Here is a 71,911-nt window from a genome sequence, read left to right on the forward strand (position 1 = left end):
GGTGTGCTGCAGGAGCAATGCAGGAGGACCTAGAGCCAGTTGAGAACGCAAAGGATTTTCCCAGCATGAGTAAACAGGCTGACTCAATGCTAGCAGCCCCACTCCTAACTTTGCCATGTTTCCTCCCGCTGTAGCCTGCACTGTTGCCCCTGCAGTGCAGGAACACTGCCCCAGGTGCCCATCTCAAGGTGTTTGCTCAAAACACCTTGGATGGTGGAAACCCTGATGTTATCCTGACTTATACCAGGTCTGGGTTTCCTTGGGTGTACCAAGCTTGAGTTCTCCTTTGGGTCTCTCTTCTGGTTTAACCGAGCATGAACATGAGCTTGGCACAACTTGTGATTTTAAAAGAAGCCAAAGTGCAAAATGCCTCCCATTGATGCTGATGCTGAAAGCCCCTCTCCTGGGGTGCTGAATGGAGGTGGGCAGGAGCCAAGGCTCTGTGCTGACCCCCACCTTGGCGGTCTCACCCTCTCTGCCCTCCAAACGTGCGCTCAGAGGCGAGTCCATGCCGAGTCATTATCTGAGGTGAAAACATAGCAAACACATTTGCTGCTGCCTGCCTACTCCAGAGGATTTCCTGGTGCTTTCAGGAGACTGAAAGCAAGCTGAAATGTTCTAGTGCTTTAAATGAGGACTAGGCATTGGTGGGAGGCTTGTTTAGTATCTGAGTGGGATCATGACTACGATGTTCATCTGCATGTTACCAGCATGGAATATACGCAGTTGGGAGCAGTTTGAAGACGAGTAGGCTCAGAAAGAAAGAAAAACTCTTCCAGGGAGGGAGGAGGCAGAGTGAAAGTCTGCTAAGGCTTGCAGCAGGGAAAGATGGAGATATGGGAGTAGGTTTATCTCTCCAGGAGGAGGAGATCAGCCACAGAAAATCAACACTTGATGGGAGGCTGCTCCAAACATGTACTGGGAGGATGGTATTTACCCTCCAGGGAGTAGCAGGGTAGGTGCCAAACCTGCCTGTTGAAGAAGCAGGATTGTTACCAGCCAAACCAGCACACAGTGACCCCTGGGGGACCTTTCTTTCAAACAGGCCATTTGATGTCTGGCAGCCCTGTTTCACACAGCAATGATGTAATAATACAGAAAGTTGACAGCTGCTGTTAGCATTTGATTCTGCTTGTGTTGCTAACACTGGTGTTCCAGGCGGGTTTTCAGGGATCTCTGAAGTAGCAGCCTGTGCACAATGGGTGTAAGGTGTCTTTTAGCGTGTACTTAGCAGTTGTCCACATATTTGGTAGCCTTTCAAGTATGTGAAAAAGCCAACCAAGAATAGCTCATAGTTTTCAAAAACGTTTTAAGACAGGGAATGAATGTTTCCAGCTCCCTGATGATTTTTGGATGGTTGGCAGGATGGTTCAAGGTGCTGTGGGTTTCTAGCAATGCTCCTGCAGTATTCTTCACATTCTTTTGTCTGAGAGAGGGGAAAATGTATGACTGATTCCCACTTAATTAGGCCTCATCTGATAAACAGTTATGTCACTATTTACATATGAGTAGTCCCACTGAAGTCAAGTCCTACAGCTGTATACTTCATCTGGTAACAATGTAAACCCAAGATAAACAGACTTGGAACAAGAGATGTACATTGCCTTATATGTATGAACTACCTGAATATAGCAAATGCTGGGCCCTGTCATTCTGGCAAAAGCTAACAGCTATCCTGTTTCAACACCCTGTAAATGGATCACCTGACTACTAGTTTTAAACGGTGGACCAAACTCTACTCACTGGTCCTGTCTTGTCCAATGAGTAATTTTGAATCTATTGTGTCCCTCTATGGTAATAAGGAATAATAATCCCCCACACCTACTCACATCAAATGATTTTTCATCGCTGAATCTCCCATAGCCTAGGGATCAGCCCTTCTAGAGATAAAAACCATGGTCAGAAACAAGATGTAGGGAAAGGAAATGGCTGGAAACTCAACAGGCATCTGGGCTTAATTCTACTCAATTCCCTCTCCAGTACCTTTCTTGCAGGAATCTCTCTCAGCTGTCTGTGACTCTCCTCCAGCACTTTTGTGCATTGACTGGTGTCCCATCTTCAGCTCTGGTCCATCAGAGCAACTTTGGCTATTCTCTCACCAGTGAATGGCATGACAAGGAAAGGACTGTGGTTGTTTTATAGTACCTCATCCTCTTCTGCCAGATGATTCTCATACTCCATAGCATCCCATATTACCCTACCAATGACCTTTCTTCCTTCCCTATACTTTGGTACCATTCTCTTTATTACTGTGCTGGTTTTGCATTAATTACTTCAGACTGAGGTGATTGAAGTGACATAAAGCAAACACATGCTTAATTTAGCCTAAGGAGCAAGGTAGGTTATCACCTGCCACCTATCCCCAAGTGGGTGGAGTCCTATTGTGTTGTCTTAAGCAGAAGTCTTGACCAGGAGCTCTTATAGTTAGCTCTCTCTTTGCTTATGATACTGTCAGCATGACCCTGCCTTAGTATTCTCAGCAAACCCCACTGATTTGCTCTGGAAAATGTAGCTGGGCAGAACTGAAATGAACAAGGTCCTGCTGTGGATCTACTGGGAAACTTTCCTGGAAGTTTTTTGTAAGTTTAACATTACTACATCAGTATAATACTGTGACCCACCAAAGGATTCTTCTGGGCACCTCTAACAACTGAGACCTTCCTCAGAAAATTGAAATATCTAAGAACTTAATGAGATGAGAAGCTGAGGGGGAACAGTGTTGTAGGTAAAATACTTCCTTACAAGTGATACAGCTGGAACTGCCTTCTCGATGAAAGACTCTGGGTTTTGAGCTATGAAATAAGTATGTAGAAATATTTCTTTTTACTGATAGTTCATATTTATAAAGTTCTCTCTACCCAGAACCACTGAGGACTCCATGGAGTCAGAAACTTGAATACATATTTGTGTGGTCAAAATATGAACTGTGTGACTAGCTTCCCAAAGTAAATATTACCATAGTTATTTTATTCCCCTGAAGGAGGGGCAGGAGCTGTTTGCTTAGAAGGCTGGGGGAAGGCAGAATTCACTGCAAGCCCACTTGCTGAAACACTGGTTTGGAATTGTTTTTTGGGTTTTTTGTTTGTTTTTCCTTTAATGTAATTTAGAAAGTGGTATTCCAAACTAGTGGTAACAGAAACGATGAGTACTTCCAACTGCTGAAAGAAAACTTCAGCTTCCTAACTGAAGATCAATACTTAAGGATGCAGCTCGGGTGACAACTGGCAGGATGATCTATTGGGTGCAGCCTTACACCGCCAACAGCCTTTCTGAACTGCTCTGCCTGCTGCATGGCATACAGCAAGTGCGGGACGCCGGTGAAGGGATCCAGCAATTCTTTCTCTTCAGGGCAACGTTGCTGGAGACCACTTGACTTTTCTTCTAACACCTTGCCCCCGAGGCAGGGAAGTACCAGCTGTACCAGTCCTAGGGCAGCATCTGCTGGTTATTGCATGGATCAACATAGATGGTTGTCATGGAAGAGGTTGTTTGCTTGGGCTCCCGGGCAGAGGTACCTGGGAAGCGGAGGGTGGGCATGGGAGAAGGGGCGCTCGGAAGAGAAAAGACCCGTAAACGCGATTGCAACAGTCGCTCGGGAGAGAATGTGAGCGGGCGATGAGCTGAGGCTTGGGCTTGCTTTTTCCTGTTAGGAGGGGCAGCTCCCACAAACTTTGGAGAGTCCGGGTTCAGTTGCCTGCAGTTCGACACCAAAGGCGAAGCAACCCTTCCAGCATTCCAACCCCCACCCCGCATCCCATCCCGCCCCGCACACGCTCCGCGCTGGGCTGTTCAGCGAGCAATCAACTCGAGTTTCAGAGACAAAAATGCTGGGGCGAGGACTTGTGCGACTTGTGGCAGGAATAACAGCGGGGATCGACCTCCTCCCGTGGGGAAAGGGACAGCGGTTGCGCCCGGGCGGGTGGTTTTACGCCGCGGAAGGACGGACGGACGGACGGACGGAGCCGTAGCAGGAACGGCCGGGGAAGGGCGGTGATGAAGGGGAAGGCCGGGTACCGGGATGCGCCTCACTTCCCTCCTCCCGCCTGGTGTGGGGCAGTCCCTGGGGGCACAGCGGGGGAAGGAGGAGGTGCTGGGAATTTGCGCCTGGGAAAGGCAGGGGTTTCCGAAAGGAACTCGTCTTGGCAACTGTGCCACGCTCCTCTTGTGGCAGGAGGTAGGATGCAACAAGTCCCTGGAGCGCTTCCCGGTGTGAGCCGGAGCGAACGTGACATTTAAAAATAAATAAATAAATGAACAAAAAAAAACCCAAAAGGCAAACATTTACTCACCTGTCCCCAGCGGAGAGCTCTGGGGCCAGCCACCGGTGCGGGCCAGGAGGCGGACGGAGGGCGGCGGGAGCCGGGGCTCGCTCCGCTGCCGGGAAGGACTTTCCTCGGGAACTTTCCGTCCCGCTCTGGTTTCCTGGGAGGCGGCTGCGATCACGTTTTATACCGTTGTTAGCTGGTAACCCCTCTCATTCATTAAGCTCACGTAATAACTGAAAAGGAAACGTGACTCTGAGCTAAGGCGTTTGCGTAAATCTATAGGTTTTTAAAACTCCCTGCCAGTTGCTTTCTGTCTTCTGTAGGCACCAAGGTGGTGGAGAGTTTAAGCTTGCGGATATTGCAAAGGGTTATTAGATTCATAAGTCACACCAAGTGGTGGGCGATCCACTGAGCAAAGCAGAAGTTCTCACATGATGACTTCAAACAAGACACATTACCTTCCAGCATCTGTTGGAGAGACTGGATTTTAAGACACTTCTGTCTCCAGGACAGCAAAGAAACAATGGTGAGTACCAATAAAAAAAAGCCTATTTTTATAACTGGAGAGAAAACAACAACAACAACAAAATTAAGAAAAAGCTTGAGTTGTTGCTTAACGACAGTATCTGATATCACGGGCTCGGCTTTCTGGCACGTACTATACCAGAGCAGCATGTCAGGCGCGGAGGCCGGGGGAATTGTGCTTTAGACTGTGTAACTTTAATATCAAAGCTCTTTGATTTAAGGCTTCGATGAAGAAGCCGCGCTTGAGAAACTTGGAGCTGCAGCCGGGAGCTTTCCCCCCCACACCCCTTCCTTCCCCCCTGGCTCTTTCCGCGGCTGACAGCCGGGGTGGGGGGGACCGACACACACACACGCGGACGGACGCGCTCCGCGCCCCGCCGCGGGAGGAAGCGGTTGGGGAGGTGGGGGGGGCGCGGGGTGCGGAGCGGCGCGGCCGCGGCACGTGACGGCGCGGGGGGACGCGGAGCGGCGGAGGCAGCACCCTGGACAGAGGCGGCGGGGACCGGGCGGGGGCGGCCCTGCTCCGCATCGCTCCGCGCCCCGCTCCGCGCCCCTGCGGGCTCCGGGAGCTGCTGACACTTGGTACCGGCTGCTCCCCGCCGTCTACCCCTTCCCCTCCGCCACCCCCTCTCCCTGCTCCCGGTCCTTCCCCTCCCCTCCCCTCCCGCCGCCCTCTCGCCCCGCTGGAGCTGGGCGAAGTTGGATTTCTGGTGGTGCGGGCTGGAATAGGAAACGGAGAGGAGGGGAAATAAAACACACAAAACCAGACCCCACAGAGTCTTGCAAGCTCCAGGGCTTGGTTTGACGGTGTCAACTTTGGGAAATGCCAGTGTTTACCTCCGCGATCTAGCCACTGCCCGTGGTGTTAGCTGTGACCAAGGTAAGCGGAGGGGTGACCCCCCCCGGCCCCTGCCTCTCCCCCTCAGCGGCGCGGGGATGGGTGCCTGCTCTTTGCCATCAGTCTTTAGTTTTGTTACCTTGCTGGCTGCTCTGTGTGCAGAGGCGAGAAAAGGCAGAAGCTTGGTGAGATTGCACTACGAGTTGAGTTAAGTTGTGCCTGATTTTAATCTGGGAATCTCTTCTCTCTATGTGCGTGTGCATGCTTTGGGCAGAGATGCAACTGAGCTTTACCTAGATAAGCAGATGCAATGGATTTTTTTATTTATTTATTTTTAACCCTCTAGCTAAGGATGCAAGTTGATTTTGCATAGCTGAAGAGATGCAGCTGAGCTCTAGCTGGCACTGTGCACAACTGATCCTGCATAGATAAAGAGACGCATCTGATCTTTACCTACATGGAAATGAGCTGGTCCTCAGCTTGAGGGAGCCCTGATGGCCCCTCTGTGTACGCAGCCTACGGCTGGGAGGGAGAGCCGTGAATGTACTGCTGATGATCCAATATCCGCAGTTACTTTGCTATAATTAAAGGGAGGGTGGTGGTGGTGTTTGACAAGCCTGAAACCCAAACGCAGCCCCCCCCCCCCCCCCACCACCTGGAGATCATTCGGATAAGCTTTCTGATCATCTCCCTCTCTCTAGTGCCTCCCTCTACCCCCTCCCCCCTTCCGATTCTTCCTACGTAGAAAGGTAGCTAATAATATTTAGTCTCCGGGCTAAAAATAAGCTCTGGAAAGTCAGCAGTTTGGCGGAGCAGCGGCGGTAGCAGCAGTGCTCGCAGGTAGAGAAGCTCTGGGGCTCTCCGGCTCCGCACGGAGATGTGTCTCGCTTCCCCCCCTGCCCATGCTGCCGCGGAGGGGTGCGCTCCCGCGGAGGAGGGGTCCACGCTGCCTCCGCTGCTCTGCTCCGGCCAGCCTGCGCCTCCGCACTATGGGGATTCCCGGACACCGGCAGCACCCGGCCGGGGGAGGGGGACACGGAGCGGGGAGTCCGGTTCCCCTCAGTCCAGCCCGGCGCGGCGCGGCGATGACGGGCTCTCCCTGCGGCAGAACCGGCGGCGCCCCGCGGCCGGCCCCGCTGCGGCGCTGGGGCCCGCCGAGGAAGGAAGGAGGGAGGGAGCGGGTGAGGAGGAAGGAAGGAAGGAAAGAAGGAAGGAGGGAGGATCCGTGCCCCCCCTCCCGCCTCCCGCCGCGGCTCGCACGTAGCTCCGCCGAGGAGGGAACCCCGAAGCAGGCGGGGGGCTGGCACCGCGGGGGACGGCGCGGCATCCCCGCCGCGCACCGCACCGGCAGTACCGGGCCGGGCTCCCCCCGCCGCTGTGGGTGTCAGTGTCCCCGCCGCGGTTGCTACGGCGACCGCCTCCCAGCCGGGAGGCACCATCCTGCGGGAAGGGGGCCGGGGATGCCGCACGTCCCCCTCCCAGTCCCCATCCCCCAGGACAGGTTAGTCAGTAGCAGCCCCTGGATAAACAGCTAAAATGGAGGTGCTGCAGGACGGCACCAGGGGTAGCTCCCACTAACTCGGTCACCTGGCTTCTCTTCTGCGTTAGTATCTATCGGGGCGGGGTGTGTGTGTATTCTTTTATCATTAAAGAAAAGCGGGCACCCTCCTCTCCCGGAGATGCGCGTGTGGGAGCCCAGGGACGGCGCCGGGCAGAATCCCCGCTGTGTATTTTTCCATTTCCCCTCGTAGACCTTGCGTTTTCTGGGAATGCCTATCAGGATGTGATGAGAGGCGCTTCTCGGGAGCTCCAGGGTGAGGAGAAACTAGCCCAAGAAGAGCTGGGTCTTGGAAGCATCCGTCATTGGTAGGCTGGATAAAACTCACACACACCTAGTTTACAGTCTCGGTTTCATTCAGTTCGTGATGAAACGTCCCCTGATCTTTTTTTTTTTTTTTTTCTTACTCTATGGAAAAGTCAGGTGGTAGAATTAACACTTGAATACACCTGCCGTGTTCTGCTGGTGATGAGCCCTACTAAAACCTATCCACTTCCCCCCAAAATGGTTCTGTTATATAGGAGGTTGCTAGGGAGTTTCTATTTATATCAATTTTCCACTCCATGGGTAATCTTGTATATCTTCCTATATTTTAATTTTACACCCATTACTTCTTTTCCAGCTCTTAAAACGCCTCTTGACTCCAGTATTTATCTTTCTGCTTCTGTTGCTATGTTTGTGTTGAATTCTAATAGTTCTCTGCAGTCGCATGGGATGGACTGCTGCTAACAAATGACACTGGGCCCTATTCGGTCACATTTGCTCACGGTGACTCATACCTTCATCTGCAAGTAGCTTTATTGATTTTAGTATCTACTATTTCTCCACGAGCTGTCACCAACGTGATGGTGGTTCATCACCATCTTTCATCACTTATAGTTATGATACTGTAAAATGTCCCATCCCCTTCAACTATCCTTTTGTCTTGCAAAGTTTTTCTGTCTGTCTTGCTCCTTTTTTATAGTTTTCCTTTTATTTTACCTGATACCATGAGCGTCGTCTTTAGTGGTCTAATGGCTGCTGTGTGTCTATGTCCAGCATGAGATGTTGTTTTCATATAGTATTTGATGTAGGCATGGTCTCCTTCCAACTTCAGCATTCTTGGCATCTCTCCATTTGGATAATCACTTGATTTTTAGCATCATTCAATAACTTCCCATTTCAAATGGTCTGATAGTCCTCACTATTTATTTTTGGTGGTCACCATTCACAGACACGTGTGCTGGAGGATTATGTCTAGTATTTCATTATTCTGAGGTGGCTGGATGCACATATTTCCCTTTGTGAAGCAGGTCCTTTATTTTGTTTCTTTATCACATTGATACTGTTGAGCTCTCAGAAACGCCCCAAGAAAATGAAAGACTGATTGCTGTTCAGTAGCCATACACTGCTTCCGAAATACAGTGGTGTACGATTGCTCTGCCATGAGAAATTCTGGAAAGGTGGATGAATCCTGGGGGACAGGTTTTCCTCCGAGCTGTAAGTCTCACCATGAATCACTGCAGTAAATCACCACAGAGTGCTCAAAGATGTAGCTGCTCGATTTTTTTTAATCAGATACGCAAACAAAGAGAGCATCCATAAGGTTTTGGGAGATCTAGTTCATTCCTCCAGCAAAAAAATAGCCACGTCAAGTGCTGTAAATAGCATCTGCAGGAAACAGTACCTCTCAAAGTCATTGAAAATCAGTAGGTTCCTCAGGCCTGGGAAAGAGACAGGTAGCACAAGGTAAAATCCCTATGAACAGGCACTTTCACAGCTCACTCCCCTTTGAGCTAACATTAGACTGGGGCTAAGAAACTGGGGCTAGCGACAACAGGCTTGTCAAGGCAGTCCTTGAAATGGGGATTATGGCTTTCTGGGCATGAAGAACTAGAAAGAACTGAGAAACGTGGGTTAGAAACACTGGGCTGGCTTTATAATCCTCATTTCAGTTCGTGGTCAGTGAGTCCACCTGGTAACAGGCACCACAGAACATAGGCAGATGATATGTAGAAAAAAAGTTAATCCTTGTATGCCTGGAAGTAAGGGTTTGAAACCAGTGCGAGTATCACGTGTTTCCCTTGTGTTTGGGTTTCCAAATGGTTTTACACCTCCTATCTGCGTCTCTCCCACCACATGGTTAGGAATACTAAAATGCCCCGGCAAGGAAGTGTCAGAGGACATCCTGCAGCACCCAGGATGCCTGATGTGCAGTTCTGCAAGCAAATGGCTCGCCTGCCTCAGTGAATCCCTACACCCACATGCCAGCAAGGTGCAGGGCAGGGCAGGGCAAGGCACTGTCTTCTCCCATTAACCAAAAATATCTCTGAGACACACTCTTGCAAAAATTATAGCCAGGAAAACATACCAACTGACATGGGGTTCATATAACAACTGCCCACCCTTTTCATTATTTCACAAATGTGTGATTCGTGCTTGTGAGCTGTCACCGTTAACATTTCCATCTGTCTCAATATTGCTTCTATTCTTAGTTGCTATGTGATAGATGTAGGTGTATGAAAAGGATTTTTCCCCCGTCCCTGTGCCATAAAACAAAGTAAATGAAAGCCACATACATGTATCCACACATTTCATGCAAGCAGCAAGAAATACAGGCACCTTTGCAGCACTCCCATTACTAGAAGTAGAGGTGGAGTAAGAAGCACGTGCCTGTGGCCTCTCAGTGCTGCTAGAACATGTACTCAATGGGGAAAACCATAAATAAGTCAAAATCTAACCGCAAAAGAACAACATTGCTTTGATCTCGCTGTGAATGTGCTATTTGAGAGTCCTATTTTCCCAGTCACGTAAGTATGGGAGTAATTTTGCTTATCATGTAATCCTAATTGGTCTTTTCCTGAGGCAATCTCAAAGGGAAAATAGCCATGACCTGCTTTGGTGTTCAAGGAATCGGGCCTTCAGCTGTGTAGATGTTTCCCAACTTGGAGCTTTCAAGGTACTCCTTGCTCGGACAAACAGAAAACTCAGCATAAAATAGGCAAAACCTGGCTTTCTCAGTACCTCTATGCCAAAACTGGATTCAATGGGATTCACTGTAGAAGTGAACACGAATTTCACAACAGCCTCCAGCAGAAAGTGAAATCTGGCTCCAGTCACTTTATTCCCGTTGTCATTTGAACTTCATGGCAGAATGCAAACTCAGAATATCCTGATGAAAAGTGACTTTTGAAGTCCCTAATGGATGTGACTGGTTTTCACCCGCAGTGCAGCTCCACACTTTCCAGGAAGGCAGGGGTTAGGGATTAGAGGTCTGGTCTGTGGCATTAACTGGGCTGTGGGAGATTGGCCCCTGCTCCTCCTTGGCTGGTGGAGAGCCTTGAGGCTGGGGCATTTGCCATACAGCCAGCTCTGCTGTCAGTAAATGGTTTCCCCACTGTCCTAAGCTGTTGTACTCCCATGGGGAATATTAGTGGTGGGACTGTAATGGACCAAGGTCTTGCCATCAGTGGCCAAGTGTGCGCTTTCTCTTCCCCCTGCCTTTCCGTGGTCTGGTCTATCCATTTTTGGTTTTTTCTTTTCCTTCCCAAAATAGCACACAACCCCCCAATTTAACAAGTGCAAACCGTACGCTCTGGCCTCCAATTTATTTTGACATTTGGCAAGAATGATTACGCAACATGTTCATTAAGTCATAACATTTTCACTACTTTCCTATTCCAGGTCTTTATTGACTGTAGCACATGCAAAAATAATGAACTTATTTATTCTCCAAACGAACAGTAGAGCCCAAAGTTCCCAAGAAAACACATTGTTTACAGGTGCAATGTATGCAAAGGCTTTTAAAGCTCTAGGTCTCACCTGATAGCTAAAAAAGATAATGGTTCATTTCTGAAGGGGGACTGAAGGGGGTTTATCACCCACTAAAATGTTTATAAGTGCAGCTAAGGAGGTCTCATCAAACAAGTTGTTTCCTATTTTCTTAAACAGAGCTCCTTCCTTCTGACAAGCCTTTGTGGGACTTGGGAATAATGTAGCAAACAGTTACAGTGATAGGTAATTAGACGGACCAGCCAAAAGCAATATAAAAGGGGGATGGTAGCACAAGGATTACAGAAGGTGTGTGGGCATTTTGACATCCAGAAAGCATTATAGATCTGGTCTCAACTACCTCAGTCTCATGATGATAATTAAGAAATGTGGGTGTAGAAAAGCTCTTTTGCATGGTTTGGTTGGATTATTGCTGCAGTTCAAAACACAATTGGCACAAACACCCACATTGGACATGATTGCCCTTTGATGAGGCAGATACTGACTTTTTAAAGCTGACATAGTTAAAATTATGTGTAAAGTTTATGGGGCCACAAGCTTCTTGCTAGACTCCATTATTATAACAAATGGTAAAATACAAGCTGAAGCAATTTAAAACAAAAAATGGAGGCATGTTGAGGAGGAAGGGATCCTGGCAAGGGGAAGACTTTGGGATTAACCCTTCTCTCATCTGCTTAGCAAGAGCAGAAGAACAAGGGTAGTGTCCACGGGGTTTGCTTTGTACATGTGGTCATACATCCTCTCTAAGGACAGACTGGAGGGAAGACCATAGAATCTGGTTCCTTGGCTGCTTCATTAATAAAGTTTAGTTCCTATGCATCTTTGGTGGTTTGTGGCAGGTCTTTCCTGTTTTTCTTCCTCTATTTGTTCATCAACAATACAGAGATGTTATCAAACTCCCCTTTGAGCACTGAATCAGGTAAAAATTACCATAAATTAAAATATTATGATTATAATAATAATATAATAACTTCAAGCTTCTTTTTTTTGGTAAGAAACGCTTGTGAATGACAGAGCCTGTCTAGACAGGGACTCCTTGTGCCTAAGATAAGACATAACAGTATAGGTTAACATATTCACTCTTGCAATGTGTTATTCTAATATCAGAGATGTTAAACCAGTACAGCTATGGAAATGTCAAAGTATTGACTTCAGCTCTGATCCTGCATTTAGGTTTCTTTATTCTTTTACATCTTTCACTCCTTACAACAAGAGCAACAGAAGAAGGTTGTATGGTGGCCAGCTGGTTGTTTTGTATCTGTCTCTTAGTTCCCATTCAGATTTTCCCAGAGGAAACAGAAAAGGCCATACATTGACAAAGTAGACAGAGTTGTGAAAATATTTGACATTTCAGAATGATCTTCCCTCCCTTCCTTCAATATTTTCAACACAAACTCAGCTCTGTATTGTTTTACAGCATGTTTAAGCAATCTTTCAGTATTTCCCTCTAAAGCTACTATCAAAAGTCCGACAATGACTTTTGATAAAATACTCAGATTCAAAACAAAATGATCATGAAAAGGCAATGGGTTTCAGGGCAACAGGTGGTTACCAAAAGAAGAAGGAAGAAAAAAAGGGGGGGAGCTGATTCTGACAGCAAATACCTTTTGAAACCTGACCAACTCTACTGCAAATGGGATGCAGTGGGAGTCATGAGCAAGGGTCAAGGGACTGGAGCTGCCTAGGTGGAGAGCTGGCTCTGTTAAATACATGTTCATTCACATCTGCCAAAAGCTCATAAAAGCATCTGACAAGCTATTTGGCTGAATTTTGTAAGCAGGTATCTGATAAAATAGTATTGGCCAGGAAAACAAAAAAGCCCTAGCAGTTTTTTAAGTGAGGCTAAGTTCTGGGTTTGGAATTTGCCAGTGGATGATGATACATCTCAAGTTTCTTTTGTCTGTGTATGTGTCACTTGCTGCAGCCTGAAGTGTGACACCCCTTATTCTATTGCTGAAAATTTGTTGTATCAGACAAGAAAAAGGAATAATGTATCTATTGGTTATAGAAAGGCATCTACACAAGAAGCAAATATTACAGTATTTCCCATGTGAATCTCTTTTCATGTCCCAAATTTGGTCTACTAAGTAAGTTATTCTAAGTCCTTATGCCATGTTCGTCATTCATCGTGGTCTTTGAACACCTTTCTAAGTGACACGACTAGTATCGGTTACATTTTGCTCTCATCCTCTTTGAAGGGAACAAGTACTTTTAAGTCTAAAGGTCTTAGGTTTTTTTAGGAAGGAGAGTTTAATCATAGATTCACCTGATTCTTCTCTTTCTCCACGGCATTTGCTTCCACATCAGCAGTCGGTCACTCTATCCACCACCTATTCCCCAGGCAGATCTGATTCTCATGCCTTTTCCGCCCGCCACCTGTTGTTTTCCTCTTCCCAAATCCTTCACCTAAACTCAGCCATCAGCTGCCCAACCATGGTCATAGCCCAGGATATCACTGCTTTTTTGCCTCTTTTTTTTGAGCTCTTTCAAAGACCTGAATGACTCTGGCTTCAGAGGGGCTTTTAATCCTCAGTCTACCGCCTCTAGCACCAAGTAGTTATTTTTATCGTCTACTTTCCCATCAAAGTTTTCCCGCAGCATTCCCTAAAGAAAATTTGGCTGGCTCCCAAATTTTAAGGAAACCAAAATATCTTACAAGAAGGCTGTGCCCTTTTTAAGGCAAAGCTAGAAAGTTAATTTGCAACAGCCAGAATTTCATATTCATTTATCTGTAAGGATTTTCCATACAAAATGGGGAGGAAATTCAGAATGATGTGAGGCATACACTTCAGGCCAGGAGGAAAGCCAGAGATGATGGACCTTTCCAAATGGTTTTCTTTTGGCTCTGTACCAATCCCTGACAAGTCAGTCCATCCAAGAGCAATAGGGCAAGACCAAGGCAATGTACTGGCTTGCTTTCTTGACCACCAGAGGCCATTTCACCAGCTGTTGCCTGTGTGTGACAGCTGCCTGAGGCTCTTTTTAGCAGCAGAACTTCCTAGCTCACCTCTGCCAAGGCTGCAAACATGATGATGATGACGATGTGAATTATGTCAGTTCCCTCTCAGCAATGGGCAGTCAGGCAGACTTCAGCACATGCTCTCCTAGAACATACTGGGGATGGTGCAACCATGGAGCCAAGCCTCATTTGGATCAGTTTGTCTTTTACTGTCTCCCAGTTTGGGTTCCCAATGTGGCTTGCAGGCTGAGGTAACCCCTGAGACCCTGCGCATAGGATCAGCTATCTCCTCAAAGCTCACAGAGCTAATTGTTCATGGACATTAATACCTCCCTGCATAGCAATAGCCTCCTGCTCACCCTCGCTGCAGACTTGTAGGCAGTAATGAGCCACGCACAGCCAGAGAAACGGAGATGGGAGAGACAGGGAACTGTGCAAGAAGGTGGTTTGGAGGACACAGAGCCCATGATACAGGTAACCATGGGGAAAGGGTGGGAAGGATGCGGAGAGCCCCTGGAAGAGGAAATTGGTTGTGTGAAGTGAGGGAAGGAGCCCCATGGAGGAGTCTCTGGCAGATGCATGGTATGTTCAGGTGCTCAACTTGAAACTTGGCATTGCTGTTAGTTTTATCAACCTCTTCTCAAGCTTTGTCCAACCCCACCTTTGACTCCTCTGAGAAAAAGACAGCACAGCCTCATAGACACAGGCACTCAGAGGCTTTAGGTCAGGATACAGCATCACTGCCATGGTGGGATCAAGACATGGTCATGAGCCATCCCTGAGTCCCCAAGTACCAATCCTTCAGTGGCAGCATAGTTTTACCCTTGTAAAGGAGACATCTGGGCTGCAGCTGAGTAAGTTTTTCCTTATCCATAATCATAAGCACTTGGCAAGGCAGAGACAAGATGATCATAGAATCATAGAATAGTTTGGGTTGGAAAGGACCTTCAAAGCTCATCCTGTCCAACCCCCCAGCGATGAGCAGGGACATCTTCAACTAGATCAGATTACTCAGAACCACATCCAGCCTGGCCTTGGATGTCTCCAGGGGTGGTGCATCCATCACCTCTCTGGACAACCTGTGCCAGTGTTTTACCACCATCATTGTAAAGAATTTTTTCCTCACATCCTGCCTGAATCTCTCTTCTTTTATGGCAACATATATTGGCAAGTGATTGATATGGAAGGAAAACTATAGGATTGTATGGTTCAAGCATGTGCAGAAGAGATGCTTTAGGTACCTAAGGACACTCCCCAAATCCTATTTATTAAACCAATGCAAACAAATTTGATGGGAGGAGCAGCTCAGATGGAAAAGAAATGGTGATGAATCTTGCCCAGATGTAAGGTCCATTTTCCTGGAAAGCCATTTTAGCAATCCCTCAGCTGTCTGTCAGTAGGTCCTGCCTGGCTGTATCCAAAACCTTTGTGGGGCAAGCTGCCTGCCTTCTCCTGAGTCCATGTTTTTTGTGCAATGTTAGTAAAGATCCATGGTTAGGTAAAATCAAACCACTAAATTCAGGTGGAGGTGTAGGGAAAGTTTGTCAAACAGACAGTGAGAATGTGGATTTTGTGCACTTGTCTTTTTTTTGGGTTAGCACTTGGGCTCAGCCTTTCTTTCCTGAGTCTAACTAATTCCATCAGTACATGGAATTAACACAACATTCATTTACTGCAAATGTGAGGGCCTGACAAAAGCACAGCAAACCCAAACTGCAAAATAAACTATGTTATCAGTTAGGCTTCCCCAGCTCTGGTAAGTGGTGCAATTTTCTGGCAGTTAACAGGGTCTAAATTAAGAAACTAATCAGGAATAAGCCTCTAAATTATACTGGTTCTTATTCACTTTCTTTTATCTTGATACAACTTCTTAAAAGAATATTTTTAACAGATCTTTTAAACATTTGTAGTAAGAGGCAATAGACAAAATGTCATAATTTCCATATGAAGGAGTTTCTCTCAGTGTAATTTCTATCTAAAAAGCCATTTTACCCTAATACGGTCCCAGAGTCTAAGAAACATATTCTGTCGCAATGACTTTTGCATCAAAACATTTTTCTATTTCGTATCTGAAAAGAGATATTGAATATTTAAATTCCATATCCTTTTTGATCTTAATTCCCATCACAGAGGAGCTCTTTAGGCCTCATCAATGTGCTCTAGGTGCAATATCAGAGTATATTTTTCATATTATGGGATCTAACCCAAATTAGGGAACCAAAGGGGAAGAAACAATACACGCCTGGAAGGGATCCTGCTTGGAGCACGTAGCAGGATAAAGCATCAAACAGCAACGTAATGCAAGTCTAAAATAAGGATTTAACTGCCTTGCTGCAGAGTCCTCACTGAAAACCAAGCACTTGGCTCTCCTCTGATTTAAATACTTTGCATTTCTGTTGACTTCAGTGTTTTTTATAGTCAAATAAGTCCAGGCACTATAAGGCCATATAGTACAACTGTGAGCTGTAAATTATAGCAGGTTAAACAGGCTAACTAATGAAATACAAAGGGGTGTTTAAAGCCACCGGTCCCTTGTAACCATTTACGTTTCGGCTGTTTAAACTACATGAAAAATAAACAGTGTCCTGGAAATAAATGTAGATAATGTTGTTTACGAATGAATACTTCAATGGCACAAGTCCTGAAACACTGAGAAAAGGCCCCACTGAATGTCTCGCCAAAGCCAGGGATGGATTTTACTGGAGTAGTTTTTGAGTTGCATCCAGCCCTAAGAATAGAAGGGGTTTGGGCATGTGGAGTGTGTGGTTGCTTTCTTCCTGCTTGATGTTCTGGCTCCATGGGTTTTGTGGTGGTGGCCATGTCCCCTGTTGGATGCTGCTGCCCACCACCACCTCTCAAGAGCCATCCTGTCCTTGTGCAGGCTGGGACAGACAAATCGATATGTTTTCCCATTTAAGAAATGGTGGAGGACTTGAGGAAAGTTATTTTAAAATATCTTAACATTTGTATTGATTTTCTGAATCAATATTTCAGGAATATATCAATATTTTTCCGTCACTGCAGATAGACCATCCCTTTTATATGGACAAGTGAAAACTGCTGGACTGACACATGCTTGCCTATTAATCTCCAAAGTGGAATGTAGTAACGTTTTTACACATCATGGTTCCAGCCGTTAAATTAGTGGGAGATTAACAATCCTAAGTGTTCAAGAAATGGAAAGGACAGCAAACAAATGAAACGTTAGTCAAGGGGAACTGTGGCTTTAATGTGACTAATCCAGTACTTGTTTCTTGAGCCACAAGTCACGGTAACTGGAGAACATGATGTGGTCTGGGTTTCATTTTGAGGACTCTATTTATTTAATCTTTATTGCTGCAATGGTAATTTTAGTTTGCAATTAACAAAAATATCTACTGTTCCTCAGATACTTCTCTCTAATGTTTTAGGTGCTTAACATGGAAATGCTTTGGACTCTGGAGCTGCTTCATGGGTAAAATAGCTCAATACCCTATTTAAAAAACAAATCTTGAATTCATCTTTAAACACATCATCTTGTTAAAAGTATTGACACGGCTGTGCTTTAAAGAGGGATGGAGCCAAGGCACCTTAACCTCTTTGGGAAGATGAAGACAGCAATCTAAGTGCAGTCTGAAATGCCTTAATATGAAAGTAGCACAGGGCAGGAGAGCTACAATAACTATTTAATGTTTACACATGCTTTTCATTCCCAAGGATCTCTGTGCACCCAAGGAGGATCCCTCCTGGCAGCTCTGGGCTGGAGGTGGTGGGCACCCGGGTGTAGCTATCTCCTTTCTCCCCTCCCTGACTGCTTGCTTTAAATCTCTTATCACCCATCACCCTCCGGGCAATATCACACAGCTGCCCGCACCTGGTGAAGGGAGGGCTTAAGCTTCATGTCAGAGGAAATTTTATTTGCTCGAATAGAAATAAACTACAAAGGAGCACTCACAGGACTGCAAACCTGGGGGTTTGGACCTTGCTTATTTTTAGGACATATCCAAAATAAGCTCTCCACAGTTACTCATGGAGGAGGGTTTGGTAAGGTACGTACATACTGTGACAAGATGTCTGGCTAAGTTTATCAAACCCCTGCAATCTGATCCCTTTAAATAATAAAAATTATCCACTGTATTGCATCTAACTGAAACCCGCTGAATACTTAGAGATGAGTCAATCCCAACACCTTTCACCCACAAGTGCACTAAAGGTTTTCTGATCTTCTTTAATCATAGAGCTCCAATGGCTAGATTCATCAGAGAAGTGCATCTCCAGCCATCTAATCTTTCCAAGGTTGGCTCGGGTTTCCCTCATCCCGAGGAATCACACACAGCCTCTTTGGGGAAGAGGGGATTTTCTTTTCCCTTCCCATATCTGTGGCTGCCTCGGAGCCTGCTTTGTCGTTGTTGTTCCATGCCCTCTTTTCTATCCACTGCAATGGAGCCGTGGCTGGGCTGTTAGGAGGGAGGCCAGGGGCAAGTGGGGAAAGGCTTTGCACTGCACGCCAGACAGACAGCCGGTACACTGGATACCCTCAGGCATAACCCAGACACTTTGCTCTTTGCTCAGGTGCCGGGTGTTTAATGCCTCCAAAATGACAGCAGAGGCAGAGACACTTGGGAGGCGAATTCCCAGTTTTAGCGAGTGTCAAAGCGTTAAATGATAAACCCAACTTTTCATTTTGCTGCTGGGCTGGATTCATTCCTTATTCTCTCTTTTTTTTTCTTGCCTGTTTTTTGCCTTTTTGCCTGTGCCACCATCCTCAATAGATGCCCTCCACCCAGCAGTGAGGGGCCAGCCTGCCAACAGCTCCACACTGGCTGTGGGACCAGGCAGTCAGGATGAAGAGTGAATTATCCTGGGGGCTACCCCCAGACCTTCTGCACAGGGAAGGGGGATTTCCTGGGTGGCTTAGAAGCGTGTGGACTTTGCACAAAACCCCAAAAGGGAAGCCTGAAGGTTTGGACAGGGAGGACTGTGTGTGTTCATCACTTGATGCCTGTGGTAATTGTCACGTATGATTCATACTCCTTTTCTGTGACAGTTGATGCCAGTAGAGACAACTACACGCACAGTGGCAGGGAACAAACACAGAAGGGGCGTGCTCGTCAAACAAGTATGTTCATGAGCAGCTTAATGAATTTATATATAATAGACACATGCATTTCCTTGTTTGCAAAATACTAATCTGCACCTACCACAGAGCTCTGTTCTAGAAGAGGTTTCATGTGCATAAATTGTGCTGAAATCCCTGACTAGAAGGCATGGGACGAGATCCAGGGTACAGATCCCCCCATGTGACGGAAAGCTGGCATAAGCACCTCTAGCAGACATGAGAAGAAACCAATTATTTTAATTGTTGGAGTTTCAAATTCACTTTTGCTGTAGCTGCAGGGTGAAGGTTCTGAGCTATTAGGTGATATTTTCTTCAGCAAAAATGTTGTGGTTTCAGTGCCTGTGATTGAAAGGATAGGTTTCACTGCTTTATCCTCTATACATGCAGGCTACAAACTATGTCTAATGAAAGGTCTCTGGGTCTTTGCTGTTTCACAAATACTTTCCCTGCTAAAATGAGGCTGAAAGGCCTCTCTGCAGACATTGCTCACCAAAGACGAAATTATGCCCAATATTAAGAGCAAGTACCCTGTGCTATTTAAGGCACAGGGTATATTCTGGCCACCCAGCAAGGTACTTGCAGACCAGAACCATAGCAACTCCTTGCAGCTTGGACGTGAAGTAAACCTTGAGGCTGTGAGATCCAAGTGCCATCAACCCCAGGGCATTAACACATACTGCAGATGCCTAGAAGAAGCAGTGGCCGCAGTTTGGCTGACCCCCTTCTCGCTCCACCTCGCTCAGTCACAGTCTGGATGATGAGTACAAAGACCTGACATAGCTGAGCAGAATTAGAGCTTGGTCCTCGTGGATGTTGAGGGTTTTCCAGACCTGCTGATGTTAGTGTAGAGTATGAGTGGTTCTACTTTGTGTGCTGCGATCACTGAATCATTAGAGTGGCCTCACAGCCCAGTCATCTTCTTACAAATGCAATGTGCCTGCAATCTCCGATGGTGTTTATAATCCATTGCAATTTTTAGCATTACTTGAGTTGGAAAAGTTTATTTCCATGAACTTTCCAGCCCTTTAATGTGACAAAATAGCAAAGATAGGTAACCAGGAAACATGAATAAACATAATTAAACATAAAATGCTTGTCGTGATATAAGAACTGACCTCAGCCAATTAAAATTATTAATATAAAAATACTCCAGTGTCAAACCTAAGTACCTCGACAGCATTCCCATTTCTGTAATCAGGATTAGTTTATATTTCCTGACAACCAAGTGAGAAGCAGTCCAAACTGTAGCTTCTTGACCTTTTTCTTGTTCAAAACCAGGTTGAGATACTATGTGAATAAAATGAGGAGTGTAAAGACATGTTTGTGGAGGGAGACTGAATCGCCAGCTGTGTATTGACTAACTATGGACTTTTAAGAATGTTACTCTTTTCAAATATTGACTTTTTATTGCTTCTTTTACAATTGCAATGGGGGAATTTAAGAGCCCCACAAACTACTTTATCATAGAATTAGTTTATCAGTAAATTTGGACCTTGTACATCAATCACTATAATGCACAACCTCCACTGAGACAGAAACCAGATGTGTGTGCTTCAGCTTTCTTCTTTATAGTATCTACAGCATCATTAGTGCCTATGCTACAGTTTAAATTGAATTCAGCAAAAAGCAATGGTCTCGCCCCCCTGCAAGCAATCTGATATTGCTGCAGGGATAAATCAACATTATGTTGATTGACAACTCATACTCCTTCTTGCTGTTTCCCTGTTGCTGAATGGAAAAGGGTGAAATGTGGATTGTGCATGCAAAAAAAGTATTTTAACCAGTTAGGTATAGGAAAGAGTCTCAGTTTCAAGGTAAATGCTGTAAGCTGGGCATGCCAATGACACCAAGAGGCTTGAGGCATTGGATCAACCAACCCAGCATCACCAAGATAGGGCCTGCCTGCCCGTTTCTTCAACATGCAGCCTGTGGTGCAGCTTTCTTTTTGAGTGCCACCTGGTTCCAACACCTGTGCAATCCAAACCTTTGTGAATGAAGATGGAATATGTTCTTTTTTGCACATGGCAAGAGAGAATTCTTTCTGGGGTCACCTGGGAATCCACAGGAAGCATGAGAATGTCTGAGCACTGCATCCTACGTACCCTACAAGTTTCAAAGGGCAGGGTTTACGTACACCTCCAAGCTACAGTATGTCATATGGACAAAGGAGCAGAGCTCTCATCAGGGCAGTTTCTCCACGTGTTGACTGTCAGTTGATTCACAAACTAACCCCTTGTGGGCCCAGTCTTTTGGGGCTCATTCATACAAATTCTTCTTGAAGTCAGGGCCTGATTGAAAAATATGGAGCCCAGCTTGTATGTGCATTAGAAGTCCAAACAGATCATGACTTACACTACTTTTTTTCCCAGTAATCAAGCACTGGCTAGTTAATAATCCCCAAAGGGCTGATGATACCAGCAAGATACAGCTGCTCCCTGACCATGCCTGCTCCCCAGGAAAATCTCTGCATCAGAGGAAAAGGCAGCATGTTTGGAGCAAAGTGGGAATTTCAGCACACATTGCCTGGGATTGACGGCTCTCACGCTCTTAGCAGAGCTGAGCTGAAAGCACACACCACAGCACGAGGATTTGTCAGGTGGTCCATAACATGCTTCCATTCCAAAACTGAAAAGCTTGTTCTGATTGCAAGCAGACTTTTTGAGGATATGTGCTTTCTCCTTCACTCCTGAGAGCAAGCCAGCAGACACTTGAGTGTCTCTAAAGCATGGTACTTGCTACTGCTCATCTGCTTGCCTAATGTAGTAGGAGAAGAGGCCATCCTCCAGGAATAACATACGTGTAATGTATTACATGACAGCTGATTAAAGTAGCCTCTGCTGCTGCTATTAAACTTGACTGGTAGATCATCCAAGTATTTGCAGGCATCATCTTACGAACACAGGGTATCAAAACTGGGCTGTCTTACCACCATGCAAAAAGGCTGCTGGTACTTTGGGCATGATTTTTAAAGAAGTTCTTAAAGCTGCAAAGGATATTAACCACCAGGATTGTTTCCCTTAATATATATTAAAAGCTGGTTTATATGGAAGGCCTTAGGTGTACTCAAATTTCAAATGCCTGGGATATTTTATTACTTTACTGATCTAATCAATGCAGGTGTTTCATAGCAAAAGCACACAGGCAATCAGACTGTCTGAAGGCAGCAATGAGTTGCACACATTTCTCCTGGTATACACGGCCACAGGCATGCCAAAGTGGACAAACCTTTGGTATTAATTGCAATTAGACAGCATTTGGGCTTTGAAGATGTAGAAGAATAATTGGTTTAATAAGTTTTATGAGGGTGGTGAGGCGCTGGCACAGGTTGCCCAGAGAAGCTGTGGCTGCCCCATCCCTGGCAGTGTTCAAGGCCAGCTGGACAGGGCTTGGAGCAACCTGGTCTAGTGGGAGGTTTCTCTGCCTATGGCAGAGGGTTGGAATTGAATGAGCTTTACAATCCCTTCCAACCCAAACCAGTCTGGCATTCTACAACCAAAAGAGATGGTCTATCTTCTGAATATCAAATGCCTCAGGTATTATTTATGGGTGAGAAGATGGGAGGCGAGGCCACACTGGCCTGTGCCAGGCTGGGGATGAAGTTGTGAGCCATGGCACAAGGTGCTGTGCCCCGCTGGCACACACGTGTGCTTCCAGCCTGGCCAGGGAGCGTGCCATCTCTGTCTTTACCAAGATCAAATGGAGCTCCTCAATCAGGGGATGCCATTATTGCCTCTGCCATGCAATTTCCACTATCAATAATTCACCGTATCGGGTTCACAGGCAGAAGGGGGATAAGGCCAGACAGATTTTTGACAGGGGGGACTGAAAACGGCCCCTCGTGAGGCCGGGCAGGGCCGAGCGGGGCGTCTCTGCCGGGAGGGACCCTCCGGGCACCGCGGCCGCCCCTCGCTCCGGTAGCCGACGGGCGCCGGGCGGCTCCGGCTTTCGGTCCCGGTGCCTGTGCGGGCAGAGCCGCCCCTGGGCCGCCTGGATTGAGCACCAGCGCCTGCTGCGCGCCTCCAGAAAGTCACCGGTGTAACGTTACCTGGGGCGCTCATTAATAAGCAATGCCTGTTATTATCTTGATTGCATTCTTAATAGGCAAACTACGGGAGAGGTCAGCACTGGAGCGATATTTAAATGGCTCGGGCTTGCTTAATACCCGCCGGAGTAAACCAATATCCCGCGCCGGGCGGGCGGACCAATCCCCCCCCCCCGCCTCCCGCCGCTCCCGGCCCGGCCCCTCCGCGCCCTTCCCGCCGCTCGGGGGGCGCCGGAGGAGCGGGGACCGGGCGGGGCGGTGGCGAGGCCAGGGAGGCGGTGCGGAGGCTTTAAGCGGGGCAGCGCTGCGCGGTGCCTGCGGCCGCCGCTGCCCGAAGGCGCCCGGCTGGGGAGCGAAGCCACTCCGCGGGGAGGCGGCGGCGGCAACGGGGCCGGGCCGGGGCGGGAGGCTCCAGTTGGGCGGCGCGGGTGGGGGATCCGGCTCCGCTGCCCTCCCGCCCCTCATAAAGCTTTGATGAGACACTTGAGCTGCCGCTTGTGTTGCCGGGGTGGCGAGAGACGGCCGGTGGGACTGGGCGCCCGGGAGAGGATGTGACTTCCCGGACGGGGGATCCGGACAGGCTTTGTGTGGACGACGAGGTACGCGGCTCCCCGCGGGGAAACTTGAGGGCCGGGCGCGGGGCGTCCGGGGAGCGGGGAAGGCCGGGGCAGCCCCGCGCCCCTTTGTTTCCGCACCTGTCGGTCGGGGCGGGCGGCCCGGCGGGGCTCTCGTTGTGGCTGTCGCCGTCGGGGGGGACGCGGAGCCCGGCAGACACTGAGCGCTGGTGGCGCTTCCCCGACGGCGGTAGCAGCGGCGAAGGCGCGGGTCGAGGCGGGGCCGGGCGCGGGGCGCGTGCCCTCGTGGCGGCGCTCTGCGAGGGCGGCGCCCCCTGGCGGCCCTTGCCCCCTCCTCCCCTCAGCTGCGGACGGGACGGGCCGGGACGGGGCAGGAGGGTCCCGGTGTCGGGGCCCGGTGTCGGGTCCCGGTGTCGGGGCCCGGCGGTGCCACGGGTGGGCGCGCACAGAGCCGCCGTGCGGAGAAGGACGGGGTCTGGGCGCCGCTCCGGGCCGTGTGGGACGGGAGCGATGCACTTGTTGAAGCGGGATCGAAGCCGGAATGCGAAGCACGCCCGGCACCCTCACCGGGCTTGCGGTGCCGTGGGGGCTTTGTTCTCCGGCTCTCCCGCCGACCACCTGCGGGGAAGGAAGGCAGAAGAGCCGGGATGGATCCTGCCCGCCGGCTTCCATTGTGTGTTGGTGTGGAAAACATGCCCCAGCCAGAGAGGAGCTGGCGTTAGGGTGGATGTGCTTGGCAAGGGTTGAATCAATACTTGGGAAGCCTGGAGCTGCCCCACTGATCGTTTTTCCTTTTCCTTTGCAGGATTAGTAGGGTAAGGTGTCACCGCTGTGGGCTATGCCTGCTTTGGTTGTTGATTTTTAAGGGGTGCAGTTGTACCTTGGGTTGTGTTTTACGGTTAAAACATGCTTTTCAGTTTCTTGTAGCTTGCTGTTCTGAGGTCATGACTATTGTGAGATCAATAGTCACTACTTATTTATGTTTCTAGTAACACCGCTCTAATGAATGCAAGGAATCTATCCGGGCGATACATTTTTCTTCAGCAAGTGTTTCTGTAATCTTTAATTCATGGCGTGATGAGTACATAAAATTAATTTCCTCGGTTTCCTTTGGATGCAGGCAGGAGCAGCTTTCACATCCCTAGGTTTGAGTGGCTGTGGGCAGCAGAAGGGAAGGGTCCACCGCCCTTCACTTGGGTCTCAGGGCAAAGCAATGGCTCTGTTTCAACTCTAAAATACCTTGAAGGAGCTGGTAGACGTTTCAGCTATTTACTTAATACGGCTAGATACAGGAGCCTTTCTGCAGGGCTCCAACTCGCAACAATTTTCTGCTGTAGTACTACCACTTAATGTTCAGCTTCACTGAACCTCGGCTGGGAAAACCCATTTGTAAGTAGCATGCCTTCTGTTCACGTCACCAGTGCGCTCTGTTTTCTGGAGCTGCAGGGTAGATCCTGTTGTTATATGGCTGTGAAATCAGGGTAAAACGGGTCAGAAGGATCAACAATGCTTTATCGGTATAATCCAGATAGAGCAGTGGAGGAAAATGGGAAAGGACTTTTACCTTGGGGAGAGTGAGGCTAAACCGGAAAAAAAATATAGAAGTTTAATTCTAAGCAGCATGCTTTTAAACACAAAGGCATTATGTTGTAGCATAGTGCTATGGGAGTACTACAGTGTGCTGCAATACTACAAAATGTAGTGCACAGATGCAGAGGATTTTAAAGACTCGTTCAAATGTGGAAGAATATAGCTGAAAACAGGGATCTGTGCCTTTGCTTAAAAGCTTTGCATGTAGCGAGAGTACTAAGCTGAAAGTAGCTGCAGTTAAGAGCCCTTGCAGTACCTGTAGCACTTTCTCCAGCTCTTCCTCTGCTGTTACAGTGAAGAAAACACAAGAAGCTGCATTACATGTTGAGCTCAGGTAATAGTTCTCTGCTGGGGTGCAGGTATATCAGCAGGTTGCAGGAAAGTAGGAGACCCTCTCATCCTTTCTATGGGTAAGTCTCCATGAAGATGAGAAACAATTCACTCAGTAGAGGGGATTGTGTAGTAAGTGTGGTCCTATTAAAAAAAAAATCCCCATATCTGCCTCCCTGGTTTGTATGAAAAGCTGAAATGCTGTTCTAGGAATGTGCCCTGTGCCTACACTAGAAATCTCACATTAGGCATTGTGTGAACTGGTGGAGGCTCCACTAGAAGAGGATATGTGCTTTTAATAGGTTAATTGCTAACTTGTCTTGACCTGTTTTCAAGCATATGTTGTGAGTGCTTGGTTCCTCCTAAATAGCTACAATGTTGCTTAATTAGGAAACTCAATCATTTGTTAGATCAGTTCATACGCTGGCATTCTTGTTAATGCTTAGCTGTGAACACCCTTTAAAAGGAAGCTTTTAAAAGCACCGAAGTTAGGCTAATTTTGTGTATTTGCCAAAATGAAGAGGTAACTCGATAACCTGCTGGCTTTGGTTCCAGCTAGAAAGGTGCTGTGTGTAAAACCTCTTCTGTTCGCTGGGGTACCCACTGGGACAAGATAGAGCTGTGCACTCACTAAGCAAACTGCCCCATGTTTGAGCTGGCTTGGGGCTGGTAGGCTGTCCCCACTGTCTGTCAGCAGATCATACTGTTTCCTTTCCTTATCCATACCCATTATTCAGTCTTATCTTTGACTATAAGTTCTTTGGGACAGTGGTAGTCTTGTCTGTGTCCTGTTCCTGGTACCTAGCAAGGGCGCAAACAATAAATAACAGATTTTGCTCTGCAGTGCATACAGGCAACTTTGCCATGGTGCCTTCTTAAACATACATGTTATCAACATAAATCCTTATGCTGCTTGATTTGGAAACACTAGACTATACAATAACAGAAGACAAGTGATTTAATTTTGGAGATACATATGTGACTTACTGGCATCACCATTATATTATGGGCTGTGTTCTCTGGTATAATCTTACACTGGCCATCTTGTTTACAGTTCTAGGCTCTGATCTGTCCTATGAAGAGCACTGTTTGCAAAAGTTGTCCTATTCTGCATGGGCAAGTGGTCATGTTCATAAAGTGGAGGGGATGTGTGGGGTCAGGCTCATGTTTTCCTCCTTTTTGACATTCAGGACCTAATTATCAGGCAACTATAGACTGGCTGCTACACCCAGCAGTAATGATCAACATGGAACAGTCTGAAGCATTGAAGGTCCTATGGACTTGACTAAATAGGCAACAGGCTTCCAAAAAACAAAGCCAACCTCATCTTGAACACAATTTCTGCCCTTTATAAACTGTGAACAGAGTGTTGGCTGGGATTCTGCTGCTCTGATGTGGCTGTAATCCTTTAATAATGCTGATACTACTAGTGGCAGAAGGTCCTGTTATAGCAAAATTTAAGTGTCATGGATGGATACAGTTGTCTGAAGATGAGCACCATGGACAACCAGAGGAAGCAAAAGGAAACTTCATTTAGGGAATTGTCATGCCCCAGTGACAGCTGCCATAAGGCTGTAGCAGTTGTATACTTTCCTTGGAAGGATATTGTATCTTTCAGAGAAGTCATTTTTTTGAAACCAGTTAATTAGGACAGTTATTTCTGTCCATGGCATTTCTACAGAACAGAAGGCATGATTGTTCTTATGTTTATTTCTCTGAGTCCTTTGATCGACTAGAAGCTCTCGATGCCTTACGCTATAAATTACCTCAATACTTTGGCAGTTCATTTCTTTTCTTATGTACTTGGTTAGGAAAATGCAGAAATCCTTGTGACTCAGCTTTAGACTACTATAAATTATGAAGAAATGGGGGAGGGGGTCACATTTCAAATTAGAAAAGGCAGTTCTAGGAGTATGGGAGGCATACTGGTTGCTAAATTTGAGGTAAGCAGCGCTCGGTATCTCAAACTCTGAGCAGCTACCGCCACCTAGAGATACGCGAACCAAACACGTTGCTATGGCTGGCTCTGGCATGTGAGGCTGCCGGTACAAACTATCCTTACTCCACAGTGTAGTGTGTGCATGCTGGGTTGTTTTTTCTTAACCCTGTAACTGAGGTGGTACCTGCAAATCCTGTCCTATCAATGCAGGCAACCACTCTTTTATGGTCTTCCTGGGAAACAGGTGAATGAGGAGCATCACTTTGAGTAAATCATTTGCTGAATGAAATTTGGACTACATCTAAAGGAGCGTTTGCAAGCCAAATGTGTTACAGCTGTCGCTGTGATTTTGGTAGCATGTCCAAAGACTGCACCAAAAATAATGCAATGCAGGACTCTTCCCTTAAGGCATTGAATTGGGGGAGGTTGTTCCCCATCCCATTATTGAAGTCTAATTGGTAGGGGTCATCCTTTAGTAGATATTTGGTGGAATCCTGATTTTCTTAATGTATCAACAGCAGCAGCCTTTAGCTTGGTTTCACCAGATCCAGGATGTTCCTGATTTCACAAATAAGTATCAAAGTTAAACTGGATATGTAGGTATTTGTTGCTACCTTAAATCTAACAGCATGACATGTGCCTTTTCTATCTGCCCCTTGATTCTTAGGATCTAGTTTCCTGTTTTGTTTTGAACTCAAAGCTTTTTGTTTTGTACATCAGTCTTTGGCTAGAGCAGGTTTTTCCTCTGCACTGGGGAGAGAAGAATAAGCACTGTTCCGTATTTAATTTGTGAGGAGCTGCTTATAAAGAGGAACAATGTGCCTTTTTTACCCACTGAACTAATCTCATGTGCAGTTATTTCTGCTGGGCTCTTACAGACATGCTATGTTTTGGGGGCTTTTATAATAACTGCTAGCTTATGGCTATCAAGTGCCCAGTGGAATAAGAAACTCAACACAACTAAACCTCAGTGGGAGTTGCTAACTTTGATCTCCCAGAGCCGTGAAAATTCAAGCCAGTAGTTCACTGCATGTGCTGCATATCTTCCTGGGTGATGGTTTGGGTGATTTCATAAGGTAATTGAAATCTGTCAGTGTAAAGTATGTCAGGAGAAGCGCTTAGTATATACCTTTTGAGGGATCAGAGTTTTCCTGTGTGAAACTGAGGAGCTGTGATATAGGGATGTTTGCCATTCAAGTTCAGGACGCAACTGCTAACTGTTTGTATCGTACCAGGGTGTATGAGAACTGTTGTTCCAAACTAATATTTAAGAAACTACCCTTGGCTCACCTGGAGTTCAACATCCAATTTCAGCCTTTCCAGTTGGCTACACTGGGCTACAAGTTGGCTTGTAGTCCTTTGTGTGTGTAGCATAGCAGGAAGAGCCTAGAAAAAGATTCAGCTAGGCTAAGTCTTGCACAAAATGCTGTTATATGGTCTTTAGTAACTCAGAATTGAAAAGACTTGTTACTTCAGTTAAGGCTGTAACAATAATACCAGAACTAAGTCCTTGTCATCCTGTCCCCTTGTTGTGTTGTTTCCTTCCCCCCACTTCACTACCCCATCCACTAGTACACACCTTATGAAAGGCAATTAAGCTTATTTTGTGCCAGTTCTAGTGCAGGTTGTACCTTATCTAACGTGATCAAAACATGTCTTTCCTTAAACATAACAGCTCCTGGAGAAATGACGTTTTGTCTAGATGAAGGAACTAAAGGTTATGATCTCTGGATTCCTTAGTCCCTCCTGCCATTTACTTTCTGTGCTTGGTGCAACATCTAGTATCCATATGGTTTAGTTTACCTTTCTTTACACTGGCCGTAGCACTCTCCATAAGTGTTCAGTACTTGATATACTGAGATAAAAAGAACTGAAATCTAAACTTTATTCAAGGGCTGGATTAGTATGTAAACTAACCTCCTCTTAGTCATATCTGTCACTGTACCACAGAAGTGCATGGATGCTGTTGGGATGAACGACAGGACTTGTTTTGCAGTATTTGTAGATAATTGTGCCTGCTGGCTGCCTGCATTAAAACTTGGATCTTCACTTGCTATTTACATTCCTTTTGAGTTGATAATCCAGTTTGACTGAGCTGTAAATGCCAAGAGAGAAATGCTATTTGATAGAATTTGTATTGAAAGCCAGTGTGAGTCCAGGGGGGAAGCAAAGCCACTAACTAGTTCAAGCTGGCAAGGGTAACTTAACCAGAACTTGTGCCAGGAAACTGTGGTGAAGTATGAATTTGCTGCTGAACATCATGACTGCCCTTTATCTTTATAATGGGTTGAACCAAAACTAGCAATAAATGAACCTAAGGTTCTCCCGTTTCTGCTTTTCCAGATAGAAGCATTACAGTTTATGTCAACATCATGATTAATTTTTTGTTGTTGCTGGCAGTGAGTGTCCTGCAGACTGGTGAGGAAGGGTTGGTCTTATTTTATGGGAGGCAAAGAAGGATGTTTCATGTCTTATTACAGCAGCAGGGTACTTAGGGTGTTGGCAAGTTGCTGCCAATGAAATGGTGCAAAGAGGATGAACAGGTGCTTCTTTACATCTTCTCACAGGAATCTGTTTTGTGTAATGACTAGCAAAAGAATATCTGAAAATGAGTTTTCCCTTTAAAGGTAATGATTTGCACCTGAATTGAAAACAAGGAGCAAAGCTGCTTTCCTTGGAAGACTCAGTGTCTCAGTTTTGCACTGATGATTAATTTCTGTTGCGCCCTGTGCAGAACCTTCCTGCAGTTGTAACTGCAAAAAAGTAGCAGGAGTGATACTGATGTTGCAAAAGGAGAAGTGAGTCAATTCCACACGCCTCCATTAAAAAAATAAAAATAAAAAGGCAGAAATAAGATTTAAGAAGAAGCTATTTGGAGTTCTGTGTCTCCAAAGAAGTCTGACAAACCTAGATGTAACATCTTGAATTCCATAAGCCTCAACCATGAAGTCATATTGCCTGATTCTTAATCAGTTTTGTTCAACATAGGTATTGTATGGGGTTTTTTCCTTGCTCTTATTCCTGTAACTGTTATAAAAATTATCAAATCTTATGCTTGAAAATACCAGAAATTGTTTCCCTTGCCTTTAGCTAATGGAAGGATAGGTATGCAGTGAGAGCTAGAAAGCACAATAAATAACTTTGGGGCAAGTCTTCAGTCACAAAGCACTACCAGACCTACTGGTATTCACTAGCAGATGAACTGCTGATACTCCACATATCTCACAAGTAGTTATGTTCAGGCATACCTCAAAACATGACCTGTGATTTTGTTGAGGACAGTCCCAAGCCATTTGTATTTTAACAGAAGGATGCATCTGTGGAGATGCATTGGAAAAAAAAGACAAATGGAACTCTGTCATCTTTTTTTCCTTGTTTTGATAGGTATAGTGCTGGCTTCATCCCCTGTATATGCTAACATTCATATTACGAATAGACATTGCCTTGCGCTTCTCTATTTCATACAAACGAAGGCTGACCTTTGGGCCCTGGCAAGCCGCCCTGGTTTGTGTTTATAGGGCTGGTAAATGCCTGCTTATGCAGTCGTAGTTCTCCATGGGACTAGGTCTTTTCTGAATTTCATAGTGAATTTGCTGTGGGTAAGGGCAGTCCCTGGATGAGACAGGAAGTCGTGTTGCATTTCAGATCAAACCTCACGAAGGTTTTAATGGTGAAGAATGTTTCTATTTTAATGCTAGTTTTGCTGTTCTTGTTGTTCTTTGTTATATAATAGTTGAGCCCACAAATTAGAAGCATGAGGCTAAAAGCTGAAGAATGAAGGAAGAAACAAAAAGCCATATGGCAATAGCAGGAGGTCCTGCCACCCCACCTTAGGCTCGTGACAACATGCCCTACATTTAACCTACAGTCAGGAACTAATTAATGACACAGATGGAAGTAAGCTAGCATATGTATTCAAAATAATACCCCTAAGGTTTTAATCAGCTGCCCTGCCTCTTTCTGGGTTAGACATCTAAGTTACCATAGAGAGATTTGCAAAATATGTGAGTGATACGCATGGTTGAGGCAGCTTGGGGTAGTGGCTGAAGCAAGGGATTGGGAGCAAGAGCTTCCCTGCTCTCCCTCTGGTGCATCAGCAACTTGCTGTGCAATCTAGGGTAAGTTGTTCAAATGTCTTTGTGGGCTTCAGCCTAGCCAGAAGGAAAATGGGATTTCTGATGTGGTTCCTCCTCACACAGGGACGCTGAAATTTAGTGTCTGCAAACTACTTTGGAAGCTTTGGTAACATGTTCTTCAAGAAATGTTGCTGCTGCAACTCTTCACTTGTACATAAGTACCAGGTCTCTCTGCTCTTGCAGCTTCTAAGTGTTTTTTTTCCTTTCTAGAACCACTAATTATCTTTGATAAGACAGCTCTGCTTTTGATTCTGAACAGGGTGGTAACTTCTACATAATCTGTTGTGTTGTGCAGAGGTTTGGGAGAGTTTTCAACAGACTAATTGGGTAATTTAATGTTTCTCCCTTTAACTTTCCTTTTCCTCCCTCAACCCCCAGCTATTTGAAGAGAAGTTCTTCTTCACTGGAGGGCAATAGGATCCGCTTGTGTGAGGCGACAGGTACTGAAGTTTTTCTAGGGAAGTGTTTATTTAATGATTGAAAGCCTGTACACAAACTTATCCTTTGGAGCATCAGGGCTCTTACAGTGAGAACAGTACGCTGCCAGCAAAGCCACCTTCTTCAGCGGGGGGGGGGGTGTGTGAGTGAAACAAGACACCCAAGTGCAGAGCAGAGTCAGGTTAGGTGCTGTTGGGCTGGATTTGCATACTTCTGTTTATAGGCATGTCTGGGCTATTTATGTGCTGCTATCTGTGGGGGAAGGAAGGAGCTAGTCTGCACACCTAGAAAGATTCCCCACCCTCCACCTGCCCCTTTAAAAGTGTAATTATTACCAAACATGCAGGTATCCTTCAGGAGTCCTGAATGTGAGGAAGCTGTTTTGCTGAAACCTGTCACATTTTGTCCTGATACAGCTGTTAATCTTGGGTTTAGGTGTCAGCCTCATCTGATTTTTATGAGTACATAAATACAGGACTACCTTTACAGCTGATATAAATCTGTGAACTATGGTCTTACACGAGGCAGTGACTGTGTCCACCAGGATTAGGTCCACTGGAATATACTGCTTCAATAAACCTCAAGAACTTTTGTGGAAATAATTTCCCATGATGCCACAACCTGTAGTTATATTTGGTGGCAAAGTATGAAAAGTCATGAACCAGGTGAACTTCACGTTGAGATGGGGAGGGGAAGGACCCTGTGTCAGTGTAATTTTCAAGAATTGAAGTGTAACACTACTGTGAAAGAAATTACACCATTCTACAGCTGGGAGAAGGCAGGAGCTTTACAAATTACTTTTTCCTTCCAGACTGCAAGGTTTTTTTCTTTGGGTTCCATTAAATGTTTGTACCTTGAGCATTACAACTCGTGAAGCTTGTTTTCAAACACTTGCATCTTTACCAGATGTACCTTCTCACCCCTTGTAGTAATTCCAAATGCTTTTCCTCTGTGGAGCGTGTGAAATAAAAGCAGCACAGTGTTTTAAGTCTGAGTGGGTAAGAACATACACTGGTATTTGCCTGACTAAGGAAGAAGGGGGGGGGGTGATGATGCTACTTGGCTATGTCTGAGCTACTATATGCTAGTTCCAACACCTGACCATGGAAATAGTGTTGCCATTGAAACTTGCATCCCTCTATTAAATCCAGTTGGAGTTGGTCCCCAGATTTTTAAAACAGGTGAGGGATTGAGAACCAGGCATGCAATTGCAGAAGTTTTGTTTCAGCATGAAACCACCTTGAGGGTGTGGAAGAAAAAAAGCCCTGAAAACTATAATGCTCTAATGCTTTGAGATCGGTGGTGAACTGCGTCATAGTGAAATATCAGTGGTGAAAGAGCCCTTCTCGCTGAAGTGTTTTCAATACAGTTATATTGACATAGTAACCTAATTTTCCAACAGTGTTATCTCCAAAGATAAAGCTGCTGTCATAGCAGGACACATGCAGGGCTGGCTCTGGTGAGGTAGGTTAGATTCCTAATGAGTATGTCCTTGCTCCTTACAGATCCTTCATTATTCCATTAATGTAAATGAAGGCGGCTTTGAAAACTGACCGATTTCTGCTCCTGATCTGGTTGTTCCCATATAATTTTGGAGTTGACTCCTCCCAGAAGCTGCTCTGATAGATACCTCAGCGTAAGCTTTTATCCCTTGCCCCATCTGTGGAAGGTATTTCCATAGAGATGCCGTGCTAACAACTGGACTGAGCATGTGTTGAGAGAAATCTGCACATGAGGGCGGGCAGCCAAAAGATGACTGATAACACCACTGGCAAATGCAGGCATATTGTTAATACCTGTCAGGGCTCTGACAACAGGCATTTCCAGTTTTGGGTTCGTGCACACCACGGCATACTGATCTGCTTCATTTCAGGGACTGACTATGGCTAAAAACAAGGTATTCTCTTACAGCAATGCCACACACAATCAGGGTCTCAGCAAAGGTAAGAGTCTTGCAACAAATGGGTATAGCCCTTGCTCTTCTCCCTTACCCTAGAGAAAGCACTACCTGCCCAAAACATGGGTAACTGCTCCATCTGATGCTTATGCTTTTTAACCATTGACTTTCCTTGGCTAAGCTTCACTTCCATTCCTGTTGAGTGCATAATGTTCTATAGGTCCTAGGAAGATTGCCACTTGCAGCAGAACTGATGGGTGCGTGGGATGTTTTACATGCTGTTCAGTAGTTCATAGGCACTCGTAAGATCCAAGCTCAACTGGTACAGCAGCTTCTGGGTTGTTCCAGGGCTGCTGGACACATGTCACGGTACAAGGGATCCAACTCAACGCTAGTTTGCACGCAACATGCTCCGTTCTGTTCCTGCTCTCGGGTGCCAATTATCCTTGACTTCAGTGGGAGCTTCATGTGTGTACTTGGCAGAATAGCTTAGTCCTGTGACGATTCAGCACAGTATTTTATACTGAAGAGCCATAGTGAAATGGAAGACAAACCACAGATGCTGCTCAAAGGTCTGAGGTTCTTCTGCGTGCAGGTTGAATTAGCATTATATAAAGCTCTAGTGGCTATCAAAGCAAATGATTTCGGAGAACTGTAATTATCTGCTCCCGTAGAGGAACCAGATAGTATTGTGGTGCAGAGTAATTATTTCATGAAATGGTTTTGTGGTTCTTTTTCTTGTGTTGAGGGGCAAAATAGATACCCTAATCTATAAGGTGAACTTACTTTCACAGATATTGCATAACGTTACTTCTGAATGACCACAGAATGGCATTAATGTATCTTGACATAAACTCTAAAACAGATTAATGCAGTTATTTAAGCCTGAAGTCAGTTTTGAAATTGGAATTCGCTAATACTTAGGTTTTAGACTTTGAAGTCACATCCCTACTGTACAGTGTTTCAGGCATGGCAGTAGGAGTGCAGCATGTTACCCTGCCTGTGATACTCCTGATGAGCAAAAATAAACCTGCTGGTAGTGCTTTTATTTGAGGAGGACTTGCATACCTTGGTATTTTAACATGGAATTAGGGCAAAAAAAATGTTATGGTAAAGCATATTGTGTTTGATATGTATAGTGGAATGCACACAAGTACGCTTTTGGAGCTGAGTTTGTTTGCATAGGGACAGCAACCCCAGATGCAGTTTGGAAGCCCCACGTGCAGAATGCTGTACAAACAGCTGGAAAGGCAGCGTGTGTCACTTGCTCAACAACCGGTTCCCATTGTCCAGTTATAAAAATAGTGCACATCTGTTCTCTTCTGTGGCTGTTGTCTTTCTGAAAGCACTAGTACCATCTGTGAGTCTGGCCTGTTATTCCTTCTCTTGCGTGTGGTGCCAAAACTCATCCTGCCCATTTCCTGGTATGGGCAGAATGGGACTGAGATCCATCTGACAGAAATCCTGCTGGGAGCTCCTTGTAGTCCTGCACTTGGCCAATTTAAGTATAAGCATGCTTGTAATGAGGAGGCTGTCTGGTGTGTGCCCATTAGGGCAGCTGGATTCTCTCTCTTCAAGCTTTGAAGCAAGTCTGTGCCCTTTGCAGTGTCCAGAAAAGCATGAAGGAAGTTGGTAAGAAACTGACACATAACTCTGTGAAAGATCAGGGTATAATGTCATGGCATTATTATTTTGCTGCTGATCTCTTTGGGTTCTTTCCCACCTCTAGTTGGCAGGAGAAGTTGTGATTTTATTTTTGATGTGTTGTGGGGAGAGTGATAAAACCCCACAAAACCCCCTTGGAAGTGCTTTAACCAGATGCATACCTCTCCAGAGCCAATGAATGCATTGTGGAGTTTCACTGCTCTCAGAAGCTGTACCATAGGCAATATTTAGCAATGTAAGGTAAAAGCAAATTTCTCATGTTAAAAGCTGTAGTTTACAGACTACTTGTAAATTTGCTTGCTCTTTGTCTTAGTCTTCAAAATGGTTCTTAGTCTCTGCTGTCTCTGGCATTACGGGTAAGTAGATTTTATTACCTCAGGGAAAACCAACATGAGAAAAATAAAATGGGTTTCTTCATCCTGACACGAAGCACCAACTTACAAGAATACAAATTGAGTGTGGGTGTGCATGTGTATGTATTTGGGGGTGCTTTGTTTTCAGTAATAAAAAGCAATTATATAGTTTGCCGCATAAATAGCCGAGAGGATAACCAGAGTGTGTCAGACATCCAGTTATGCATGTGTTAAAGGTTAATACTATTTGTTCTCAGTACGTTTAGTCTCTGCAAATCATGTGCTGACATGCATCCCATTTTGGTATCTGTTCTCACACTCTGGTAATGATGCGTAGAGCAGGAACTCATGCCTGTGCTGTTCAATAGTATTTAGTAAATTGAACTTGTGTATAAAGGTCTTAAAAAATGGCAAGGCAGAAAATGAATGTATCCTTGCTGCTAATGTTATCTTCCACCACACACTCCTCGCTGGAGAATAAAGCATTATGAATCTATTCACTACTGAAAGTTACTTCAGCTTTCATGGCACGTACCAGGATGCAGAAAAGCAAGCACATGTTCACAGCTGTCCCTCGGGTCTCTCTGCTGGAAATACAACCTGTTAAGCTGCTAGATTTCTGCTTAAAATAACTAAAAATAATGAAATCAAACAATTAAGTGGTGAATCCTCATTAAATGTAAATACCTAAATAAGTTGTACAGCTAGGTAATTGACTGCATATGTAAACTAGCAGCAGATAATTGACATGACCTTCATTTAATGAGCCTCCTTCCCATTAGTGGAGACAACTGCCACAATTATGTGCCCTTATTCTAGTCGTAATTGTGTGGACTTTACTGAAGTACAAACTAGGTCACGCCTTCCTGAGATCTCATCCACCGTGGATGACCTCTTTTCATTGCTTCAGCTTTGCTATGCTGCATGAGGAAAGGAAGGATGTTCTTGCAACCATGAGAACACAGAATCCCAGACTGGCTTAGGTTGAAAGGGACCTTAAAACTCATCCAGTTCCAACCCCCTGCCATGAGGAGGGACACCTTCCACTAGACCAGGTTGCTCCAAGCCCTGTCCAGCCTGGCCTTGAGCACTGCCAGGGATGGGGCAGCCACAGCTTCTCTGGGCAACCTGTGCCAGCGCCTCAGCACCCTCACAGGGAAGAACTTCTGCCTAATTGTAGAATCATAGAATGGGTTAGAGTTGAAAAGTTCTAATTGATCATCTAGTTCCAACCCCCCCTGCATCAGGCACACCACACACTAAACTATGTCTAGATCTCCCTTCTGTCAGTTTAAAGCCATTCCCCCTTGTTCTGTCATTACAGGCCCTTGTAAAAAGCCCCTTAGTGTACTAGTGTAACAGGGCAGGTTGCATCTTTAATCTTTGCAATATAATGAAGGTTAGACAGTGAGCAGAGGGAAAGGACTTGAAGCTGCCATCCAAAGTGTTTCCAATGATCTTTTTGGTGCCACCTTGGGGTATTAGTCCTGCCTCACTAACTCATGAACTGACTCATGAACCATGCATTCATGAGTCAGTTCAACAGTAGCTGAAAGGTGGTGTGTTTCTACCCATGAAGTGAGATTTAAATGTTGCTCTGCTATAGGATGCCAAACTAGTAGTTTTTGAGCAGCTGCTGCTGGAAATTACTATGGCCTTTAAAATGAAAAGATTTCCTAGCTGTTAAAATATTATTTTCTTCTATTAAATAATTTGATATTATTTTGCTGCCAAAGACAAAGATTGTGTATATTCCTCAGACAGAATAATCTTTTTACATCCTGCTCATGCTGTTAGGCATAGTCTGGGATTCATTTACAAAGAGGTAGATGTTTGATCTGTTTGCTTGCTAGTAGGATTGTGTGTCTGCTGCTAAAGCTTACTGTGACATATTCTTCTACTGTTATAAATGGGAGGAAGAAGGGTGCCTTTCAGGGGGACACATTTCCTTGTGTGTTTTCAGTATGTTATATGGATAATGGCTGTCTTGGAGTTACTGGTTTTCAGAGCCCAGTTGTACACTGTTTCTTGCCAGTCAGATAACAGCAGTGGTTGTATGTCATCAGATGAGATGTAAATTGATCAAGCTTGACAGCAGTTTCCTTGTTAAATGGAAGGCAAGATTGATTGAGGAAGGATTAATTTAACGTGAGCTATAAAGTACTGTTGGATCTGGTGACCAACCAGCCATTGGCAGAGGATGCTGAGGTCTTATTGAAGTCAATTGGTGAGGTTTCTCCACGTCTCTTCAGTCTTCACCCTTGTAAGAAAAATATATGTGTGAATCAAGTTGCACAGCTGCTATTCTATTCATTTCACATCCCTCCAAGTTCATTGCTACCATGAGGTAAACAGCCCAGTGACATCAGTGAAGGATGTGGCCTGGTCCAGAGATCCTGCCTAACGTAAGGCTGACCTACTTAATTTGAAAGGTAAATGTCCAGCCTCCAACCAGTGTATATAGCTGATGGGTGCAATCTTCTCTTGTTTTGTGCTGGTCTTGGTGCCTCTTTGTGTGGTGTCCTCTCTCTTTTGCACTGGAAGGCCTCTTGGGGTACTACCACGTGCTCAGACAGAATCTGTCCTCCAGAGTCAAGATATTGGCTGGGATCTCTGGGCACTACTCTAATGAAAATAACAGGAACTTGATTAGGAGCCAGAAGATCTGTGTTGTGTGTTCGCTGCTCTGGTGGTCACAGAGTTTGATGTGGGTGTTTGGGGATTTTTCCTTTGAAGTTTTATATAAAACAGTTTTCAGAGTACATGAATTATTTGTGTTGCCTGTTCCACTGGCTCTGCATTTGTATGAACCACCCTCTCTCCCTCTTGTCTTGTCTTTCCTTGTTTGATAAAGGAAGACTGATAACCACCTTCCCTGAGCTGTAAATCATCTCTTTAAGTGTTTCTCTTCCTCCCCTTTGAGGGAGAAATCTGGTAGTGCTCCCTGTACAATGTTATAAAAATCCAAGAATGAAAAAAATCTGAAAAATATTAGTGTTCTACATGGTTAGAGCAAACACTATGTTCCTGTGAGTCACAGATGTCAGGTTTGTTTAATCTTAATAAATCTATGCCACAGTAACACTTTTAAACAGGAAGAAGGATGGAGAGATGGAGAAAGAGTTGTGCTGGGGTAGAGAGGATTCTTAGCCAAAACGTTGTTTGAGAGGGGCATAGACACAAACCCAAACACTTCCCGCTCTCCTCACTCCATTAAGTATACTTTGAGACCTACATTTTGGGCACTGCCATTCCAGTACATATTTCATTTTCTCTGTATGCTTTATGATAGATTGTCTTTCCATGTTCTAGTCTTAAGAGTACTAGTTTCCCACAGCATATTTGCAAGAGATGAAGTAAGCCTTTTAACATAACACCCTGTTGGCAAACAGAAATAGCATTTACTCCAATGAGAGTTGCCAAGTATGAGGTACTTCCGAATGAACTTCAAAAGCTCTGCAACAAGCATTAGCTGCTGCTTCAAAAATGTGAACAATGCCATTGCTTTCTAGCAAGCAGAACTGGTGAGAGCAGGGATCAGAAAGAGAAAAAAATAACAACTGGATGTGATGGATGTTGTAGTAGCACTTGGGAGAGGTCAAAATATAGCTGTCTGTCACTGCAGGGTTTGGCGGTGCTTGTAATAGTACACAAAGTGTGTACTCTGCACTTGAGGAGAAAAACATTTCTACTTTGAAGAATGTGCAATCTACAGAGACAGTGAAGCGCTTGGGAAGGAGCAGTCATACAAGCCCAAGCTGTTGGGAGTGCTGAGAGGAGTGAGTTGTGCAGAATCCAAGCCTGGGGAGGAGTTGTTCTTACTGGCACTTTCCTGGTGCTTCCCCTTCATGCTGAATGACGACAGAGCCAAGCATACACATAAGCCTCAAAGCGTAACATGTGCCAGAACTTGGGGCAGAGGGTGAGAGAAATGAGCAAGCTTGTTGAGTATGGCAGTAGGGCTGGTTGTGCTGCTGGATTTCTGCTTTGCTTGCTTGAGAACAGGCACTATGGGGCTTTGGCAACATACAGTACAGTGGTTCTGGTACTGTCATTTCAGTGTAGCTCTTAACAGCCTGTAATCCAACAGGTCCCTTCCACAGCATTCGCATGATGCAAACAAGCTGTCCTGCTCAAATTTAGTCTACTGTGCTGCACCATTTCTCATTCTATATTTCTGCACACATACCTTCTACTTTTAGTTGAGGAATTGTCCTGCTGAAACATCACAATTGTGTGGCAGTGACTTCTTGTGTTTTGAAGATTGCTTTCAAAATACAAATGCAGTTTATCCTGGTGCTCTTTGGGGGGGACGGGGAGGGGATTGTGCATAGAATGCCAAAATATTTTGGTATAGAGAGATCTTAAATATTTCCACTTGAAATGAAAGTCTTGCCTGTCATGTTTGTAAAGTTGCCTTTTATTGCTGAAATGTTGCGTTGCTCAGTATCAGTTCTGCCTTCGCAGTTACTTTAAATAGGTGTAATCAGTCAATAAATAAGGAGGTTGCATAGTGTTTAATATTTACTACAAGAAGACTTTGGCATGTAAGAATTCTGACTTCATGGCATCAGTGTTGCCTGAGCTTTGGCATATGCTTTCTTTAAAACCGTGAATCAAAGAATACCTTTGTACAAGGGTAAATTTTATCAGGGGTAATGAGTTGCGGCTGCACGCAACAGATCTCTGCAGAAATGTGTAATGTCTCATGACAGCTCAGGTGAATTTTATTATTACTCCATCCCTTTTAAATTAATTTTTTTTCCTTGTTTTTGTCCTTAACAGTTCCACCAAGTGAGAAGAGTGATGACCATCCTTTTCCTTACTATGGTTATCTCATACTTCAGTTGCATGAAAGCTGCCCCGATGAAAGAAGCTAGTGTAAGAGGACAAGGCAGCTTGGCTTACGCAGGTCTTCGGACCCATGGGACTCTTGAGAGCCTAAATGGCCCCAGCGCTGGTTCAAGAGGACTGACATCACTGGCGGACACTTTTGAACATGTCATAGAGGAGCTTCTAGATGAGGACCAGGACATCCAGCCCAGTGAGGAAAACAAGGATGCAGACTTGTACACATCCCGAGTCATGCTAAGCAGTCAAGTGCCTTTGGAACCCCCACTGCTCTTTCTGCTTGAGGAGTACAAAAACTACTTGGATGCTGCAAACATGTCCATGAGGGTCCGGCGCCACTCTGACCCAGCTCGCCGTGGGGAACTGAGCGTCTGTGACAGCACGAGTGAGTGGGTGACAGCGGCAGAGAAAAAGACTGCGGTGGACATGTCCGGGGCAACTGTCACCGTCCTGGAGAAAGTCCCAGTACCCAAAGGCCAACTGAAGCAATACTTCTATGAGACCAAATGCAACCCCAAGGGGTACACAAAGGAGGGCTGCAGGGGCATAGACAAGAGGCACTGGAACTCCCAGTGCCGAACTACCCAGTCTTACGTGAGAGCTCTCACTATGGATAATAAAAAGAGAGTTGGCTGGCGCTTTATAAGGATAGACACTTCCTGTGTATGTACATTAACCATTAAAAGAGGAAGATAGTGGGTTTGTGTTGTATAGATTATATTGAGACAAAATTATCTATTTGTATATATACATAACAGGGTAAATTATTCGGTAAAAAAATAATTTTATGGACTGCATGTATAACTGAAGTTTATACAGTACAGTGGTTCCACAATCTATTTATTGAACATATCCATGACCTGAAGGGGAACAAAAGTCATTTGCGCACAAGGTTAAAAAAAAAAAAAAAAAAAAAAAAAAAAACCAAAAAAAACAAAAAAAAAACCCAAAAAAGAAAAAAAAAGAGACCCAAGCAAACAGCAAAGTCTGCGTTACATTCCTTGAGAACATTGTGGTTTGTCGCCGTTGCCAAGAATTGAAAATAGAAAAAGATTTAAAAAAAACAAAGAATAAAATTGCATGCTGCTTCAGTTGTGAATTGATGATAAACTGTCCTCTTTCAGAAAAATAAATTGAACCAAAACATTCCGTTTACATTTTAGACAGTGAGTATCTTTATTCCTGTTAGTATTATATCTGTTTACTGCTTTTAACTCCTGATAGCGTTGGAATTAAACAATGTCAAGGTGCTGTTGTCATAGTTTTCCTGTTTCTCTTTTACTTTTGAACTCCCATCAGATTGAAAAAGGAAAAAAAAACCCTCTCGTTACCTTATCCTGGATTAAAAACCAATTTCCTTTTTGTATGTTGTGAAGGTGTTTGCAATAGCAATCCAACTACTGACAAAAAATAATAAAAAAAGAGGCAACTGAAAAAGAATGGTGATGTTCCACTGTTCCACTTCACATTGTAGAAGCTGAAAGATGGCACTTAATTAACTGTATGGCAACATGCTTTTTGGGGTTAATTTTCTTTTCTTTTTGAATTATTTTAACTTTTTATTTGCTGTCTTTTGAGACCTGCATTTGCTTATACCATGTTTGTTTGTGTTTGATTTTTGTTTTTCTTTTCCCTTTCCTCCCTCTGGAAGGATGGTGGCTGTGATCTTTGAAGTATTTCACTTACCATACAACTGGAGCTTGTCATGTAGAAAATACTCCATAGAGTGTTGAGAGCAATGATCTTCATGTAATAAAAGTCTCTCTTGGGTTCAAATGTCTTGGTGAAGCACAACAAGAATGGCACTAGAAGGAATGTCTAGAAAGGTGATGGCGGATCTGCAGGTTCAACCTGGTTTGTCTGGTTGGTCATGGGACTTAGCAGCTCAGCGAGTTCAAGGACAGAGAGCAGTGTTATGTTTTGACTGAGTAGTCAGCACTAAACATGGTCCTGTGCATCCTGTGAGAGGGAGAGCTTGCCTTTTCCACTGATGCTTTTAGCCTCAAGGGCATCTCCAGCAATCCGAGGCCTTCAAAGTGTGTTGTGAAACTGCAGTAGCAAACCTGCCTGGAAGATAGCTGGGGAATGAGGTGGAAAGAAGCCTTGCTTCTAGATGAAGCAGCTAGAGTCTGCGTGGCTCTACCTCTACTGTCAGCCTTATTTTATGAAACAAATATTGGCATAAAAAAAATATGAAGTACATGAAGAGCAAGTGCTTGAGGAGTTTGCTTAACGTTGCTGAGGTTCTGATAGATATATTAACTGCGCACTGTCCCTCTTAACTATCCTGAAGTATGTCTGAAAAGGCAGGCTGGAAGCCTGGGAGTTGTGCATAGCACTTGCACTGACTACAGTGGGCAGAGAAGCAGAAATAGCTCATTGGTGAGCTCACTGGAGGCAGATGCTATATTTGTAATTCCTGTAGATGAAGAAAAGTATCTGAACAAAGAGGGAAGTACTGCGAAATATCACTACTTCTGAATGCTGCAGAATCTGCGTTAATCTGCCTCACTTTTTGAGTTAATTAAAAATCTGAACTGGGCAAAGCTTATTTGGAATATGCTCCCCCACAATAACTCTTTCTGAACAGCATATTTAACGCTGACTTCATGTCCTTTCTAGTAGAAACCCATGCTGGAAGCTAACAGAGGTTAACACTTCAAAACCAGTAATTTCTTCTACTTAGGCTAGAATGGCTTCCCCTTCGCTGGAATAGCTGATGGGCAAAGGAAAACCAGCCTAGCTGTGCAGTGAAAACCTTTTGCGTTGGCCCCATGCACGCTGGATTGTGATAGAGAAGAGGGAATTGTGTGTCCCACCTGAACTTCAAACCTCAGCCTTCCCAATCAATTGCAGATATTCAGGCTCCCACATAGATATCAGAAATAGAGGGGAAAAAAAAAAAAGAACTTAATGAAATGTCTCAAAACTTCAACTGAATTGTTTTTCATGCAAAGTAAATGTTGGTATAAGGGAGATTTCCATTCCTGTGTGGCCAACACCTGTGTGTGTATTATAATTCTGTGCTTTTAATAATCCAGACATGGCTCAGGAGCTATTCTCAGCAATATTCCTAAACTACAGCAGAGAGATGGTGTAACAGTGGCTCCCCTCAAAACCAGGGTTGGTCGCTTAGGAGGGGAAAGGATGATGCTAATGAGTGAATAACAAATGGATCACTCATCTAGACTGGAAAAAGAAATGATAGCTAGGACGTGACAGTAATCTAATTCAGATACAGGAATAAAACAATTCCCAGTTCTAAGAAACTGAATTTCCGAAAGAGAAGTGTTAATGCATAAATCATGCTAGAAATAAAGTTCCTCATTCTAAAGTTAATTATGGCTATATCCTTAACTCAGCAATCCTCACCCAACATAGGTCAGGGTGGTGCTGGTGTGGGGTGGTAGGTTCAGAGGGGTAAAGGGCAGCCTGCAGGTGAGAGGGGGCCTAAGGGATGGAGCTAAGAACCTACAGAACTGTGTCCTATATCCACATCTGGAGTGATGTTCCTTATACTCCACCAATTCAATACCTATTGATATGATGTGAAACTGGCAATTAAACTGCATTCCCATGGCTCTCAACTGCCTGACCTAATACATCCATGAGCCCAGGCTTGGCAGTTTCAGTTAAAACAGAGACAGGAAGGAGGGGTGGGGGTGGTTTTCTTTCATGTCACTTAATGGAACTCTTGCTGTGGTCTGTTTGTGACAAAGGTATATCATGCATGTCAGCAGGCCTAGTGCTGTGTTAAAGTAAAGACTCTTGCAACTGTAAGTTAATGTCTGTGGCCTTGTTCTCTATTATTCACCTTGTGTAACATAAATATTTATTGTATATTTATATAATTTTATGGTTTTGGGGAAAAATTGAAATTGGCATTAAAATTTAAAAGCAACTGCGTCATATTGTAAATATAATTAAGCTATATTTAAGTGTACTGATTAACATAATATATGTTTAACTATAGAGTTTTTTATGTTTTTAAATATATTTTCAAAAGATATATATATAAAACCTGGGGTTTCTTGGGGGACCATGTGACTCTTTTCTCTAACTGTAAAACAAACTCAAGTTTTACTATAAAGATGTGTGTTCTTTGTTTTAAAACAATTTTTACTTTATTTTAGCAATAAAACTCTCACTTGGAGGGCAGACAGCCCCCTGTTTCATAGATGGACAGCTAGCACTGGGAGGGGAGGGGTGGAAAGAATTGACCTTCCATAGACGTTGGGGATACTTGCAGAATGATGTATTTCCATTTAATTCTAGGACATAAGTCCTCATGAGTCTAAAAACCCATGAATGACACATATATATGATTTTATTCAACCATAAAATAATAAGTGTAATGGAAGTGAGGGGGAGGGGTTACAAATCTCAGTAACTAAGAGAGATGTGAGATATAAACTCAATAGCTATAGTAATGATTTTTAAATGGTGTCATCTATATTTATACCCCCTGCACTGAACTTATTTATGACCCCCTTGGAGTACTAGGAGTAGGATTCCTTGGATTTAACATGGTTTAGCATTTCTAAGAGAATATTCTCTACTACAGCTGCCAAGCCTTTGTATCTTTAATTATCCCATAGCCCTAGAACAATCAATAAATCTTCATGATGAATAGAAAACTTTCATATAAGTTAAGGGGGGGAGGAGGGGGAGGGAAGGGAAGCACAAATCCAGACTCTCAATAAATTCTATTGCTGCATATTTCCCACCAGCAAAGCCTCCACAGGAACCGAGGAAGTGATGCTTTTGAAGATTATTATTATTATAATCATTACATTGCTTGCTTTATTGTTGTCTTGAAAATCAGCTAACAGAATCAGTTACATGTATTAGAACCTTTGGTGGATGAAACAACAGGGCTGTGTTGTTACCACACCACAGGCCTGCTCCTGGCTATGGGAGCCAGCTCTGCTCAGACCCTAGGTAGGACAGAGGCGGGTGAGATTGCTTATGAAATACGTATTAGAGATATGGCCTAGGTACCTACAGAATGAGATGGGCACCCTCAATAGACATACTGGAACTAGAGAGGAAGATACGGGAGCTAAGCTAACCATCCATCCATTCATCCACTTTACTGAATCCTAGCTCTGTAGGGAAAAAGAAAGATGTTTCCATAGCTTTTATTACTTGGAGCTGAAACAAAGGCATATGCTAGACTTCTGAACTACTCAGCCAGAAAACAACAGCAAGCAGTAAAAGAAGATTCTTGACAAGAATCCCAAAGCTACATTGAAGTGCAAGCAGAGGGAGAGGAGATTTATTTCACTTTGTCCCAGGTGGATCCAATGCACTGCTTCAACAGGCTACTTCTCCTAATTAAGATCTCATTGAGAAGATACCATCTGGCAGGGCAGTTAAAATGAAGAAGAAATGGATGCACTTGTTTGGAGTGAATATGAAGAGCACCGAGGACCTCACCTTATGAAGCAATTTTGAAGGTCATAAGGTTCTGTAGGGGGATGTTTTGGAAGAAGATAAGGTTTTTCTGAAGTTTTTTTTTTTTTTGTTGGCTTTTTTTTTTGGGAGGGAGGGTGTTTTTGTTTGGCTTCCCCCCCCCCTTGCTACCGTTTTGGGTAGTCAGATACTATGGTGTTGATACAAACCAATAGAGTTAAACTAATATCCTTTTTTGATGCCTGTGGGAGGAGAAAGCCTGGAGGTGGTATGAGGGGGTCCAGCTTTTCCAGGCAAGGTTTGGATTCATCTGTTGAATTTGAGATGCCTCTGGAAATCAAATCTTTTAAATGACATCCTGTTAGATGGTGGCAAAAAGCACTCAGAGGGCACTCACAGGTAAGCTGCTCTTTGCTACACCAGCCCTATGTTGAGGGAAATAATATGTAGCACTTTGTTTTTGCATTGCTGTGTGAGGATGAGTCTCTAAAACCTGTCTGCAACCTGCTCAGATCTCTTGGGGGTCCCTATGGAAGAAACAAATATACGTATGTATGTTTCTAAATGCAAAATACCTCCTGATGCTGCTGTGTTGTCTCAGTCAGGCTGGTACTGTGTTGCTGACTCCGTATAGGACTGCAGCCACCCCAACTGTTGCTGCAGATCCCTGCTTCATAGGAGCAACCTGCAGAGGGAACCAAGGGGTAGTGATTCCCAGTAATTCCCCAGTGCCCAGGAGATACATGCAGGTATTAAGGGCTCCCCTGCTGCCAGCTGATCTCATTAGCGTAACCTTTGCTAGTTTGCTCACATAGGGATTTTAGGAGATGAGGAGGAGGATTTGGCACAGAGTTCCAAGGCTTCTCATCTAAATACCTCATTTCTGCTTCTACCTGCTGAGCAAGGCACCCATGTGGTAGTGGGAAGGGGCAGGGAACTGCCTTTAGCCCCCAGGATGCTGCAGTGGGATATCCTGCCTGCTGCTCTGGGACTGGAAGCACCTTGCAATGGGAGAAGGCTGTGGTTGGGGTTTGGATGCCCTTCCAATAGAAACAGGCAGACAGCTAGGATAAAATGGGCTTGGAGAAACCAAGCTAAAATGTTGGGAGAAGAAAGTTGTTAGTATGTACGGGTACCAGCAAACAGAAACATGAGTTACCAGTACCACTGTTGCTCTTATCCATTGGCACGAGGTGAAATAATGCTCTTCCTTACCCCCTCTGAACCTGAATAAACTTTGTATTACAGTAAAGAATGACAGAGCAGGAACTCCAGAAGCATTTGATTTATTTAATAGGAGTAATATCTTGGATGATATGCAAAGGGATGTATTACAAGGAAGGAATATACCCTGCTAGGGGTACAGAGTTTGGCACTTTCAGAAATAATGTCTCGCACATCTGCACTATGACAATGTTTCCCCTTACTAAAATAATCCTTTCTTTATACCATCCCCTCCTCCCCTTTATTGAAAAAAGACCCTGAGCAAACAATCTGGTCTAGCTTAAGTCTATAAAGTACTGGAATTTCCAAGTTAAAGCTGTAGTTCTTATATGTAAACCAAGCTGTCTTCTCCTACTGTGTTTTGTAGGTTATAATAGCTTTTAAAACTACTCAGACTCTAAATAAGAGTGTAGGTACTGACTGCACTAAATATTCCTTCAACTGACATCTCCACTGAGGATTTTAAATTACCTTAATAAGATTCCCAATTATTTTTTTCTGACCTTTAGCTAAAGGCCACTCTGCCAGGAGACTCATTTTTGCTCTCACCCCAGCATGATTATTCATAGAAGGTTCACTGTATTTGGATGTCAGTCTTGGAAATCTGTTATTTGAAGACAACATGGAGTATTTGTAGCCATGTTTGTGTTACAAACATAGGTAGCACTGCCAACTTCACCATTTACATCCATGGAAAGGCCAATGAATTAATTTCCCTCACAGTTCTATTCTCTGCTCTTACTCAAACACACGTAATGCATGCACTGATTGGTACAGCTGTAAAATTGCATGGAAGCAGGTATGCAAAAGAGCTTTGAGGAACATAAAAAGAGGAAACCTAGTGAGCTTTGTTGAAAGTTAAGTACAGATGATGTGATGCAGGACAGCTGCATCTTGTGTAGCAGGAGGGACATCCCTGCCTTTGTCCGTCAACAAGCAGGTGTAAACAACAACAAATGCACATCTTAAGTCCTGTTTAGTGACAAGGAGTACACTTACTTGAACAAGAAGCACAGAAACAATTCTTTTTTTTTGCCCCAACTGTGCCGTATAAATTTGTTGTTGTTGTTCCTGAGCATCTCTGGCCTGCTTTATTCTTGGGACAAGCACAGTCACCATTCCTGACATCCCCATATGGCACAGCCCACCAACAATACTCAAAGCAAGAACACTTGTCCTGGCAACAACAGGAGTGCATTGATTAATAAAAAAAATCACTACAACAACTTGTAAATTAATGTCCTTTCTGCCCTGTTGAAGCTATTGCTCTAGAGGGTATGGTCAAATGGATGTGGTGCTGGTGTGGGCGCAGGGGCCTGTCAGTGCTGAGATGCAGCAACAAGGTGACTTATACTTGCTTCATCTGATTTTGTCACCTCCCAGCTGGTTACATATTTTGGCCTCTATTCTCTTGTATTTGGCTGGCATCTAAGTCTCAGAGATGCCATAGTTTGGCTCTTTAATTCTGAAGGGTACAGAGCCTCATTCAGCTTCAGGTGAACTACTCACAACAACCTTTAAATTTCCCCTCCCTCCTGTCAGCTGTGCTGGTGCAGAGCACTCACTTCCGCATTTCAGGGGATGTAAGTTCAGACATGCTCATCCAGTCTTGCTAATAGCTGCTGGTACATACCTCTGAGCAGTGCAGATCTCTGCTGAAGAGCTGTTGGGGCAGGAGAGGGACTGGAGGGATGCAACTCTGGAAATCAAAGTGAACCCTTTGCCTGCAGCCTGCTCTCACCATGCACTGTTTGCACAGAGATATAGTAGGTGGAAAACAGGGATTCTCATTAGCTCAGTGCAGGGCATGACATGGTGTAGATGAACCCAGGCTTAAATTCTGAGAACTGGTAGCCTCTGCTTAGCACTTCAGGAGGAATGAGCCACTTTCCTGACTTTAGAAGTCTTTAGAAGTCTGGAATTTCCAAGAGTGAGCTATTTAGTGATATGGAAGTTTATCACCTGAGCTGCTAAACAGGAGCTTTGTTTTCTAAGGGGAAACCAGGGCAAACACTCAGTAGGGTCTGTGGGAGGGAAAACAATGGTTTGCATGTTCCCTTAGAATATGTATTGCCTTGAGTTTCCCCAAAAGCTAAAAATCTTCATGTGACTGTATGAATTGAGGCCTGGATAGTCAGGTATTTTACTCTGATAAGCTTAGTGAGTACAGATGCTGCAGAATAACATCTGCCAGCCGCTCAATTCACTTGCACAACGTAGGACACGGAGGAAAGGCAGATGAGCACATGAAATCTCTTCATAAATCTGTCAGGTAGGCATCTGTGGTTAGCAGTAGCAGTGCTGCTCTTGTCTGTGCCTCTTCTAAATTAAACCAGAGATTCCAGGCATAACTCTGCATGTCTTTGCGGCTTTATAATTGTTGCCTGCATGGCAAGTTGAGAAATAATGAGATAAAGTAGTGCAAACAATGGCTATACAAGCTAATTAGTCCTGCTTGTCACTGAAAATAATACAGTGGATGGGCTGATGATCTAAAACCCTGCTTAAATTTTGAGGCAGGTAGTTAGCATGAGGAGATCCTGATATGAAGTGTTCCTGTAGCCTGAGATTATTTTAGGGGTCTGCAATCCATTACCCATGCAATGGTCACATCATAAATTCCCCTTTAGAAACAAGATATGTTCTGTTACATGCTCTGTAACACAATAGATAGCTATGGTTTCTAGGAATTGGTGCAACATCTCTAATAAAGTGTGTGTCAGGTATTATGCAGGGCTGTAACTATGTGTAATTTACAGTTTGGTGCCAGACTACCAAAATGACCACCTACGCGGTGATGTGTTGAAGCATTTCAGAGCAAGGCTGCAAGCCCAGAAACCTCTGTGAATATTTCTCGAAGCTTTCATTTTTCTGTCCTTTAAATTGGACAATTTCTCCTTAATCACAGAGCCTAATTCTGCCTTTGAAAAGGACAGTATCTACTGAATTTAGTGGGAGGATTGAAGAGCAGTGCAATAAATCAATAGAGAATAAACCTAGCAAAGTCATTCTGCACAGTATCTGTTTTAGATCAGGAAGACCCTGGTAGGAAGGTTGGTGGAAGAATACTCTGGGAGGCAATTGCTATGAAACTGCCCCATTTCTGCTGCCATCCTGGGCATTGTTTGCTGGCTACTGCTGAGGGTCAAGTATGAGGGTGGCCAGTGCAGTGGTCTCATTCGGTATGGGCTTGTGCAGAAATGAGTTTCTGCTCTTGCAGAGTAAGGTGAAGAAGCCGCTGTGGCAGGTGATGCTGGCACCAGGGTCCCAACACCACCACAGTGTGACCTGCAAGCTTCCAGCCCTGGTGACCGCTGACCCCAGAGGAGGAGCGAGTGGGACCTTGCCCGGTCTGGGAGGCTTCTCTGAGGGCATGGTGGGTAGAGCCTTCTCTTGGGGGCCTGAAAACAACCACATGTGTAACTCCTTCCTGCTACTTTGGTCTTTACGCTCCTAAATTGTGTGAGTTCAGCTTTCTGGTAAATTAAAGTCAGGCAGCGGTCTGTTTCACATTTACATACATGTATTTGAGATACAGCTAGCCTAGGGAATCAACCAGGGACGAGAAACCCTTCATGTCTCAGTGGTGCCACAGATTTGACACATGGCCTCAGGCACACTCGAGCTCGCTTTCCCGTCAGGTTTTGTCTGGTTTTTGTTGTTTTCTTTTTTGCTGCTGCTCTGGATGTTGTTGCCTATACTTTTTTAGCAGGTTGCTAGCCCCGAGCCCTGTGCTTGGGCAGATGTCCCGCAGCTGTGCAGACAGCCCAGAATTCCCACTTTGCTTTGAAGCAAACAAGCCTATTGCACCCAGCAGTTTTAATCCCCCACCAGACAGAGCGCAGACCCTCTGCTCTAGTTCAGGACTGTGGCCACCACCTAGTTCTGCCTCTTCACGTGCTATAGATCATATCCAGAGGTCCTACCCAGGAGAGGGTTTTGCTGTGTCTGTCTCAAGAATCATCAGGGCCCAAGAAGGAGGTGCTTAACACTGCACTAAATATAAGCTCTTATCTTTAGGGACGTGCAGCTTCGAGAGCCCTCAAACTTATTGAAAATGAGAAAGGTTTTGGGCTTGTGGAGAGCCAAAGCTTGGCCCCTGTGCGGGGAGGAGGATGGATCACCCAGACCCACTGTGGCAGGTGAGGGCTCCCATCCTGGGTGGCTGTGCCAAACCCCTCAGGGGCCCTTTTCCCCTGAGAAGCCACACTGCTCAATGACTGCTGCAGATCTGCCTTCAAGCAGAGATGTTTAGTACTGACTTTATTAATGCTCTATTGGCATGGACAAGCTATCCTCAGCCCAAACAACATGCACTGGAATCCTCTGTGAGGCATACAGATGCAGAGCTCAGCCAGCATCCTGTGGGTGGGTGATGAGGTGGCACCCACAGGTGTCCTGTAGACCTTTCCAAGCCTTATCCCAGCCCACCCCAAATGCCATAGGTGCCCATCCCACCATGAATTTTGAACTTCCTGTCTCCTATCCCACCTTTGCACACCAAAAGGCAGCTCACCCAAAACACTGCATCCTCAGCAGCACTGCAAACCCCATCCTGCAGGATGGGGTGACTGTTGCACATCTGGCTTTGTAGGCTCTCTCCTTTGGATGCCTTCATCCCATTACTTAGCTTTTGGGGCCAAGCTCCTGTTGAGCAGACCCACATGGTGCTAGGGTTTGCAGGGAAGTGCACACTGGGCAGGAGGGTGTTTGGGCACCTGCAAGCCAAATGGCTGTGCAAAAGGTTTGGCATCTGATCCAGAATGCCAGGCAGTAAATGCAGTTCAAAGAATCAGGACTGGAAAACAGCATCTCCAAGAGGCAGAGAGAGCAGCCCAAGGGAAGTTGTATTTCCCATGAAGTGCTGCACAAGCTGGCAGATCTGTGTTATCAGGGCAGCTTTCATTGTCTGCCTGAAGTCTCAGGGACAAAAAGTATGTTTTGGAGAAGTTTTTCCTTTCCAGTGGCTACCAAATGTTTTGAAGCTCTTTGTGGCTTGGCCTCTCTACAGAGAGAGACTTCGATGAGACCAGGTAATTGGTGCTGCGGTGACTGCTCGTGTAGATGGAAATGGACTCTGTCGAACATGTATATTAGAAAACAAACAAGCAAGAGCCCAGAAAATACTTTCTGCCAAAGCTGTGATTGCTGTGAGTATTAACTAGGGAGCTGCAAGAAGTTCAGCACAACATCTGAGCTGCAGAGATCAAACTCTGCTTCCTTTCCTTGCATGGCAAGCATGCCAATCCATCTTGGTGGACCAGCTTGGTTTACAGGGCAGCTAACACAGCGTTATTCCTTAATAGATCTATTCTAAACATAATGAGTGTACCTGGCAGGAGAATCTGGGCCAGTGGCAGTGTTTGGGAAGTATAACAAGATTTGACTAAATACTAATGTGATTAGGAAGAGTGTTTCAACTACTGCCACCACTTCTAACCTACAGTTTTCTTTCTTTGCTGACATGCAATATATAATGCCAAAAACTTTTCATTTTGAATGACATATTTCTGAAGACTTCAGCACATCACTGGACACAAAACTATCCTTTCTGTAAATGGGTATTGCAACACACCTGTTAATTGATGCTAAAATATCTACAATATAAATATTTTCTAATACAAATATAACTCTACATGAAATAACTAAACAAAACCCATGACAGGCTGTGTGAGTCACTAGTGCAGATATATGCTGTATTGATTGCCAATGCAAAGGTCCACTTTGTAGGCTGATTTTACTTATCAGAATACATGCACCACTCCAAAACTGGAAATACTCCTACCCACAGAGTATTTAAAGGATGTTCAAAATAAAATCCCCCTCTGCACGTATAAAACTCTGTCAAAGACTTCAGACTCCTCAAGTACACTTCAGGCTTGAGATGACAGAAAATATGGCCTCCAGACATTTGGTTTTTTGGGCCTGGCAAACAAATGTTGTGACATCTCCTGGTAAGGTCCCTGGAGCCAGCTCTACCCTGCACAAGCCTGGGTATACACTACAAAAGGGCTCTTGCACTTGGTGTTTGGATGGGCCCAGCTCAGCTGAGATCCAGTGCTTCCTGCATTTGTTTCTCACACATACTCGACTCTAATCCCAAGATGGGTATATTGACGCCAGCCCTTTGAGATGGGTGTGCATGGGGGTCTGAGCATCTGACTTGTGAGCCTAGGTAATCGGTGACTGGGGAAAATCCCCATGGATACTTTGTTATTACACCATCACTGGTCTCATCCTCTTGGTTTCCCTTCCCTCATGTTGTTTCTCCAATTCCTCTCTTGAAGTGGAGCCCAGGGTGAGGACAGGTTTGCTCCATGGCAAGGACCACCACATGAACCTGGCCCCAGAGATGAGCCATCTTGGGGCAAAGCTGCTCTCCCTCCACAGGAGGCCTCTGGGGAGGCTGTCCATGGATGAAGCAGCCATGGGACTGCTTGCAGGACATTTGGAGGTGGTGGCTGTGTAGGTCTGTGCAGGTCTGTGCTTTGTCAAGAGAGTAAGAGCTGTTAACAGCTTCCCAGGAGGAGACATATAGGACAAAATATGGGAAAAAGAAAAGATAGGATTTAGCTTGGGAAGTGGATGGGAAATTGTGTTCCTGGATTCTCATGGCCTTGGGGGAAAGAATGCTGATGTGGAGGTAACTAGATGGAGCAATGGGAAATAAAAGTCAGAGAAACTAAACCGGGGGGGGATGCGCTGGTGACTGGTGAGTGTGTTTGCAGGAAGGGGAAAAAGAAACAGCAGCGATGCAGCTGGCCGGGGGAAACCACAAACCCGCAGAATACTGCATCGAGTTGCAGGCTGGGGGAGGCTGCTGAGCACAGTGGGTTAGGGAGATGCTGGAGGGACCAGGTGGCCAAACGGAGAGGCCATGAGCTCACTGTGGGGATGTAGTCGTGAGTAGCCTGTGCACAGGGCTTGTTCGTGCTTGCGTGCTGTCGGCGTCTGAACTGGAGCAGCTTCGCTAACAAGCAGATGTTTTCTCTGTGTGGCTGTTACAACATCCTTTAGGGTTCCTGCTGGAGATGTGGAACCAGTCCCTCCCCACCCACGCTCCGGCTCTGAACACAAGCTGTAGTACACAGTTGTGCAACAGCATTCACTTCACGCTGCTCCTGACAGTCCAAGGTATGCACAGAAACCAGAGCTTTAAATGTAAAAATAGTCCTGCTACTGCTACAAACACTTTGACATTTCTGATCTTCAGGCATCTGGCACTCTGCCTGGCACAGAAACCTAAATATGGGGCTCCCAGTGTGCCAGGCACCTGTACTGCTGGCTTTACAGTTTCTTCATACCTGGCTCTGGAGCTGCTTAGTAAGATCACCCCAGTACACACCTGAATGGAGAACAGGACGCATGAGTTACCAGAGCCGTGGTCTCATCCATCTCTTCCAAACTGGCCAGCATCACACAGAGGCCAGCGCAGCTACAGGGATGCTCAGGGTGAAAAGAAACCATTGTGGTAGCATAGAGTAACACCTGAAATGTTACTCGTGCAAGCCACAAGCACCTGCCACTTTTAAGAGCACTATAATGAGATGTCAAAAACTTTTCAGAAGAAACCCCTAGCCATCTGCACACACCTAATCAATGCAGCAATCAATTAAAACCACTGGCAGAGAAGTTGTACAGAGGATGTTGTTTATGCCACATCCATCTGTAAAGCAAAAAAACCCAACCCAGTGGGTTTTAGATAGACTATAATTAAGCCATCAATTACAGTACACACTACCTGAGGCATAACTCTGATCTCTTCCATTTTTCTGGAAAAGTCTCATTTGGTTTCTCATTTATCACCTGAGGATTAGCATCTTGCACAGACACCGCAGAAGGTGGAAGAGTAAGTATCTCTTCAGTTCTAAAGACATTTTCATGAAAATGGAACAAATAACAAGTGCTTGTTTGTTTTTCCTAATGGATTAGTTGGCATTTTTAAAATAGATTCCTTTTCTCTACTAACCTTATATTATTTAAATATGCAGTTGTGAGCTTCTAATCTCTCACTCTATGTATTTGCATGGTATTGCTGAACCTCCCTAATTACTGCCATTGTTTGTGCCTGAGCAGGAATGGGTGAGGACTGAAACTCTTTTGCTTTAAGCAGATGCGTTTGCATATTGCCTAGGTTACCATTTGCATGGAAGGGAAAAAGATTACAACTGTGGCATCCTCCCTCTTTCCTGACTCAACCACTGCCTGTGGAAAGCGCTAAGTGACAAATCATCAATAAACCATAATCATAGAATCATGGAATCATAGAATAGTTAGGGTTGGAAAGGACCTTAAGATCATCTAGTTCCAACCTCCCTGCCATGGGCAGGGACACCTCTGTTTGAGCAGTTTATCCTGCAGAATCTTAAATTGTAGTTATTGTCAGGCAGGGCAAGGGTGGCACTGCCCAAGAACCATCCACATTTTGCTTCTAGTCCAGCACTCTGAGGGTGCATGGAAACTGCCCTTGTGTTGTACCCAGGGATCTGCACCCATCCATCTATGCCTACAGCTCAGCTGGAGCACAGTAGCCTCAATGTTCTGAAGTTCATGGCATGCTGACAGGATCCGCTCCCATTGTGTTTGACCCATTTGAAGTCCCTGTGGCCATCAGCAGGGGAGTGGGCAGCCATGAGATGCAAGAGGCACTGGGAAGGACCAGTAGGTAATGACAGAGCCCATGCTGGGGCAGCTCTACTCTATGGTGCAACTTCTGCACCATGCAGGACCATCTGTTTGTAACCCACACTGCAAGAAAAGCCTAAGTAGGAAAAACATAACAATAAAGTGCAATATGACAGTAGAAAGTAAGGTTTTAAATTTTATTTTTAAGTGGTTAGCTGATGCTTTTTTTTTTTCTCCTATTAATGAGGGTGCTGAGGCGCTGGCACAGGTTGCCCAGAGAAGTTGTGGTTGCCCCATCCCTGGCAGTGTTCAAGGCCAGGTTGGGCAGGGCTTGGAGCAATCTGGTCTAGTGGAAGGTTTCTCTGTCCATGGCAGGGGGCTGGACCTGGATGAGCTTTAAGGTCTCTTCCAATCCAAACCATTCCATGATTCTATGAGTGTGGCACTTGGTTTCTGACATGCAAATGCTCTGAAATGCTTTTATAGTCATCTTTCTCCTGATGCTGAATTAAGGTTCCCATGCAAAATGTTCAACAAAGGTTATCTTTTTTGCAAAGTAAAAGTATCCTGTTTGCAAAACTTGCCTCTGCAAGATTGCTGTTGACATTATCTTTCAGGCAGCTGAAGTTCAAATTAGAAATGCATGGGAATGGGGTAGGGGAGGAACAGGACTCAGCGAGGCAGTGGCAAGTGGTGGTGAGGGGAAAGCCAGTGTCTACTAGCAAGGTTGCAACCCGAAACGCTGGGATTAATAGGTTATCTGATGCACAAATAAGAGTGTCACAGTTAAATTAATCCTAGCTCAATAGAGTTGAATCTCTTCCACAGCCTTCTCCAGCACCGTTGAATGGTGTTAAAGCCTGGATACGTGGAGGTGGACATCCCCATGTTCAAGTCGGGATCCTAAAGGGTGGATGCTAGGGGGGATGACTGAATCATTTTCCCCCACTCTGTGTATAATAGCACATTTTCACAGACATGTCTGTAATGCTCATGTAAGAGTGTATAGCTGAAACTCTATTATTATGGTGTTTTTAATAGTAGATGCTCAGGTACTTCTCCTTGCTCCTACTTGCTTTAGGGGCCTTTGGAACTGACATTTTCTCTGTAGCCATCAAGGCTGAAACCTTTATTCCCCTAATAAAAGATGGGATTTTCACATAACAACATGATTCTGGTAACCAGAGCTTTAAGAAAAAGGTCAGATATTGTGACACTTGTGATAAAAGCTCAAGATCTGACAAAGCCATATTTAGTGCAGTTCCCAGCTGAATGGGGAATTGCCATTACACATTTGGTTTAAAGTACACTTCCATTTATTCCAGGAAAGCTCTAATGCAACCTTTTCCTATTAGCTAAATAAAAGATTAAGCTAACGCTGTCACTTACTTTAAAATTTACTGAAAGTATCGGGGGAAAAAAAGGTGAAGACTTTTGTAGATGAGTCGCTATGGAAATACGCAATGTTGGTAAAACTTTGCTTGGTGTCATTCATTAATATTCACAGTAGATTTCACTAATTATAGTCTGAAGCAACACTTCCTTGTTTTATTTTTTTACTTTTTAGGTAATTTCACAGAATTTCTGATCCTATTTTATTAGTCATTATGTATAAGTTGGTCTCTTCTTGAAAGCAGGGCAGGAGAAAGGGTTTTAGGGCACATACTTCTCAGAGGCAGTGAAGAGGGCAAAGGGTTTGAATGGGAACGTCTGCAAGCAGGTGCTGTTGGCCTTTAGCCTACCTGGGGTTTGATGTTAGGACAGGACCTCTGTGGCAGTTAAGCATCCTTTCACGTGGGACACTTGCAATCAGGTTTTATCCTCCCAGGACTTCCAGCACACAAAGTGTGACTACAGATAGCATAAAAACAAATGTGGGTAAGAATATTTTTCCCCATACTTTCTAGTGAACCACAGGCTTTTGTGTCCATAGCACTGAGGGGATTAAAATGGCTGAGAAATTAGTATTTATTTAGTTAAACCATGCCCTTTGTACCAAAAGTCTTTGCAAGGATGAATGAAAATATTTAATGAAAAATATTCCCCTGTGCTTTTTTTGAGAAAAGCAGAGAAATACATCAAAACTGGTGAAAAATAAGCTGTGTCAATGACATTTGCACATGAATATTGTAAATCAGAACAAGAAACAATTTGTGGTCAAATTTTGCTGTTTATATTCATGGAGATTGTTTTGGAAAGGATGTTTTGTTTTCCCTTTTTGCACTACTGAATAACAAGATTTTATTGTTTCTTGTATACCCATGCTTGCTTTTTAGCAGCTCTGCTGATGTATAATGTGATTTCACATATTCTTGCCACTGTTTACTAAAATGTCTTAAAAACTATTGAATTAGGTCCTGTACTAACCTTTCACCATGAGCTTCACAGGGCAGGCACAGCTCGGGATCTGCTCTGTAGCTCTGCTCATTCTTTTTCCCTTGTTAATTAATCAGTTTCACACTGTTGATCAACTTTCAATGGCTAAATGCTGTTTTCCAGTATTCTGAAAATACACAAAGGAACATAGCTGTAAAGGTCTGGTGTTCAGGGAAGGAGCGATTACTGGCTCCAGCGAGCATCTAGAGTAGAGTAGCATCTACTGGAAACTAAATGAAATGACAGCTCAGAAATTAAAAGTACAATAAAACCTTGGCCATACAGAAGAGGTGTCTGCTTCCACTCCTCAGAGACACAATCCTTCCACAGTCCATGAGATGATGTGAAGACCAACCTGGATAAATCCATGCAGATAGGCTGTTTGGCATATTTCTCAGTAAGGCTTTATTGAGGCTTTTACAGGAAGAGTCCTAATCAGAGACAAGTTAGTGCCTGGTCCCTATCCTCTCTCCACAGGTTTGCAGGGACTAGTGTCCTAAGACCATCTATGGGAAAGCAAGGGTGCTGGGCACAAGCTCCCTCTTCTCCCCCATTTCTGCAGGACATCATACCAAAGCTGAGGACTGGCACCCTCCTCTCCCAGAGCAAGGCTTTGACAGAAGGTCCTCTGCAGGAAGGGAGGAGGCATCAAAGTGAAATCCTTCAGGATTTTGGCCTAGGATTTCTGTATGGGGCTTGCCCCCTCTTCCCCTCCCTCCAGAAGTAACACACAACTGGCTTCTCTGTTTGCATTGCTTCCTGTAGGTAGCTCAAATCATGCATCTGGAGTGAAAGAGGGAAAGTACTAAGTGGGCTGCATTGATTTTCATATGTTCATAGGTATTAGGGAGGTAAAAGACCTATTAAATCATCTAGTCAGTATAATCAGCGCAGAACTATTCCCTGCTGGACATTTACTGGTGGTTTGTCAACTCTAGTTCAGGAAATTGAGTTGTAGTGTTCAATATAATGGATTCTAAATTTCCATTTAATATCAGTTTTCTTTGGTTTCTGCTTTTACATTAGTGCATTGATGTGCTTTATATTGATTGACTTTTCTTAGTGTAATGAGAACAAAAATGACACTTATCATTTAAGTCACTTAACTCAAACTAGCAAGCTATCAAGCTAGCCTTCTCCCAGGAGAAAGTTGTAATGGCTAGAGCAGAGAGCCATGTCAATACAGAAGTGTTGGTAAGATAGATAATTCTACAAATGTTTTAATTTATTTCAAAACAATGGTAGCAAGTTATGCAGCTGAATATACCATTAAAAACTACTCAAACAATTAATTAAATCCTCAGCACTAATCTTGCCAGTCCTACTTGTCTCTCAGCTTCCTAGCAGTTCTCATACATCTTATGTGCTCAGCTACCTTTGTAAAAATAGAGGAAATTTTTCAAAATCATGTGAAACAAAGCAAATTAACTGTAGAGCCACATCCCTACTTGGTTATGAGAACTATACCATGGAGATCTGCTTGAGAAGGACTGAAAGAACAACACCAGACCCATTGCTTTCCCTCCCCTCAACTAATAAAACCTGATGTTCCTAGTAGTGGACTATTCATAGATTTTAACATAGCAGCAAGCAGCCCTAGCATGAAAATAGATGACAGAAGTAGGTTTTTATCCTTATAAATAGGTTTCTGAAAAAACACTGTGATTACTGTTACATATATCATTGCTCAACAGATATCATACCCCTCTAGTACCAGGCTCTTACAAGCATGAGTTCTGAGTTTTAATACCCCAGCTGTTTAGCAAATGCTGCCAAACTTAGCTGCTGGAAGAGAGCTCTGGGCTTCAACATCTGTAGAGTGCAGATGTGGCACAGGGTGAAATGTAATCTGAAACTGCTGGAAAGCAATTAAATTCTTACCATTCTTAGTAACACATCACTGGAATTATTTATAGTGTTAATTTTGAATACTGGGTAACAGCCTACCCTATATGTGGGGTAGGAAGTGATCAAATTGAGAATGCTATATTCCCATGACGTGTTCCTTGTGCCAGATTTTTACGAACTTTTAATAAGTTTGGTGTAAAGAAATAAGGCAGATTATACAATATTTTCTCTTTGTAGAATGATGTAGTCATTTTAATTATGATTTCGAGGAAAGGTATGAGGAGGAAAAAACATCCAGATTCTGTCTTCTCTTTCTTGTGTTGTCTACCATCATATTTACTGTATTGCAGTGACCTACATTTTGCCTAGAGCACGCAATTACTGTCAGGAGTTCAGTTTTTACCCAGTATTTCTCTGAGGTTTTCCAATCCAGCCTGAAAATATAAAAGCCTTCCGACCACTTCTGACTGTCAACAGATCTGTTCTCATTCCCTGCCAAAAAAAGTTAATTACAAATAAACTATTTCAAGAGAATCTGAAGTGCGCTCAAGCCAGGCTAACTGCTGTCAGTGTTTCTCTGCAGAAGGTGAAGAATCACAGAATTTCCCATGACCTCGGGCTGTTTCCCTGGAAAGGTGTCAGAGACTGAACTGAGGAGAAGGTTGTTGGGAGCATAGCTAAGTCACACGTCTCATTTCCAGACCTAATTATACTATTTACATATGGCTGCTCTCCAAGGAAATCAAATATTTCCATGCTTTCTCCATCCATCTTTCTTTATTCCAGAAACTGCTTTGGATTCATCCTCCATGATCTTATGAATAAAGTGGGAAGGGAACATAAGGGCAGCCAGGCTGAAAGTCCCTGCAGCCCAATGGCCCATCTTCAGCAATGGCATGAGCAGGCTATGGAGAAATAAGAGCAGAGCAAGTAAATATCATCCCTCCCCTAAAGGTTTCCCTGAAAATGACTTTTTGTGGATGAGGGAACTTCTTTAGCTGATACTTCCTGAGCCTCCTGTTGGCCCCACAGACATTGGTTGCATCCTTGGGCAGGGAGCGCCAGGGACACTCTGTGAAGGGCCATGACCACGTGTCTGTTTCAGCTCTGGTTCCTCCTGGATTCCTCCAACACTTCCCAGTGCTTGTAGTGAAGATGTGTTGCAAATCCTTGACCCTGCTCTGCTCCCTGCCCCCATGACTTGGGGCCTCCGGCTTATTTCCTGAGTTCCCTCTGCAGACAGAAGAGGCATAGTTTACCAGTTTGTTCCTCCTAGGTAAGTTTTTAATATGTGGTCATGCTTGCTGCTCCTTTTTGACTTTGTTTCCCCTAGCTGTGTTATAGCTGCCTAAGACCAGAGCTGCATACATCCATCCACTGGGCTACTTCTTACAGTAAAAAGCTTTCTCTGCTCCCATTCCCCCACTCTTCATTCCCATTTCTGTTAAGAAACTTTCTCACATCTTTGTTTCTCTGTTTGGGCTAGAAATCTTTTCTCTTTTTTCCTTCATTTTTGGTCTAACTTCATTCATACTGAGATTATATTTCTTATTAAGGGTTTTTCTTTGGTTTATGGGTATTTCTCATGTTGCCTCTCAGCCCCTCTCATGTCCCACTCAGTCTGGCTAAGACAAGTGAAACAGACTCTTCTAACTGCTGCTTAGGATGAGCAAATCCTATGACAGTTCTCAATAAATTACTAAAGCCAAGGATGTCTCCACTAATCATGATACCTTTGGCTCAAGCAACTATTGTATATCTACCGTTTACCCTCCTTGTAGTCAAACAGTAACAAAATCTAGTATGCAACATTTAAACTATACAAAATTTCAAACACATATAAGAAGAGCTTGAACTAAACTAATCAAGTCCCTTGGCCCCATGTCATGCAGGCCTGGAACTCTTTCCTAAAACATCTAGTTACATGTCACATGATTGTGGTGAATCCTTCAGCAGATCAAATGGATATGATCTGAGTTATTTCACCTGTTATATTTACTACTGCCCGTGCATCCTTCTTATTAGATAAGAAATGCAATACTCTGATATATGCAGTATTTATCATTATATCTTCTGGTAAGGATTGTCTTAGGGGTTTGTGAAGAAATACATTCCTCTTTTGTTCTAGAGACCATTTTTTTTTTCCTTTTTGGATATGGGTTCTCCTGTTTCACTTGTCCTGTATCATAACCACATATATAATATCTCAGTGATGTTCCTTACTGTGCCAAAACATCTTAATCTGTTGCCTTTTCTCAGGCTGGTATACTGAATGCAGCTCTGGATCTTGTTCTGCTAGCTGCTCAAATCCTTAGAAAGTGCGTCTGTGGTCATGGAAGTGCTTATAATGTACGTATAATTTGTACATGGATATGTCTTTGTTTCTAGGGATCTTTCTTTGTAGATAGGTCATTTTCCAATGCCAGTAACATCAGTTTCAGCTATGATGATCTTCTCAAAAGGTGATATTAATTTTTTCACACCCATGAGCAAAACCTAAAGGTGCTTCCTCTGAGCATACTTGCTTTTAATATTTTTAGCGTCCAAAATCTGTTGCCCTGTGGTTTAGGTGCTACTGCTATTTCTCCAGTAGTTCCCCTAAACCTGTCTGTGAGGAAACTGATTTCTGCTTTCTGGTCAGAGGCTGCCAGGAGCAGGGCCTGGATGATTGATTCAATAGAAATTAATTAACTTATTTGCATCACATGAGAAATAGCCATCATTTTCCTAGTGTTTGTGGTTTGCTGTCTTAGGCCCATGTTTACCATAGCAAGAAAGGTTTGTTCTGTGTTCTTGTCCCAGAGAAGTAGCCCTTCACCACAACCACCTGCTCCACTAGCTCCAGGCCAGTCAAATTCCTACAGATTTTAGAGTTTAAGTGTTTACTGCCACTCTGAGCTCAGAAATGACAATCTCTGCACACGTGGTCTGCTCCCAGGGCTGAGGCAGGCATGCTGTGACCCGTGGCCATACAGGAGGTATGTCACTCTGCTTACAGACTCATTTTCATAGACAATTTTCCCTTTTCCAGCCACTGGCATGGCGCATTTGGTATTGGAAGAAGCTTGTTGCTTCTGGTTAAATGGCATTAATTTTATGCCGTATCGATGCTCTCCATGAAACAACCTCTGAGGTGCAAATCCTACAGCTGTGCCTTGCATAAAACACAGGTGAAGGCCTTGGTTGGTGAAACATAAAAGGAAAAATAAACAGAGACAACTTCCAAGCTAAAAACCTTAACCACCTCAGAAAAATCCAAAAAGTGTTTATGCTTCTTCCTTTTAAGCAATTCAATCTGCTTATTTTAAACTCAGCATTAGTATGGCCATGTCCTACAGGGCCATAAATCATAGTAGTCTGTCTCTTTGCCAGTACAAGATGGATGCCTGCTTCATGTTAATGACTATTTGAACTGTACTCAGGCAGTCTGGAAGCACGGGGCTGTCGAGGCACAGTACTGAGGGTGTATCATCTGGTTCTCTTCATCCCACAGAGCACGAATATCCCAGCAGCTGCCTCGTCCATCTGGCCCCAGGGAGGTTCTCAGGCCACTCAGGCACAGCTCCATAGCTTGTTTAGTGCCCTTTGTCAAGCATCTGCTCGTTACTCGTCCAGTAACTATTCCTTAGTGCTCTTCCTCCAATTACCTCGGTTTCCTGGATCCTGGATGATTGCTTGTATCAGTGTTACTTGCACTACGTGCATAGCTGGGACGGTTTCTGCAGTTCTCCTGTGTAACTGGTGTGCCCCCCTCCACTGGCAAGTATTTCTGCTGGGTTTTTATTACTATGAAGATGGTGCACAGCTGCTGGAGGCCAGCAAGAGCTAGGCAAACAGAGTGCAGGAGCAGAACCATCTTTTCCTCATACAGAGCCTTTACTGAAATGCCAGGTATGAGAACTAGATTTTCCTGGGGCTGTGAGAATTCCTTGATAAGATCCTGCTGGATAACAATGTGGGGCAGGCTCATTCCTCACCCTGGAAAATGAAATTACTGCTGGTTTCACAATGTAAAAAATAACAGAGAAAATATGCCAGTGGGTGGCAGCGAATGGTGCTTAGTCACTGGATATTAAGCAATGCAGGACAAGACAAACAAGGATTGCAGACTCTTTGGGGATGCCACATCAAGTACCCTTTGGAAGCATGTGAAAGCCCTTGCCTGACACATGCAGGCACAGGCATCTGTCACCACAGCTGTACTTTGGCCCAGGGCAGGGAAGCAGGTAAGGAGAAGCTCCTCAAAGCCAAAATAGCTAAATCCATCTCAGTGGGGTCTTGTTACTCACGTGGGGAAGGTAACATGGAAAGACTAGAAAAGTTTATCTTAAAACAGAACTAGGAATGCAGCTATCCAACAAGTCCTGATTATTTACTTAATTTACTTTATTTACTGCACGATATATGTCTTTCATTCAGTAAAATTAGCATCACCCCGATTTCCACCAATGTGGAAATTACATGTTTTTTTAAACCTGATAATGGCTATTTTATTGCTAATTTTCAGCTCAGGTACTTAAACACAATCTTTAGTATCCCTTCAGCTATATATGTTATTTTTCTCATATTCCCTTCTGAAATACTAATATATATATTCAGGCATGAACAGCAGATATTCTCAGCTGTCCTCATCAGGAAACATGAAATGCTAAAGGTATGTGGAAATCAAGTTGTGGTTCGGGAACTTCTGTTAAGCTGTTCCTTCAAAATTACAGCAGCCAAAGTTACTTCAGAATCCATTTTGTTACATAAATATGCATCACTAGATCCTGACTTTTACTACTGTGGACAGAAACAGTCAAAGTTTTAGCTAATATCTCTTACCTGTGGTTTTGGAATAGCATCATGTTATAGATACTAAAAACAAAAGAGATCTTGGTGGCCAAACAGAAGCCAGGTAGCAGAGTCTTGCAAGGGGGATTTTGAGAAATTAGAAGTGTCAGACTAGCTGACTGTCAAGCTTAGGTGGAGAAAAGTACCACGAAGGCTTATGGAAACAAGTTAGAGACAGTTTTAGTACAGATTTCTTCAACCTCACACGGCCAGGCTCTGGGCTGAGCAAGAAAATGCACCTGGCTGTGCTCAGTGTAAAATGGCATGTGCACAAAAAAAATGGCATGTGCACAGCCATGAAATGTCCATTTCAATACACAAAGGCATATGAGGGACTTGAACTGTTACTCTAAATGCAATTGGATTACAAAACCCTGCTCTGAAAACTAAACACAGCCTCCCAACATGAGCAGGATTTCCAGACCCTTCAAACATGATGAGCTGAGTCAAAAGATGCCCTCACTTTGCAGGTCTGGATTTTGGGTGCCCTGCCCCTGGGGAACACCCATGTGTGAGTTCACATCACACCTCACCTGAACCCATGAGCAATACAGCTCCATGTCTACCACGCCCAGCTTTCAAAGACCTGGGAAAGTACGCCCTTAAAGAACTGTTGTCAACAGAAATGCAGAGAATACAATTGTGCTGCACTCCCACAAGTGCACCACTGCATAAACAGCAATGAGAAGTGATACCAAAACAAGCAATGGGTCATCATCTCCCCTACCCAAGCACGCGATATGTGGCAGGAGGGAAGAGGGCTCTTATTGCTGAGCTTTCTCAGCCAGTTCAGCATGCTGCTCCTTCCTTAGCTGTAAGAAATCACTTTAAGTCCATAGCAATAAGCACCTGAAACTTCCTCAGAATGCCTTGGTCTTTTGCCACAATTCAATCCATTGGCTTTTTACCAGTGCCCCATACAGAACTGAACCCTTTTGTTTGCATCTGTGGATCTGTTTTGGTTTTGTACCTTTGCATGCAGCTGGTCTGTTTTAACTCACTGGCTTAGCAAATGTATTTTTCCTTTAAATGAGAAATAATGTGGGAAACGCTTTGGTAGGTGTGTATTTCAGGTCTAGCCAGAAATGGTAGATCAACTTTATGTAAATAAGAAAAAGAATATAAATACTTACTGGCTTTTTCTGAGGTGGTGATGTTTTTCAGCTTGGAAGTTGATTGATCAAGTGTGTTATTGATCAAATTCAGAGTAGGCTCCTTAGAAATGTTTACCACTAAGTTGCTGGGCTCAAGAAAGAATTTCTAGTCAAAACAAGAGGTATGTGAAAGAGAGGAAACAATGAAACAGTGATAGAACAGGCAATATCCTTATGATTACTTTATTCACATGGTAAGAGGTAGATTATGACTAATTTTTAACTAGAAATAGGTGGGGCTACAGGCACTTATACATACTGTAACTAATGATATCCTTACTTTTTTGGATGGATCTGTTTAATTTTGCATACATATATCAATATACATTGAGCCAAAGACTGCAGTTATTTTCAACAAACAAAAAAAAAATAAAAATCTGTGATTCTTGTAATTGGTTACAATTGTTGCAGTGCAACAAACCCAAGCATTTAAAGAAATAGGGACAGATTGAAGAAAGACAATGGATGGTAGAAAAGCCTTAGAAAATACTCTAGCCCCATGACTAGTGAGCTGACCTTAGATGTAACACACATGGGTTTGAATCCCTGCTTGTATCCCATCTCCTAGGGAGCTTCCTAGCCACAAAATTCCTAGTTCTTCTGGAGCCTCTTTCTCTCATTCTGGCTTATCATTAAAAATTTTAAGCATCTTGGTTTCATCTTGATGTAAATGAAATTAAGTGCCAAGCCTTTTTTGTTTGGTTTTATTTAAATTAAATACCAATTTTTCTGACCACGCCTGCTCCTTTGCATTCACTTCTGAACACATCAGACTCTTCCTGGAGTGCCAGAGACAGGGTCTGGTTTTTCTAGTTTTTCCTCTTCTAGAAAATCCTTTACACTTGAAGCACCACAAACTTTTAATCCTTCTCTTGATGTTTGAAATGTCTTCTGTAACTTTGAATAAAAATTATAGCTATAGAAATCTGCATACTACTGCCTGGACTTGTGAGTGGTAGCTTGGACTAGGACTTCTTGTGGTTCTCAGCTACCAGCACATTTTATAAGTGAGGAAGAGTATCTTGGACTTTGGGCTTTGGTAGGGTGCTCTTCACAGTTCTCAGAGCAGAAGGGATTTGATCCAGTTGTTTTGGGAACAGGAGGACACAAACCAAGATAAAGTGTACCACTGAGTATTCTGAAGCTGAGTCAGGCTCCATACTGCCTTACCACATGCCAGGGAGTTGATAAATCTAGCCACTTTATTCCACTCAGATTTACCCATCACCCACCCCATAATACACTTGTGTTGTTGATGCATAGGAATACACTTTCACCCCAAGGTCATCATAGAATGACATACGGTAACCTGATTATGATGAGTCTGAGGATTGGTATGCCTGCAGAGATGGGACATTTCACTAGGTGTTAGATGATTCTCTAAGTCTTAAAGTGTGGTGAGTCTTAATGATAAAAGTATGTGCTCACTTTAAAAAGAGTGGATTTTCCCTATGGGAGCAAAGATAAAACAAGAAATCTCTCCATCCTGATTCTGCCTAATATTAAAATTTCTTTGCTCTGCGAGCTAACCTGCCTTTTCCTTTTTTCTTTTAATCTAGACTCTCCATAGCACCAAGGCATCTACACCATAATCCAAAGCACAATGCTACTGAGTATTACTAAAATCTTCTTAATGAAAAACTTCTTCTGAGGAGTTTTCCTCAGCAGGAGAAATGCTTTTGAGAGTGGTCTCTTTGGGCACTGCAAGCCATCTGCAGGAAAGCATGACTTCTCACATCCACTCCACTGGAGTCCCTGTGAGCTTCCTAAGCACTTTCTGGCAAGCGTAAACATAAATAGGAAGCAGGCTTTTGTCTTCATGATATTCCCACCTGGAAAACAGAGGAAGACTCGATGGATAAATAACATGTATCTCAATTGAAAAATTCTTGCCAAACTGGCAAGATGGTTCATTGGTCAGGTTGTGACTAGGTTATATTATAAAACGAGAAAAACTGAATGAGTCTCAAAATGTATTGTGTCCAGCTGAATGCTGTCATTTAAAAACCCTTTGTGCTCCAAAATCTATGCTGTCCTTTAATAGCACGCATTACTTTTAATGGTGCAGCTCTTTGAGCTGGGGAGGAACATTAGCAGCAATTGGACAAGCTTAGCTGGCCTCAAATTTTAGTGTTCTCTGTGGTGTTTTTCTAGAGTAGTTCAGTGCAAAATCCTCTTCTATTTCTTGGTAAACAGAAATGACAGGGTGTGGAGAAGAGGCGGTGTGTTTGCACTCCAGAGGACGGGAGCTGGCTGTACTCATTTTGAACCACCATAAATTACTAGGAGCACAGGAAAGAGATGAAAGCTACTTAGAGTCCTCCCTGCATAACTGAGAGATGGTTTTCTTGTATTTTATTTGATTTTATTTTATTCTTATGTTAAGATTTGTCATCATAAAACTCACAGCACCTAAGTAGAGGGGATAAAGCCTGGATCTTATTAGGGGTTTTATATATAAATTCAGTGGTTTTTGTGTATTTGCTAACACAATCTTAAGGATGTTTTAAAGTCTGAGATCCATTCAGGGTTCCAGATCAGTTCATCTACTGATTTTTGGCAGGTCAAAGGAGGTGATCCTGCCCCTCTACTACACTCTGGTGAGACCCCACTTGGAGCACTGTGTACATTTCTGGTGTCCTCAACATAAAAAGAACATGGAGCTGCTGGAGCAAGTCCAGAGACTACAAGGATGATCGGGGGTGGAGCACCTCCCATATGAAGACAGGCTGAGAAAGTTGGGGCTGTTCAGCCTGGAGAAGAGAAGGCTGCGTGGAGACCTCATAGCAGCCTTCCAGTATCTGAAGGGGGCCTATAAGGATGCTGGGGAGTGACCCTTCATCAGGGACAAGAGGTGATGAGTTTAAACTAAAATAAGGGAAGTTCTTTACTGTGAGGTCGGTGAGGCACTGGAACAGGTTGCCCAAAGAAGTGGTAAATGCCCCATACCTGGCAGTGTTCAAGGCCAGGTTGGACAGAACCTTGGGCAACATGGTCTAAGGTAAGGCGTCTCTGCAACTAGATGAGCTTAATATTCTTTCCAACCCAAACCATTCTATGATTCTGTATTTTTTCATGTAGTAAAGTCAAACTACTTGTGGATGAAGGTAATTCTTGGTTGTTGGAAAGATGCTAGAAGAGCTTCTTAGAGGAAGTGATGGAAACTTGCTTGAGGATGCTGGGACTGAATGTTGTCCTGGCAGTGTAAGAGGCTGTAGAGTTAAAATGCAGACACCAACCCTGAGGATCTACCTGCTGGAGGCTTATGCAGCTTAGAAAGTGGGTGTGTTTATTTGAAAACAAACAGTACAAGAATGTGGGCTTACATCTTCTGATGGAAACAACTACTTTCTCTACTGTCCTGCAAGGAGAAAGGAAAACTCAGCTGCAAAGCTTCTTCAGAATCAGATTTCCTGTATCTGTTTGTTGTAATCTATTTGTGTTGCACTCAGCATATATTCCCCATGATACTCAAAGAAAGTAATCCTCTCCTCACCCTTCCTTGTAACTTAGCCTCACCCTTTCACCTAATCATCTGAGCTGCCTTTCTTCCCATCTGTTACAAATCATTGATTCTAATGTGTTTGAAATGAGCAAGAGATAGGAGATATTTTTTTTTTTTTTAACAAAGGTTGTAGTAATTTATTTTTCTTGCTGTTACAGGAACTCATGTCTCAATTTCTGGTATTGGAAACTGATTTTGAAGCTTTTTCATGCTAAGACTCTTCAAATGGGTGCTCCCCAGCAGGCCAGGGAGAAGTATTTTCACTGAATTGCAAGGCTAAGACCTATGGGGCATGCATCACTGAAACCACAGAACAGGACCTAGGTAACACAATCCTGGTCTTTAAACACTAACTTACCACTCTGATTAAAGTACTTAGGTTCAAAACTGCATAAACCCATATTAAAATGTGTTAGAAGTACCTTAATTGCCAAATTGCACTGTCTTGGAGCTGGACTTAGATTCTTCCATCATTTGTTTGCTTTTGGTATTACATGAAGTTCTAAATTTCATGAATTTACAAGCTGCCATGGAAATTCACTTTGTCATAGGCTGAAAATAAGTAGCAGTTGCATGTACTCATAAACTTTTATTGCCTTTCTACACAAATTTAATTTCAGTCCTTTGGCTGAAATGTAAAACACAAGGAGGCACACTTAAGAAAACTAAAACCCCATGTTTCTAAAATGTGCAAATGCAAACAAATTAATGTGTTTCAGATTTCATTCTGTACTGATCACTAAAGTATAGCTTGTCAGTCATATTAGGAATTGAATTGCTTTTTCTTTTTAGCCAAAAAGAGAGTAAAATGTCAAATCAGTTGCAGTTCTTTAGTCTTTGAGCACAGAGAATACTTTTATCACCAAACTACCTTAGTATTTTCCCATGTGCATCACTCTCTCCATATGTGTAACTACAAAACAGACCAGAAGAAAACAGGAAAAGATAAAATCAGACAAATAAGATGTATTTCTCCCTTCAAAATATAATCCTCGATGCAGAATCTGGAATAATTAGCAGCCTTTTATGCTCAGAAACAATTTTAATATAAATGATATTGTAACCTGGGGCCCAAGTCTGCAAACATTAAAGAATATGAGGTTACTTTATGCATGTGAGTAATTCCTCTTGAGAACATTTGCAAGATTAGAAACCAGAGTAATGTGATAAAATAGTATGGAAGGAGATTGTATTACATCTGTACAGGCTGTACCAGTTAAGATACTGCTAATGTGGTCTATTTAAAATTAGTAGTGAAGTACAAGGTCTTGTCACATTAGTGGCTTTGTAAAGATGATAATATCAGCTATTTTAACAAAACAAAATCTATTTCTAGCACTCCCCTTTGACAGGGAGACTGAAGTCTTGGTAAAGAATGCATTTTAGGAAACAATCACTATATATTCTTTGATATACAGAAAGTAAGCTCTGAACATCCTTACTGATGTGGAGAAAATCTATTAATGGTATATACTGCACCATACATACAAAGGGGTAGCATACCTACTTGTTACCTGTTTAGAGTGACCCAGCCCTAATGCTATTGCAATTAGCAGCAAAATGCCTGGGACTATAGGGACCCTGCCTGTAAGATCCCAGTGAGACAGGGATGTGGAGACAGCAGGGTTGCATGCATCTGCATCAAAGGGTGATCTGGCCCTACACAAGCCTACAGAAAGATACTGGGGTTTATTACTATTATTAATATTCAAATATTTTAAAAGGAAATTTTAAATATACACTTTAAATGCTTTTCTATGAATTTTAAATGCTCAGCGATGTAAAACAAAACACTTCTGGAGCTCTTCAAACATCAGTGTTATTACTGAAAACACAGTTAATATCATTGAAACTTAGATTCCTTACTGTACAAGAGGACCCTATTACATGGAAATGGAGAATCTGTTGGGGATCCTAAATGGTGGATGCATTTTTGTAAGCATGAACAGTTCAACAGTAGTTTCACTTTAATATTATGTTAGCTGTTTGCATCCGTTTTGTTACAAATGGACCTTTGAGAAATGGTATTTACAAATCATATTTGGTAAAAAACACTAGAGAAAAAAAGAAAAAGATTCTTTACAAACCCAGAAATGTGTTA

The 71,911-nt window shown here is 44.0% G+C and overlaps 1 protein-coding gene and 1 long non-coding RNA gene across 6 annotated transcripts in view; both read left to right on the forward strand.

The window, feature by feature from the left end:
• Positions 1 to 4,476: 4,476 nt before the first annotated feature.
• On the forward strand, positions 4,477 to 41,780 carry BDNF (brain derived neurotrophic factor). Of its 5 annotated transcripts, none has more exons than XM_005150579.3 (2): positions 4,477 to 4,791; positions 40,765 to 41,780. In XM_005150579.3, exons 1-2 carry the CDS (start codon positions 4,789 to 4,791, stop codon positions 41,524 to 41,526), a joined length of 765 nt encoding a protein of 254 aa, XP_005150636.1. In that variant the 5' UTR covers positions 4,477 to 4,788; the 3' UTR covers positions 41,527 to 41,780. The 5 variants fall into 5 exon arrangements, with proteins under 5 accessions (XP_005150636.1, XP_005150637.1, XP_033921326.1 ...); XM_005150580.3 differs by lacking the exon at positions 4,477 to 4,791 and adding an exon at positions 5,494 to 5,670; XM_034065435.1 differs by lacking the exon at positions 4,477 to 4,791 and adding an exon at positions 23,540 to 23,655 and having other exon boundaries at positions 40,765 to 41,670.
• A 28,289-nt stretch (positions 41,781 to 70,069) lies between these two features.
• The window catches only part of LOC115946751 (uncharacterized), a 6,898-nt gene continuing 5,056 nt past the window's right edge, over positions 70,070 to 71,911 (forward strand). Inside the window, exon 1 of the long non-coding RNA XR_004080785.1 lies at positions 70,070 to 70,134. This is a non-coding gene — a long non-coding RNA (uncharacterized lncRNA). The remainder of the gene's footprint in view (positions 70,135 to 71,911) is intronic.

The sequence above is a fragment of the Melopsittacus undulatus genome, chromosome 8, assembly GCF_012275295.1.
Source record: "Melopsittacus undulatus isolate bMelUnd1 chromosome 8, bMelUnd1.mat.Z, whole genome shotgun sequence".
Taxonomy (NCBI): Eukaryota; Metazoa; Chordata; class Aves; order Psittaciformes; family Psittaculidae; genus Melopsittacus; species Melopsittacus undulatus.

Excerpts from the sequence above, each read along its gene's own strand:
- BDNF (XM_031050332.2), top strand. The coding sequence starts at position 33,978 with ATGCCACACACAATCAGGGTCTCAGCAAAG. Across the intron at positions 34,008-40,764 it reads CAATCAGGGTCTCAGCAAAG|TTCCACCAAGTGAGAAGAGT; the intron begins GTAAGAGTCTTG and ends TGTCCTTAACAG.